This window comes from Helianthus annuus, chromosome 10 (assembly GCF_002127325.2).
Source record: "Helianthus annuus cultivar XRQ/B chromosome 10, HanXRQr2.0-SUNRISE, whole genome shotgun sequence".
Taxonomy (NCBI): domain Eukaryota; kingdom Viridiplantae; phylum Streptophyta; class Magnoliopsida; order Asterales; family Asteraceae; genus Helianthus; species Helianthus annuus.
Genome location: NC_035442.2, coordinates 151,575,982 through 151,648,070, shown reverse-complemented (window position 1 = coordinate 151,648,070; position 72,089 = coordinate 151,575,982). Strand labels below are relative to the sequence as shown.

Sequence of the window (72,089 nt, the reverse complement as noted above, 5' to 3'; positions counted from 1 at the left end):
CAAATTTCACATAATTAAGTGTACGTTTAAATCGGATTCAAAATATGAAATTATACAAAACTTGACATTCTTAGCTGGACTCCACCGTAAATTACGGTGGTCACCGTAATTTACGGTGAGAGCTGGACGTTTATGGTTCTACCGTAATTCAGTAGAGAACCACCGTAAAGGTTTACTCTCCACCGTAAATTACGGTGGTACCGTAATTTACGGTAGTCTCTGCATATCCTTCCTGTTTGCTGTTTTGACCCGTTTATACCAATTTCTGCACTTTAAGGACATCAAAGCACAGCACGGGGTATTCCTTTACAGCAATTATGATCCGTTTAGGATCCCTTACTTCAACCCACACGCTCCCATTACCGGTTTGCGTGACAAATAATATTCTTTCCATTACCCGACACACGGTTTTATGGACTACGGATGAGGTACTTCCATTACCCGGTTTGTACCCACCACTATTAGCTCATTTTGGTTTGCCATTATGAGGTCCCTCATTTCAAGCAACCAAACCATCACGACTCTCTATTGTTCATAACTAGTAAACCATTAAAATGAAAACTAAATTATCAACATTATAGTAGCGTTAACCACGTACCTTAGAGCTTTCCCTTTTGGCGAGCGTCCGCACCGGCTTGACTTCCCGACGCCTCACTTGTGTTGCCTAAAACATACAAGCCAATTATCATTAGAACCATTCGGCTCATGATTAAGCTTGTTACTTTACCAACACCATATTTGTGTCGATCAATGTCTTTTAGGCATTTTATCAAGCATCTTGTGTGCATAATTTCTTACAATTTGTAACTAAGTTTAACATTCATGATTTAGCCATGGCAAACATCAATTTAAGCAATTTCGCTAAATTTTTACATCAATAATTTCTGAATCTTGTTCATAAAGCTTGAATTACTCTAGGATCCATCAAAATCCTAATGTCTCATACTTTTCTACTAAAACCCACATATCACCTCTAATGGTGATCATGAATTTTACAAGAATTAAACCAAATTTCAACAAGAAATCTACTAGGGTTCATCCCTATACATTATTTCAATTAAAACAAACATCATGCATGCTCAAATTTGAACCTCATGATTTTATCTAAAATCTAAGGTAGAACCAAATCATGAAATTTTGCATACCTTACGATCCCTTAGTCAAGGTGATCACAATTCTATATTCAGATTTCAATTTGGACTCGATTTGAACCTTCAATTGATGGATTTTGTGAACATTAAGGTTTGAGGGGAAATCCCCTTTGTTCCTGCGTTCTGATCGATCAAACACACACTTAGGTGTGTGTTTGGTGTGTTATTTTTACTAATAATAATTTAAGTTCCAGAATTGACAATTTTGGTCCCTCAATTTTACATGGCTATAGAACAAGGGTTTTTAATTATACTTTGTCATATTATGTTAAGATTTCTACTAACTAGGTTATCTTTCCTAGTCTTTTATCTTAACTTACTACTAGTATTTAGTTTAAAATGTAACATTAATATTTTCGGGGTGTCACAATACGTATCTAAATTTATCATACACATTTAAGAATTTATCTTACACATACTAAAATTTATTCTACACATGTCAAAATTTGTCCTTCACCCTAAATTATTTTATCTTGAAAGAGTATATTTAAAAGTAAGTTACAAGTTTAATTAGTTAGCTAATTGATTACAATTAGAAATTTACATATAAGCCTTTATTAATAACATTAATTATACATATTAAATGAAGTAAAATAGAGCATTTCTATTGGTTTAAAACTTAGTTTTTTTATTCTTACAAAATTTTTCTTCTCATTTGAACCCCGCACTATATATATATATAGGGAGAAGATCATGCGAGAACCACCTCTTATTGTGAGAACCGCGAGAAACAATGTGAACACACCAAAAATGCCTAAAAATAGCTAAAAATCACACAAATTTTTTTTTTAATATTTTTTATATAAAAATCGCTACTTTTCGAAGCCAAAAAAAAAAATTTTTTTAGAAAAAAAAAATTTTTTTTAGAAAAAAAAAATTTTTTTTGGCCACTAAAAGTAGCGATTTGAGCATAAAAAATATTAAAAAAAATTTATATATATTTTTTTATTTTTTTAGATTTTTTTTAATTTTTTTTTAGGTTTTTTGGGGGTTTATTTTTTAGCATTTTAGCTTGGGGGGGGGGGGGGGTTTAGGTTTTTGGGGGGTGGGGGAGGGGGGTTTAGGTTTTTTTTTTTTTTGGGGGGGGGGTTTAGGTCTTTTTTAGGTTTTTTGGGGGTTTTAGTTTTTAGCATTTAGCTTTGGGGGGGGGGGGTTAAGTTTTTTTTTTTTTTGGGGGGGGGGGGGAGGGGGGTGGGGGGGTTTAGGTTTTTTTGGGGGGGGGGGGTGGGGGTTAGGTTTTTTTAGGTTTTTTTAGCTATTTTAGGTTGTGTTCACATTGGTTCTCAAGGTTCTCACAATAAGGGTGGTTCTCGCATGAGCCCCTCCCTATATATATATATATATATATATATATATATATATATATAGAGAGAGAGAGAGAGAGAGAGATGAAGGTTAACGTACAATACGGCTTAACGTACATCATGTACGACAGGTAATTACGCACGTTCATTTTAAAATCACGCACATTATAACTCAAAAATCCAAAATCACGCATGTTGGAACACAATAATCACGCATATTGAAAACATTAATCACGCATGTTATAGAACAAATCACGCACATTGTTGTACGTGAAGTACGTTAAGCCGTAATGTACGATATACTTTATATATATATATATATATATATATATAGGTTCCTGTAAAAAAGGAGTTTTTTGTGAGAAAGATAAGAAAGAATCTACACCATTAGATCTTTGATCTAATGGTTGAGATCGTAATGGTGAAATTGTAAACAATGTTTACTATTAAACATATTAATTTTCTAGATTAAGGGTATACAGGTAAATTTAACATTTTTAAATTAAGAAACTAACATTAATGCACATGCAACTTTCCCCCGTCTTTTTTAAACGTCAATAACTTTTTATACGTAACTTTTTTTTAAAAAAAAAAAGTTACACTATAATAACGAGCGTTTTTTTTATCTTTAATATGAGTAGCATATTGCTATACTTATATAGAGAAAAAATATGTTTCGATCAGATGTTTAGTCCATGATGTTTTGTCTATGTTCATACAGTGGTGTTTTAATTGTATTGTGATTCAAAGTGTGGTGTTTTAAACACATACTGGAATGCAGGTGTAAAACACTATACGATGAACATGCGAAGAACATCTACTGGAATGTAGGTTTTAAAACACCATGGTTTTTTAACATATGGAATCTAGAACATCTAATAGCATGTAGATGCAAAACACCATGCATGCGGGTTTAAAACACCATGTATAATAACCATACTATGAACATTATACTAAGAACACATTCTTGAAATGAAGGTAGTGTCTTTAATAGTGTTATATACTTATTGAATGGTTTTATATACTTATTGAATGGTGTTATATAATTATTGAATGGTGTTATATATGTGCTGAATGATGATTTTGCAGTGTTATTCGTAGTGTTTTATAGAGATCTTTAAAATTGTGTTATATACTTGTTGAATGGTGTTATATACTTATTGAATTATGTTATATAATTATTGAATGATGTTATATACGTGCTGAATGGTGGTTGCAGTGTTATTCGTAGAGTTTTTATAAAGATCTTTTAAAAAAATCATGTTCCTATAAATAAGGTGGCGGTTATGAGAGGTTTTGAATTAATTGAATCAATAATAATATTATTTGTTTACTCTTTTGAATTAATTTAGATTGAGAACACATGTCATCTCCATAATATTTCTCACACTTCTCACACTTTTTAACATTTTTTACAATAACCTTACCCTATATATATATATATATATATATATATATATATATATGTGTGTGTGTGTGTATGTGTGTGTGTGTATAGTGCAAGGATCAAATACAAATTGATTTTAACATACTAAACGTAAGAAGTAAAGAAAATTATTTTTTATTTTTTTTCTATCTACTCAAGCATGTATTTTAGTTGAAAAAAATGTATAGTTACTCTAGTAGAGTAATTATAATCTATTATAATTATTCTAGTAGAGTAACTATAATTTTTTTATTTTAATCTAAGTTTTAAGACTAAAATACATGTTTAACTGTTTTTTCCTCCACCTCTCAAGTTATAATGCATTTATAGAATAACCTCACCATATAGTACACTTGTGTTTCCATCTGTTGGTGATAATATAAAGAAACAATTACCTTTCGTTTTCTCTTCTCAATATATTTTTTGAACTACAAAGTTTTAAACTAATTTGTTTTCAATCTGCGCTCGAACTCTTAGGGGCTGTTTGGCTAAGCTTATTTTAGTGACTTATTTACTTATTTATTTTTTGAAAAGTTAAAAGGTGTTTGGGTTAGCTTATTATGTAAGAGGAATAAGTAAATAAGTCATTCCAATAAGCTTAGCCAAACAGCCCCTTAACCTCAAAGGGTAAACTCCAATTACTTTGCCATTTTGACCCACTCCACCCTTTAAACTATGGGGTATGGGACGGAGGTTGGGGCGTGGGTTGGGTACAAACGCCCAAGTCACCACCTCGGGTGGGCTTGGGTTTCGGTGTGGCTCCTTAGGCGGGGGTTTCAGCCCGGGCTACCCACATGACATGACGGAACCTCATTGACCAAGAGCACTAGCCCTATAAAATTGACTTTTTTTCTACGCCACCCCAGCCACATCCCACCATACTCCTTTGAAATTGGCTTTTGGTCTTGGGTGCCCCATACTCCACGTGTCGCACCATGCCCCAACCCATGCCCCACCATACCCCACGGTCTAAAATAAATCAACTTTAAGTTTTAACTAGTTTTTCATATCGCGCGTTGCGGCGAAACCAAGCAAATGATAATGTAAAACAAACGTGATTTGAAAATAAAATTTGTTGTTTAGAAAGTCAAACCATTAGAACAATTTAGTTTATCATCGTAACGTTTTATGATACCAAATAAATACTTTATTTTGAGTATAACCTCGTTTTAACAAAACTTATAACGGAATGTTAGTGAAAGAAATCAAACACAACTACATACTTAAGTATTTAGAATAAAGTTATAAACGTAACTTACTAAAAAAAATATCAAATTAATCGATAAATTAATATCTGTTAAGAAAAGAAAAAAATAATTATTAAAAAAAGTAAAAGAAATAGATGTTAAAAAAAGAAAAATATGTTATTAAAAGTAAATATAATAATAAACTATTATAATATATTAAATAATAAAATAATAAAAAACTATATATTATTATAAAAATAAAGTTACTATTTATCGTCTCTCGAAATCAATATAAATATAAATATAAATATAAATATAAATATAAATATAAATATAAATATAAATATATGGGGAAGGTTCAAATGAAAACCACTAGTTAACGCGAAAACTCGAAAACTAATTAAAAAAAGCCAAAAAAACATGCAAAAAAATTTTTTTTTTAAAAATTTTTTTTTTCAATCAAATTTTCGCAGGTTTTTTTATTAAAAAAAAAAATTTCAAAAAAAAAAAAAAAAAAAAAAATTTTTTTGTGTAGTGCACATGTGTAATACTGCACATGTGTCTGTGTACTACACATGTGTATTATTACACATGTGCACTACACAAATTTTTTTTTTTTTTTTTTTTTTTGAAAAAAAGTTTTTTTTTATATATAAAAACTAGCGATTTTTATTAAAAAAATTGAAAAAAAAAAAAAAAATTTTTTTTTGTGTGTTTTTTAGGCTTTTTTTAGTTAGTTTTCGAGTTTTCGCGTTAAAAGTGGTTTTCATTTGAACCATCCCCTATAAATATATATATATATATATATATATAATAATAATAATAATAATATTTTTTACACTCAATGAAATATGGAAAGAAACGCACTGGGAATTTTGGAAACTGTGACGATAAGTTTAGGGCATGTTCATGGTAGGTGCAACAATAAATCGGAATTAAACTATCACCCAGTTCTTCACACTGTCTGGTCGGTCAATTTCCAGGCAGATAAGAAAGATGATATTAAGGGACAAAACAGAATTATATAACTAGGATAATTAGTACTCCTAAGTGCTGCCTAACATAATTAGTAATGAAGTAATTAATAAAGTTAATGAGTTGTACGTTAATAAGCTACATATAAAAAGTTAGCATAGTGCCATAGTGACTATATTAAACTTATAAATAAAAACATATTTATGAAAATAGATAAGTTTAAAGTAAATTTTTTTACAATGAAATTATAAAAACAACAATATATCGATATTATCAAACTATTGAAACGAAATTTAAGTTGTATAATTTAAAGAAATTCGACTATACAATTTTTTTAATAAAAAGAGAATTGCATACAAAAAAATGTATCTACTGAAAAAATCGTTTAACCTAATCAAGGCTGAAGAAGTTAGATATCGAGAGATTATGTAGAATGTTTTTATTGATATGGACTCCAAATGTGCAAAATACATAAAATTCTACAATGTTATATAATTAAAAAAAAAAAACTATATACATACTACTACTTTTGCACACAATTCATAATTAATTTCGTTTTTGTAATTATTTTTGACAAGTAAATGTATTTTGAACAAGTATAAATAATAATACATAAAATATATGCTAGTTAATAGACGTTTTATGTATAATAAGAAAGTATGATATTTTTTTATTCTATAATCCTAAGTATTTACATATAATTTCATGTTTAGCCAAATGACCATTGTTTTTAAAACAAGAACAGACCGGTTCAACAAAAAAATAGATTGTCTCTCTACCACCCTACAACAAACCAACCAGATTTTCAAACCAAACCACACAGGAACAGGATCATAGTCACCTAGCTAAATCATACTTAAGCAAATTGGCCCGATTTAGCAAAACCGTGTTCAAACGGAATCAGTTCGAGTTCACTTGGACAGGGTTGGAGAAGGAACTACGTGTTTATAGCTTATAGATGAATTCCAAGTGACAATAAAGTTCATTTTATATACGGGGCCACGGGGGTGCCTTTAGGTTTTGGTATAAATTGTAATTCAAAGAAAAAAAAAAAAGCTAGAAAGGAATACCCACGGGTTACGATCTAAGACTTTCTAGAGGAAATGGTCAAAGGAACAAGTACCAACTGATCTAAATATATTTTTGAATCACAAAAAGTATTGTATCTTATATTAAAACTAAAAGATAAAACTCAACTACACTCAACTTTGATGTCTTGATGCTTTGCCCAAGAAAATGCTTTTTTTTTTTTTTTTTTTTTTTTTTTTTTTTTTTTTTTTAACTTTGAACACGAGTCATATTCTGTAAAACAAAAGAAAAGCTTAGGAAGCTCGTGGATACCATAAAACAAATTCATAACAAATATACCATTAGAAAAGAAGATTATTTCTTACACTTCTTACACTAAAATATGTATTTTGACTTGGGAAGAATCCTATATCTATAGCCAATAAAGAATTACATAACTAATGAATTAGGATTAAATATAAAGGATCCTAATTGTAAGAAGGGTATAAAGGCTTCTAAAAAAACCTACTACACAAAAAAAAAAAAAAAAAAAAAAAAATTAAACATCCACCACCACCCAAAAACCTAAACCCCATAACTAATATGAACTTTAGTAGACGAAAGTGTATACTGAAAATTAATATAAGTTTTAACAAATTATAGTTTTGGATATCTACTCTGGAACATGTTCTAAAGGTGTCTTAACAGAACATCTAATCAACTTATGACTATATTAAAAGATTTACAATTATAACATTTTAACTCCCTCAACTATAATTTTTTTTTAGTTTATAATAATTATTGACGTCAATTACTGAATGAAGTAGGAGGGTTAAATAGCCATAAAATCCAAAACGGGTAGCAATTGAAAAGCACGCTTTAGACACCTCAAAAAGGTTGATTCACCCTTGTTTTCTTGAAATGAAAGTCAAGGATTTCGTAGAGTTACAAACCCATAACATTTAGAGCTGTCCTAAGGACACCCAATAGTTACAACCTTGAGATCCGACTTTGCCTAGTCATATCATGTTGCATTCGTTCATAAGGAAAGTAATTTGAGGGTGCTACAATGAGTTGCTAATCGACAATGTTTTGTTATGGATCCTTGTCATGTTAAATTTGAAGAACATTGTAATTTTTGCTTCAAACTAATGTTGCCACTTGCCGGTCTGGACCCTTCACCGTTGTGAGCTACTACCGTTATATTATATTATATTATATTATACTATACTATACTATACTATACTATACTATACTATACTATACTATACTATACTATACTATACTATACTATACTATACTATACTATACTATACTATACTATACTATACTATACTATACTATACTATACTATACTATACTATACTATACTATACTATACTATACTATACTATACTATACTATACTATACTATACTATACTATACTATACTATACTATACTATACTATACTATACTATACTATACTATACTATACTATACTATACTATACTATACTATACTATACTATACTATACTATACTATACTATACTATACTATACTATACTATACTATACTATACTATACTATACTATACTATACTATACTATACTATACTATACTATACTATACTATACTATACTATACTATACTATACTATACTATACTATACTATACTATACTATACTATACTATACTATACTATACTATACTATACTATACTATACTACTATACTATATTATACTATAACTACTATACTATACTAATTACTATACTATACATACTATTTACTATATATACTATACTAACTATATATACTATACTAAACTAACTTCTTACTTACTAAATACTTACTACTATAATATACTTACTAACATACTAATTAAATATTCTTATATATAAATTATTCTATACATACTATACTATACTTATTCTATTATACTAACTAAACTATACTATACTATACATACTAACTTAAACTTACTATATTCTATACTATACTAATATACTATACTTACTAATATACTATTATCTATATATAACTATACTTACTTTATACTATACTATATTATATTATAGGTGGAGTTTCTCTACAAAGTGTGTTTTTCTACAAAGTATAGAAGTGTTTGGGCCATTGGATGAGTGGTTTTAATGATTGAGATTAGATGAGTGACATTTTTGGTAATAATGAATTTTATTTCAATGATTGATTAATTGATTGAGGCGCATTTTGGTAATTGGGCATGTTTTAAAAAAAGAAACGACCATTCATGTCACTTCATTTTTTCTTGTAGAACTCTCTCCACATTCTCTCTCATCATTTTAAACAAAATCTCGTAAAAATCATGGATCGGAGTTGAAATATTAAAATTTGATTGCATTTAAAATATGAAATTACTAAATTGGAGTTTAATTTGTTTTTATCTAGGGACGAGAATCGGAGTTCAATTTTTTTTATCAAGTATTGTGTTTTATATTAGTGATAGAACACATTGCGAAGAAACTGCGAAAAAAATCTAATAGGACCAGAAACTGATAAAACACACTGTGAAGAAACATGTGAAGAAAAACACACTGCGACGAATTTGTGAAGAAAAACACATTGATAAAACACATTGTGAAGCAAAACACACTGTGAAGAAACAGTCAAATAAAAACATACTGATAAAACACATTGTGAAGAAACCAATAACCTGTAAAACACAACGTCAATAAATACAAAAATGTGTCCTTCATGAAACATAAACTGCTATAACACATAATGAGTAAACCTATAACTGGTAAAACACAACGTCAAGAAATTGTTCAAGAACGATAAACTTGTGTGTTACGTGTGAAGAAACCATAAAACAAATAAAACACAATGTCAAGAATACATGCACAAAAAAAAAAAAACCAACTTAATTAAATACTGGCATGTTGAACAACTAAATCAGGATGCATTTACCATGATCACAATCAATCACTGCATTAGACATCAACATTTTTTATCCGCAATATGCACAAGAAAAAATCATCTGAAGGATAAGAGAATGATGCACGTTTGATTTTGCGTAACTGATACAATTCCATAAATAAGATATAGGTTTTCCTTAAAAGTCTCATTTTGTTGTTTTAGATTTATCTTTTTTCAAAAATAACTTATTTAGTGAATTACCATTGTACCCTTTTATTAAAATTCTCTAGATGACACATGTCATAACCATATCACTTCCTACACTTTCTAGAAAAAATTAACTTTGTAACCAACTTTCACCCTTATATTATATATATATATATATATATATATATATATATATATTGTTGACGAAAGAGTATGAATACTGACTTTATTTTTATAATAATATATAGTTTTTTTTAATTTTTTTATTTAATATTATGTATATATTATTTTTATAGTAATATATAGTTTTTTATTATTTTTATATGATTTAGTACTATATTTACTTTTAATAACATATATTTAATTTTTTCTCTCTTTTTTAATCCATATATTTCTTTTACCATTTTTTTAATAATTCTTTTTTTTTTATTTTTTAGAACATATATTAATTTATCAGTTAATTTAATACTTTTTTAATAATTTATGTTTATAACTTTTTTTCTAAAAACTTAAGTACGTAGTTGTCCTTAATTTTTTCACTCGACATTCCGTTATAAGTTTTGTTAAAAACGAAGTTGTACAACAAATAAAGTATTTATTTGGTATCATAAAACGGTACCATGATAAACTAAACCGTTCTAATGGTTTGGCTTTCTAAACAACATGCTTTATTTTCAAATCACATTTGTTTTATATTATCGTTTGTTAGGTTTCGTTGCAACGCGTGATGTAAAAAAAACAACTATATATTATGCAGCATTAGTTTTTTTTTCTTTTTAATTTTTACAACATAATATTAGTCATCACAAAAATGGATGTATTGAAAGAGGGTTTATGAACCTATTCCATGCATTTTATACTATATTATAATATAATTATAATTATAATAAGTGAGATAAAGACATTTTAATATACTAAAAAAAGTTTAAAAAAAAATTCTAGTTTAATATGTAAGATACAATCCTAAAATTAGAATAACCTAGTCTTTCAGATACTAATTACACTTCAATCTCTTCATATTAATTACACTTAAATTCTCTTATCTTTAACCAAATTATGAATAATTAATTAGTAATTACACTTTATCTCTCTTATAAAAAAAACCATCTCATGTTTTTTAAATGACCATACTTTTATGGATGTTAATATTTTTTTTAGTTACACTATAAAAATGAGCATTTTATTTTCTTTAATTTGAGTATATATTGCTATAATTGTTTTTAATTAAAAAATGATATATTACGTGATTAACAATGTTCAGGGGGTGAGCAATAATCGTTAATCAAAACCGAACCAAAAACAGAAGAAACCGGACCGAAATCAACAAAAAAAACTGAATAAATTGAAAACGATTAACCGAAAATCGAATTAATAAAAAACCAGCTATCGTTTTTTGTGGAGTTAATTACAAAGTTAGTCCCTGTGGTTTGCACAAAGTAACATACTTAGGTACTAATAGTTTAAAATCACATTTTAGGGTATTAACTTTTCATTTTATAACGTTTGGAGGTATTAACGTTATTTGTAGGTTTAAAATCACATTCTATTAGTACCTAAGTATGTTATTTTGTGCAAACCACATGGACTAACTATGTTAATACCCAAGAAGTTAATACCTCCAAACGTTACAAAATGAAAAGTTAGTACCCTAGAAGGTGATTTTAAACTATTAGTACCTAAGTATGTTATTTTGTGCAAACCACAGGGACTAACTATGTAATTAACTCTTTTTTGTGTATCCTGGTTTAACAAAAATTAATTGAATCGAACCGAAGAATTCATATTTCTATATATTTCTAGCTTTATACCTTTAGTTCATGCAATTTTTATTTTATACATCCATTTCATATATTTATATTTCCACTTCATTTATATATACATTCATTTCATGTATTTATAACTCAATTTCATGTATTATACCTCAATTTCATTTATTTTAAATAAAAGTTTTAGCCCATGTTTGGTTTTAGCTATTAACAAAACTTAAACGAACAGAATAAAAAACCGTCAATAAAACAAAATAAACCAAACTGATTAACTGAAAATAGATTGGTTATTAAAATCGACTAATCGATTACTTCGGTTTCGATTTTGGTTTCTCAATCGAACCATACACGTTCTTGCAGTGTCTGTGTTTCCCGCCGCATTGCGCAAACATCTTCTACTAAAACTACATGCAAAAAAGGTTATGGCGTTTCAAATGGAATAATGATGCTCCTAATTGGTTGTTCTAATTGAAAAGTTGGTTTTTAACAACTGATGTGTCAATGACATTTACTTGCATTCACAAATTATTATATATATACAATTTAAGTAGATCTTAGGAACAGTGTATATATTGGACAGTAAAAGAATGTTAATTACGGTTCTGCCGTTACTTTGAATATTAGGAGTAAGAGGGCCGGCCACAAATCCTTACGGTGGATTCACGGCGGTGCACCAGCGGCGGTTCTATTTCCATGGTCCAGATGGTGTACGGGGTCGACCGGTGGCGGAAACTGGAACTAGGGTTCCGGGCGGTTACCATATGCCAGCAACGGTCGTGTTATGACCAACAGCCCTGTTTCGATGAGTTTCCTTCTCTCTCCTTGTGTTGAGGGTTTAAGCCGGCGATGACGGCGGGGCCGAGCCGTGTTTTCTTGGCGACCGTGATGACGACGTGTGCGTCTGAGCATTATGGTTTGTGGATAAGATGAGGCCATCTCAGAGGAGATGGTTTTTAGGGGTGGTATCATTCCTCTGATTGAATCGAAGCATCATTTTCACTTTACAAGTCAAAATCCTTCTTTGTGGCCGATGATGTACCTCAGATTTCAATAACCCCTGTGTTCCATCTGTAAAGCTGCTCCGTTAGTTCGATATCAATTTTGTTGAGTGCTTCATTTGGGGTTATAACACATTTGCGAATCGGGTTGTTACTATTAAAAGTCTATTAGACCTCAATTTTGATACTCATGAAAATCTTATATTAGTTTACTGGAAGTTTTGAACCACAACAATTTGCAATATTTATAATATTTGATAATCCTCGATCAGATTTCATGTCAATGGAAAGATTGTTGTTAAATCCATATAGCATTAGCAAGAAATTGTGACCTATATATAATATATGGGAATCTTCTGTGAGTACCCTAAAAGTCTTTCTTGAAGAAACTGTGTTTATTTTGACTTATGGACTTGCAGTGTTTTCTATGCATTTTTGTTGCAATTTTTATTATATTCTGTTAAATTTGGTGTGCATAACTATGGATGTATTGCATTTTTTTGTTAATCCAGTTACAACTTTGATGATGAACTTTGATTTGTCCAGTGGATATGAACAACGTTTGAGAAAATTCTTCTATTCCTACATTCTCACTAAATCGGTTTAACCCACTACTTTTCCGGAAGTCATATATGGGTTTGTCGAGATTTCTCCTCTCTCTTTGCTGAGGGTTTTAGTTGGTGGTGATGGAGGGATGCTACTTGGCCTGCCAACTTCTTTTGCAGCTATGGCTCACTCTACTTGACCAACTCGATTATACAATTCATGTCGGTATAAGTTGGAGTAGTCTTTGCTTTATGTCGGGTCGCTGTATAAGTTCACGTATGTCTTTGCCTGTGTTTTATGTCATGTGGCGGTATAAACTCGTGTTTTTTCTTTAAGATTTGTACTGGTTTTGATCGTCATTTGCTTACTACTTAGTAAGGTTATACCACACGCAACGCGGGGCTTAAATACTAGTTAATTACTAAACCATATATTATTACAACGTTTTACCGTCATGAATGCAACAACATATACAAAGCTCGATGGAGACAAAATATATCAAAATATGCATTACCAAGTTTTTTTAATTAATCAAAAGCAACTAACTGGTGAACACATTTTGGCTCCGATAATCTCACTAAATATAGTGTATGTGTGTTTTTAACTCAACATTTAAACTCTATTTTTAGGAGTTTTGGTGGAGAAGATGATGCACCGATATTCTTTGTTTGGTTATTTAAGAGAGCCTGAGACGTGGTTATCAAGTCAATTCGTTTTCTATATCGTATAGAAAACGAGACATATAAACCTGGCTGTCTGATGGAGACTTCATGGTTACAAGTTTGTAGTTGGGAGGTGGAACAACCTTCATTAATGTGAATTATCTCGTCCACTAATGTCACACCCCCAAAAATCCACACGAGGAGTACCACCGCTTGGGAGCGTGACTGACCAGGATCAAGCCACCAATCATATTGAACATAGTATATAATAATCGAAGTAGTTTGTAAAAGCCCAATTCAATACAATTGAAGTTCAAACCAAACATAATTTAAGTAGCGGAAGCATAATATGGAAACCCAATGTATGTAATAAGTTCAAGTGTTATAAAGTTTAACATAACATCCACGATCCATGCTCCATAACGACCTGCTCCTCCCTGTGCAAGCTCCATATGTACCTAAGGTCCTGCAAGGCATGTAGCAGAGAGTCAACAACTAGTTGAGCGAGTTCACAGTTTATAGTTCAGTAATTGTAATAGTATAGTAAGCCTTGTGTTCGTTCATTAAGTCATGTATCGTATTAGTTCGTATCGCAGCCCTCTAGGCATGTATGCGAAGATTAGGGAAAGTTTCCAAGTATTCTAGACTAGGTATATTTGTATCGCGGCCACGCGGCACATGTGCGAAGTTTAGTGAATAGTTCGCAGCCTTCCTAGGCATGTGTGCGAAGATTAGTCATAATATCGCGGCTAACCCCGGCGTGTGTGCGAAGATCAGTTCTATAAGTATCACTAGTCTAGTCGTATCTTATCAATAACCCATCCTCACCCGAGGACCATATAACTAAGTTCCATAAGCTAGGTAAGTACAAGTAAATAATCCAAACCCATTCCCACCCTGGGAACCCCATGCCTTGGCTGTGTGAACTCACCTTGGTTTGCTCGGTATGCTATGTTATGTGTTCACCAGTAATCAGTCAAGTCCTATTGTATGCACGTGTAATAAATCAGTTCCTGTTCGTAATGATACGTAGGTAATCTATGTCACAAAGCATTTGACAGTTAACATCATGCATCACATAAACAGCTAATCACATTCATGCAGCTTAAGCTTTACATTCAAGGCTTTTCTCAGTTTGTTTTAACTCAGTTACTCATCAACAGTCTTAGTAAGTTTAACCGTGTTACAACGTTACTCAAAATTTCAGAACTAGCATGCCTAGGAGGGTTAACACACGTAATAGGGTTATCACATCAACAAAGCACATCAAAGAAAGTCGGACAAGATCATCTCAAAGGTCGAACTATAAAGAGTAATAAAAGTCGGACCTAACACTAATACAAGTGAAAGTCGGACATGTGGTAAGCATAAAGAACTCGGACATCATGCATATGTTAATAAAGTCGGACCCTATCCCTTATATCATTCAAAAACTCGGACCCCCTAGGCATTACATAAAACTCGGACCAAGGTAACACCCCCCCCCCCAAAACTCGGACAGGGGGTGTCCCTTCACAAAGTCGGACAAGAGGAAAGGGCACAAAACTCGGACATCACATGGGGTGTCAAAACTCGGACCACATCCCTCTTTCAAAGGTCGGACCCCCCTTTAAATCACATAAAAGTCGGACTAGTGTTCCTAGGCTCAAAGTTCGAACCAAGTCCATCCACCAAAAGTCGGACATGTGAACAATGACTTAAAACTCGGACATTGGTTCATAATAAAATTCGGACCCTTGTCTAGTGAACAAAAGTCGGACAAGTGCACAATGTACAAACTCGGATTCAAGGCATGATTCACACAAAACTCTGACTAACATAACTCATTAGATATTCAATTCCATTGTAACGATTGTAACAGTTACGTTTTTGGTTTTCACACAATCAGGAAACCCTAACTCATACAGTGCGTAGTAGAAATCAAATCAACAATTAACATTTTCATCATATCTGACATATCTTGACAACAAGCAAACAATTACACAACTAATCATCATCATATCACAATAATCAGCATCAATCAAAAACACAGAACCATCATATGAAGAACTAGGGTTTACAAGAATTACAAGAATCAAGAATTGATAACAATCAAATAATCAATAAACAATTACCTTGGATTGTTTCTAGATAAAGAGAGGAAATCAAGAGTGATGAAGATCTTGTGCCAATGATGATGGTGATGATTGCCAGAGATAATCAGAGAATATGCAAATACGTGTTTTGGTTTGTGTGTGGTGATTAGTGAATGATTAGGGTTAAGAATCATTAGGATTTCACTAATTACTCTATACATCCCCAAGTATTATCTTTTACATAATTACACCATCTCAAAATAATTCACAGTTTCACCACTAAGTTCATACATTTGACAAATCTTTCATAAGTAACACATAACCATACTCAAATACAATATACTTAACTGAATCAAAACGTATACAATTACAAAGTAAACCAATTGTGCAAATAAACACTAAACAAGCAGTGAACGTGCAATAACTGCGAAAGTAGAATCTTGGAAACTCGAGTTGTCACATTATCCCCAACTTGAAAGAAATTTTGTCCCGAAATTTAGCATGCGGTTGCTGAGGAAGCTAGGTAGGTTGTATCGTTTACTGATTTTTCCTGGGGTGTCACATCATCCCCCCGTTGATTTAGAATTTCGTCCCGAAATTCAGTAGTAGTAGCTTCAGCCTCAGTAGTGGTTGCACAGTTTTCGAATAACTGGGGATACTTGAGTTCCATTTGATCTTCTCGTTCCCAGGTATACTCCTGGCCATGACGGGAGTTCCAACGAACTCGAACAAGAGGTATTCTAGTGTTCTTGAGGACCTTAACATCCCGGTCCGTGATTTCAACTGGTTCCTCGACGAACTGCAACCGCTCGTCGATAGTGAGTTCCTTAAAAGGAACTATGAGGGTCTCATCTGACAGGCACTTCTTCAGATTCGACACGTGGAATACGTTGTGAACTGCACCGAGTTCAGCTGGTAGGTTTAGTTTGTAGGCTACCTTGCCTATTCTTTCAGTGATTTCGAACGGTCCAACGTACCGTGGATTTAGTTTACCCCGTTTACCAAAACGAACCACACCCTTCCAGGGTGAGACTTTGAGTAGCACTCGATCCCCAACTTGGAACTCGAGTGGTTTTCTGCGTTTATCAGTGTAGCTTTTCTGGCGATCACGAGCTACCGCCATGCGTTGTCGTATCTGTGCAATTCGTTCAGTAGCATCAACTACCATTTCTGGACCTGTAATCTGACTATCCCCCACCTCTGCCCAACAGAGAGGTGACCGGCATTTACGTCCGTACAATGCCTCGAATGGAGCGGCTTGTATGCTGGTGTGGTAACTGTTATTATATGAAAATTCCACCAACGGGAGATGCTTTTCCCATCTGTTGCCGAAATCAATAACACATGCCCGGAGCATGTCTTCTAAGGTTTGAATCGTGCGCTCAGACTGCCCATCCGTCTGAGGGTGATAAGCTGTGCTCATGTCTAATCGAGAGCCAAAAGCTTTGTGCATTGCTTGCCATAGTTCTGAAGTGAATCGTGCATCCCGATCTGAAGTAATTGAGGTTGGTACCCCGTGCCTCGAAACAACTTCTTTCAAGTAAATGTCTGCTAAAGTAGAGAACTTATCCGTTTCTTTGATAGCCAAGAAATGAGCAGACTTTGTGAGTCGATCTACGATCACCCAGATAGTATCATTCCCACGCTGGGATCTAGGCAGGCCAGTAACAAAATCCATGGAAATTTCTTCCCATTTCCACTGCGGTATCTTTGGTTGCTGAAGTAGGCCTGAGGGTTTCTGGTGCTCTGTCTTGACTCTCGCACAAGTCAAACACTTGCCGACGTAAGTTGCTATGTGGGCCTTCATGCTAGGCCACCAATATGTAGTTCTAAGGTCGTGGTACATTTTATCCGAACCTGGATGTACCGAGTAGCGAGACTTATGAGCTTCATCCATCACAAGTTCTCGTAAACCGCCATATAGTGGGACCCAAGTACGTCCTGTTACATAGTAGGCACCGTCTTCCTTCTGTTCTAATCGTTGCCTTGATCCGCGTAAGGCTTCAGCCTTGACGTTTTCTGGTTTCAATGCTTCCACCTGAGCATCTCGTATCTGAGCAGGAAGACTAGACTGAATAGTAAGCTGTAGGGCTCGCACGCGTCTAGGTAAAGTATCTTTTCGACTGAGGGCATCAGCCACAACATTGGCTTTGCCTAGATGGTACTTGATGGCGCATTCATAATCATTCAAAAGTTCGACCCATCTTCGTTGACGCATGTTCAAATCCTTTTGCTTAAGGATATGCTCGAGACTCCTGTGATCGGTGTAAATAGTGCACTTGGTACCGTACAGGTAGTGTCGCCATATCTTAAGCGCGAAAACAACAGCTCCCAGCTCTAGATCGTGCGTCGTGTAGTTTCGTTCATGAACTTTGAGTTGCCGCGAAGCGTAGGCAATGACTTTATCCCGTTGCATCAATACGCAACCAAGCCCATGTATCGATGCGTCACAATAAACCACAAAATCATCCGTGTGTAACACCCCGAAAACGGGTTTGGTAATCAAACCTCGTTAATAGTAAAAACGGGTAAAATACCGTTAGTGGTAAAATTAATCCGTTGAATATTATGACTTAAATAAAAAAAATGTGTAATATTTATTAAAAGGATGGGAAATAGGGTTAAACTAACAAAACCTTATGTTAAACAAAAGTGAGGTGCTATTATTGTCAAAAACTAAACTTAAATTACAAGTTTAGTAAAAACAAAAGCCAAACACCCCAAAACTACTCCCTGGTCGACCAGAGAAGAACCCAGGGGCGACACCCACCTTCCAAACCCTAGATTTCACCTAAAGCTCACAAATTGGAGCCCTTAATCTGCTCTAAATCAAGTCTCAAACACAGATTAGTGATCACCTCGTTGCGGGGATCAAAAGGTATGTAAAATTTTGGTATTTTGATTCATGTTCAGTTTTAGGTTAATTGAGAAAATCAAAAATTGAGCATGCATGATTGTTGTATTGGTGAAATTTGAAGCAAACTGATGTTTAGAGACAAACCCTAGACGCAAACTTTTAGAATTGTGCCACAAACTAGTGATTAGCCAATTACCCAAGTATGAGCCAAGTGGGTTTTGCATATTATGATGAACACTTGAATTAGAGTGTTAAATTGATGAATATTTGATGTTATGGTACTAGTACTAGGTGTAATTCATGAACACTAGACTTGGAGGGTTGATTTTGATGTAAATCTTGGTGAAAATAACTAGTTATGAACTAGTTAGTAAATATGTAAAACTATGCACTTTAGGTGTTTGATAAAATGCCAAGGAGAAAGCCAAATGTTGAAATTTAGAACGAAACGCTTATTTGAATAAGTATGGCTAGTTAAATGAAATACAAAACAAGAAGAGTTCTAATAATCATGTTGATTTAGACATAATGTTGTAAACCATGTGATTGAAAGTAGTTAACCTTGATAAACTAAGTTAACCAATCATGAAGTCGAATAATAGCTTCGACATAGGAAATTAAGTGAGGTGGAATAGTCGTGATTTTTAAATGACTAACTTAACCGCCTTGTAAATGATGACAATAGTTTGACGCTTGACAAGCTAGGTGGGAGCTTGTGGATGAAGCGGGTCAAACGGATCAAGAACGGAAGGAAAAGCATGGCATGGATGCGAGGTAAGTAAAGCTTACACCCATTTGTAGTAAACGTATGTATTTTATAGATGATAAATGTGACAACCGTTTACATTCGAAATTGAAGTTCCAACACTAAGCGATATGAGTCGGAACGAATAAAAATGATCAAAACCATGGTTAATGGTAAAATGGACAAAAGGGTAATTTAGTCGTGAATCGACTAAGAAATTATAAGATTTCCTTAAGGTTACCTTATAGCGAAACTAGTAAAAAAAAAGGGGGTAAATTAGTCACATGTTGACTATATGTAAGTTGGGATTAAAAGTATAATCGTGGTGTAAGCCATAACGAGTTAAATACGTAAGAAGAATGATCTTGTGGTTAAAACTTGAAATGGGTCGGATGTGTGAATGGGATATTAAAAGCCACGTTTTGACATAAGTATAAATGTTTGATCATAAATACCAAATGGGTCAAATGGTGGTGATGACACCATTTGACAATATCGACTAATGTTTGGTTGTTAAGTCAAATGTTCACAGGAGTGAACGGGAAGTGGATTTTGCGTCGCTATAAAGTAGCGGCTAATAAAAGAAAGGTACAAAACGGGTCTATATGTTGACTCGAGCCAGGTACGCATTAATTAGATTATAGTTAAACGTGCGATTTTGGTCAAAATATGGTTAGAACTCGTTGGTAGTCGTCAAAAAGGAAGGAATTCCGTAGACGAGCCAAATGGGTCGAATAATCAAGTAAGGCATGGTTATTGTTTCGGATTATGATGGTTTGATGGTTGATTTTGAATATTTTATAACATATTAGAAACACGAGGTTTTAATGAATTAGTATCATAGAAAAACTGAAAACCGAGAGTCGGGTCTTGGAGTAATGATCAAACAAAACAAAACCTGACATTCCAGGTACTACCGTAAATTACGGTAGAACCGTAATTTACGGTGGTTGTGATATGGTTTACGGAGCAGATCTTCTGGTTTACGATGACCAGACATTTCCAGGTCTCACCGTAAATTATGGTGATACCGTAATTTACGGTGGACTCAGAATCACTTTTATATTTTTTTGTTATTTCTAAGGTGGCATTAAGCCTTGGGATTATATTATTATATAACAACGTCAAAACTAATGATTTCAACGGTTTTGATCATAGGTGAATGCCAAGAGTGCCCGGACGAAGATCAAGCTCGATGGGGAACCGAACACAATAAAATCTAACACTCGGGATTAAAGCTTCCGCACGGCGTTACGTCATATCTTTTAAACGACGAACTTATTTATATTACGTTGAAAGCTTTTAAGTTGTAAAAGTTTTTAGATTACTCGCATTTTCTAAGAATACTTAATCGTAACTTCATGTTTGTTTTCGTTAATTATACGAAAACCTTTCAAATTATAACATGGGTGTTACACCGTGCCCTCTGGCAATGAAAGTATGGGTGCGCTGCATAGTCTATCCTTTAAGTACTGAAAAACAGTTTCCTGTGTATTACCCCAACGGTAGGTAACACCTTTCTGTGTCAGCATTGTAAGCGGCTGTGCGATCTTTGAAAAGTCTTTAATGAATCGTCTCTAGTACCCTGCCAAACCCAAGAATTGGCGTATTTCCGTTGGTGTACGCGGTGCAGGCCAGTTCCTGATCGAATCTACCTTGGATGGATCGACATGAATCCCATCCTTGTTCACCACATGGCCTAAGAAGTGGACTTCACGAAGCCAGAAGTCGCATTTTGAAAACTTGGCGTACAGTTGTTCTTTTCGAAGAAGTTCCAAGATAAGACGTAAGTGCTGTTCGTGTTCCTCCTGACTCTTGGAGTAAATAAGGATGTCGTCGATAAAGACAATTACAAACTTGTCTAGATAGGGTTTGCACACCCTGTTCATAAGATCCATGAAAACTGCAGGCGCGTTCGTTAGCCCGAATGGCATGACTAGAAACTCGTAATGGCCGTAGCGAGTTCTAAATGCTGTCTTAGAGACGTCCTCATCCCGGACTCTCAACTGATGGTAACCGGACCTAAGATCGATCTTGGGGTAGTAGCTCGACCCTTTCAATTGGTCGAATAAGTCGTCGATGCAAGGAAGAGGATAACGGTTCTTCACTGTGACCTTGTTCAGTTCGCGGTAGTCTTTGCACATTCTGAAAGTGCCATCCTTCTTTTTCACGAATAATACTGGAGCTCCCCAAGGCGAAGAGCTTGGACGAATAAAGCCCTTATCCAAGAGCTCTTGTAATTGCTTTGATAGTTCTTCTAGTTCAGTTGGAGCCAAACGATACAGTGCGCGAGCTATAGGTGCTGCTCCTGGAGCTAGCTCGACTTGAAACTCGACCTGGCGATGAGGCGGTAGACCAGGTAAATCTTCAGGGAACACTTGAGGAAATTCGCGTACCACAGGAATATCCTCTATTCTTTTCTCTTTCGTCGATGCATCCGTAACTAGTGCCAAAATGGCAGTGTGACCCTTTCGCAAACATTTCTGTGCCTTCAAGAAAGAGATGATGCCAACCACAGCACCACTCTTGTCGCCCTGAACTTCGAGAGGTTCTTGACCAGAACGGGGAATACGAATAATCTTCTCCTTACATAGGATCTCTGCTTGCTGCTTGGATAACCAATCCATGCCAACGACAATGTCAAAACTACCCAGAACTATTGGAAGGAGGTCGATGGAGAAAGCTTGACCAGCGAGGATAAGATTACAACCCTGAACTATATGTGTGGCCTCTAGACTTTTACCATTAGCTAATTCTATGACATGTTTGGTGTTTAGGGGAGTTGGTGCACGTTTTAACATTTGGCTAACTTTCAAAGACACATAACTTGTATCCGCACCCGAATCAAACAAAACAGTAACGTAAATGTCGTCGAGAAGAAACTTACCCATGATCACGTTAGGATCGTTCCTTGCGTCACCTCGACCCAGCACAAAAGCACGACCCCTAGCTTCATTGTCGTTATTGTTCCCACCGTTGTTGTTACCATTGCCTTGGTTGTTGTTGTTGTTGTTGAGATTCTGGTTCTGGTTTAACTGGGGGCAATCACGCTTGAAATGACCTTCAGCCCCACACTGGAAACATCCCCGGTTTCCTCGCTGTTGCTGCTGCTGCGGGTTTTGTGGAGCTGGTGGTGGGAGTTGCTGATTCTGATTTGCAGGTCGCGAACTCCTGCAGTCTTTAGCTTCATGCCCTAACTTGAGACATCTCTGACAACGTTCCTTGCGACACCGTCCACTGTGGTGTCTGTTGCACCTATTACATAGTGGGTGAATTCCCCGATATCCACCCTGCCCCTGACTGCCTGATGATTGCTGACCCAGATTCTGGTAGTCATTTGTCTTACGCCGCTGTGCTTGAAACTGAACAGAAACTGATCCCCTGCTGGAATCCCCATCCCATTTTCTCTTGTTGTCACTGGGAGTAGCAAGTGTAGTAGAAGTAGTAACGGTAGCAGTAGCGCTGATACGTTTAGGCAGCCTGTTCTGTTCCACTGCCTGATCCGTGAGGCGATGAGCGAGGCGTTGAATAGCCTGGATGTTGTCAAGATTAGCCGATGTCACATGGCTCTGGATTTCTGGCGCTAACCCCTTGAGATACAACTCAATGCGCTTGATTGGAGGGTCCACCATAGTTGGACACAGCACGGCCAGCTCGTTTGATCTTTTAGTATAAGCTTCAATTTCTGACCCAGTCATTTTCAGATGGTAAAACTCATCTTCCAACTTGTGAATGTCTTCCCGTGTGCAGAATTCCCTTTTGATCAGTTCCTTGAAATCATTCCAAGGGGTGGCGTTAGCAGCTGCCAACCCTAGGATCTGTACTTGCGCGTTCCACCAAGTTAACGCGATTCCTTCCAAAGTACCAGTGGCGTACTTGACCCTGCGAGCCTCAGGGCATTCACACATTTCAAATACTGACTCTAGCTTCTCAAACCAATGGAGGAGTCCCACTGCCCCCTCGGTGCCACTGAATGTGCTTGGACGACAGTCCATGAAGTTCTTGAACGTGCAGACAGGTTGTGGAGCGTTTTGACCTATTGTGCATAGAATAGGACAATATTAAGTACAAAGGTTGTTTTAGGAATGTTGGATTCAAAGATCCTAGTGTGTATCCCATACGCATGGTATACTACCTGCTTGTGCAGCTGCAAGTGCCGCAGCTACTTGTTCAGCAATGAGAGCCGTCAACTGGGCTTGAGTCATGTTCACACGTCTAGACATGATCTTCATAGTAAAAGTAGAATAAGTGAGAATGGTTCGCGAGTAGTGCGATGACAGAAGAGTGTAAGCACATAGGTGTTCTCATGTAATAACGAATAGTAAGCAATGTAATCTAAGCATACCACGAGCAAAGTTCTATGTAATTCTAGCATGTAGGCAATAAACATAAACCTTATTACCTAGGATATTGAGTCTTGCACGTGGAGCGAGGCGTCGTTGTGGATCGTTGAGAGCACTGTTCTGGTTATAGTCTGGTTTTAATAAAAACGTTTTCCCCATATTAAAACCAAGTTCTCTATAACCAATGGCTCTGATACCAATCTGTCACACCCCCAAAATCCACACGCGGAGTACCACCGCTTGGAGGCGTGACATGACCAGGATCAAGCCACCAATCATATTGGACATAGTATATAATAATCGAAGTAGTTTGTAAAAGCCCAATTCAATATAATTGTTGTTCGAACCAAACATAGCTTAAGTAGCGGAAGCACAATATGGAAACCCAATGTATGTAATAAGTTCAAGTGTTATAAAGTTTAACATAACATCCACGATCCATGCTCCACAACGACCTGCTCCTCCCTGTGCAAGCTCCATATGTACCTAAGGTCCTGCAAGGCATGCAGCAGAGAGTCAACAACTAGTTGAGCGAGTTCACAGTTTATAGTTCAGTAATTGTAATAGTATAGTAAGCCTTGTATTCGTTCATTAAGTCATGTATCGTATTAGTTCGTATCGCAGCCCTCTAGGCATGTATGCGAAGATTAGGGAAAGTTTCCAAGTATTCTAGACTAGGTATATTTGTATCGCGGCCACCCGGCACATGTGCGAAGTTTAGTGAATAGTTTGCAGCCTTCCTAGGCATGTGTGCGAAGATTAGTCATAATATCGCGGCCAACCCCGACGTGTGTGCGAAGATCAGTTCTATAAGTATCACTAGTCTAGTCGTATCTTATCAATAACCCATCCTCACCCGAGGACCATATAACTAAGTTCCATAAGCTAGGTAAGTACAAGTAAATAATCCAAACCTATTCCCACCCTGGGAACCCCATGCCTTGGCTGTGTGAACTCACCTTGGTTTGCTCGGTATGCTATGTTATGTGTTCACAAGTAATCAGTCAAGTCCTATTGTATGCACGTGTAATAAATCAGTTCCTGTTCGTAATGATACGCAGGTAATCTATGTCACAAAGCGTTTGACAGTTAACATCATGCATCACATAAACAGCTAATCACATTCATGCAGCTTAAGCTTTACATTCAAGGCTTTTCTCAGTTTGTTTTAACTCAGTTACTCATCAACAGTCTTAGTAAGTTTAACCGTGTTACAACGTTACTCAGAATTTCAGAACTAGCATGCCTAGGAGGGTTAACACCCGTAACAGGGTTATCACATCAACAAAGCACATCAAAGAAAGTCGGACAAGATCATCTCAAAGGTCGAACTATAACTATGAGTAATAAAAGTCGGACCTAACACTAATACAAGTGAAAGTCGGACATGTGGTAAGCATAAAGAACTCGGACATCATGCATATGTTAATAAAGTCGGACCCTATCCCTTATATCATTCAAAAACTCGGACCCCCTAGGCATTACATAAAACTCGGACCAAGGTAACACCCCCCCCCCCAAACTCGGACAGGGGGTGTCCCTTCACAAAGTCGGACAAGAGGAAAGGGCACAAAACTCGGACATCACATGGGGTGTCAAAACTCGGACCACATCCCTCTTTCAAAGGTCGGACCCCCCTTTAAATCACATAAAAGTCGGACTAGTGTTCCTAGGCTCAAAGTTCAGACCAAGTCCATCCACCAAAAGTCGGACATGTGAACAATGACTTAAAACTCGGACATTGGTTCATAATAAAATTCGGACCCTTGTCTAGTGAACAAAAGTCGGACAAGTGCACAATGTACAAACTCGGATTCAAGGCATGATTCACACAAAACTCTGACAAACATAACTCATTAGATATTCAATTCCATTGTAACGATTGTAACAGTTACGTTTTTGGTTTTCACACAATCAGGAAACCCTAACTCATACAGTGCGTAGCAGAAATCAAATCAACAATTAACATTTTCATCATATCAGACATATCTTGACAACAAGCAAACAATTACACAACTAATCATCATCATATCACAATAATCAGCATCAATCAAAAACACAGAACCATCATATGAAGAACTAGGGTTTACAAGAATTACAAGAATCAAGAATTGATAACAATCAAATAATCAATAAACAATTACCTTGGATTGTTTCTAGATAAAGAGAGGAAATCAAGAGTGATGAAGATCTTGTGCCAATGATGATGGTGATGATTGCCAGAGATAATCAGAGAATATGCAAATACGTGTTTTGGTTTGTGTGTGGTGATTAGTGAATGATTAGGGTTAAGAATCATTAGGATTTCACTAATTACTCTATACATCCCCAAGTATTATCTTTTACATATTTACACCATCTCAAAATAATTCACAGTTTCACCACTAAGTTCATACATTTGACAAATCTTTCATAAGTAACACATAACCATACTCAAATACAATATACTTAACTGAATCAAAAGGTATACAATTACAAATAAAACCAATTGTGCAAATAAACACTAAACAAGCAGTGAACGTGCAATAACTGCGAAAGTAGAATCTTGGAAACTCGAGTTGTCACATTATCCCCAACTTGAAAGAAATTTCGTCCCGAAATTTAGCATGCGGTTACTGAGGAAGCTAGGTATGTTGTATCGTTTACTGGTTTTTCCTGGGGTGTCACAACTAATATGAGTTAGAGTAAACTGCCGAGGTGTTTCTTGTGGTTGTCCCAAATTTCACCTTTAGTCCATACTTTTATAAAATATTAAAATTATATGTGTGTTCGATCGCTAGTTACTCGGATGACTCAATGACTGAATAGTCGTTAGTTTTTCACTTCATTTGGTATTTGGTGTGAAATGACTAAGAGGGTGTTTGAGATTACGTTTTGAAGAGATTATTTGATTATTGCGTTTGTAAAACATAAATAATCTAAAAAAGTGTTTGGATGAAAAAGTGATTATCTGCCTCCAAAACGCAGTTTTGGAGAAGCATGTACCTACATGCTTTTTCAAAACGCAGTTTTGAAAACGCAAAATCTATTTTGAAAACGCATAATCTATTTTGAAAACGCAACACCAAACACCCCCTAATTACCATTACTATTAAGAAAGTAATTCAAACATTTAAAATTACTCGTTTAAGAATTCACGTGGACCCCGTCTTTTTTAACTAATAGAAAAACTATTAAGTGTACCGTACATCATCACCACTATTCTCGTTTAATCTCCCTCTTGTCGGAAAGACGAGCCCCCCCACCACCGTCGAGCTTCATCTTCGTCGAAGAAGATAAAACCCATCCCAATCCCAACTTCTTCGCTTACGAGAGCTTAACATGCGTCCAATATGTTAGTATTTCAGGCCACCATCTGGATCTGAACAGAGGTTGTCTTCGTCGACGAAATTGTAAGCCAACGAAAAACAAAGGTTGTTTTCGGTCTGGTGAAGATCTAACAAAGGAAAAATGATATGGTATGGTTGTTCATCGTATGCATTTTCCATCAGCTGAAATGTAACGCTCCGCTTTTCGTACTTTCCATATTTAGAAAGTTGTATTCACATTTCTATTTTTAGCAACTTAAAATCGTGTTTCGTTCCAATCGGGTAATCACCTTGATTGTAATGGAAAATCTCATTTATACCAATCATGTTTGATTCATACTTATGTTACATGCAACCCAAGGCTTATTATACATTCGAGTCAGCAATCATACACACACGATACATAACGCATGCTTACATACACTTCTTGTACTTGAAAACCTTCAAAATATAAACTTTTAGCACAAAATAGCATCAATATACAAGTTCAGGGGCCAAAGTGACAAAAATCAAACTCCGGCTGATATATCAACACGTCGCGTCTCGCGGACTCTTAAGCCTTGCACGCCGCGCGACGCGATGACCCTTAATCTGCAGAATGTTGTTTCTTGAATCCGGGTTGGTCACCTTTCTCACCTCTTTTCTTCCCCAATCACCTTCAAACCTCATTAAAACTCAAACCCTACTAAACTACCATATAACCAAGCTTTCTATACCTTCATTTCACTTTCCACACTCTAAATTCACATAAAACACTCTCAAACTACTTGAAAAATAAGCTTTAGGGCAGATTCTTGCAAGTTCAAAAATGAGCTTCAAACTCACTTTCTTTATTTTCTTCATGAATTCTTGCTTCAAACTCGTTTGGAACACCTCTAGGAGTGTTTCCACAAGTTTAGTCGTAAACTAAGGTGGAATATCACAATTTTGAGGTCCAAACTTTCTGTTTTGGTTTAACTTTTACAAACTTTCCATGAAGTTGTTATTTATGTGGTAATCTTGAACCTACCTTGCTTCTAACCAAAACTATGATTGTGGGGCTTGAGTGTGGTAGATTCCCATAAGTTTAGAGGTCCGCACACCTCCTAGACTTTCTGTTTTAACAAGTTCCAAGCAACCTACAAGTGTTGAGACCATCCAAGCTCACCATCTTCAATGTGGTGAGACTTGTGTTTTGGCAATGTGTGAACCATGGAAGCCTTGGCTTTCCAACTATGTTCCACTACTTCACTTGCTTGATTTGTTAGTTAATCTTCCATCCAAGTTACCAAGTAAACTTACTAGTAACAAACTGACCAAACTATACCAAGTCTCCAAACATTTGCCATGATTGGAATGCGCTAGTCTAGTTTGAGTACATTTGGTTACTTGGTGAACTATATATGTACTTTATATCAATTCCATTCATGACCAACCGAAAGCATCAACTAAGTTGATAATTTTATGCTTTGGTGAATCATATAATGAGGTTTAATGGATGAAAATTGCTTGACATACTTGTTGATATATATACTACGCCCCGCTTGCGGTATGCACATATAATGTGTATATGTGTGGACCATCGGGGGGCAAAAGTGAAATTGCATGAATTTTAACGTTATTTTACTAACTTCGTGAAAATAACGTTAAAAGCTAAGGACGCTTAATTTTGCATCATGTGGTGGTGTTGATAGCTGAGAGACTAAAGGGTACATTCACTAGTCGGTCTTTGTCCCGAGTGCTGAGTGTTATGTGCCTTATGTCCGAGGCTTGATGCAAAACTACTATCAAGCCGAGGGTCTCACTGAAAGCAGCCTCTCTATTCCTACAGGGTAGAGGTAAGGTTGTCTACATCTTACCCTTCTCAGACCCTACCTTTGCTTTGCTATTGGTGGGATTAACTGAGTATGATGATGATGATGATATATACTATAACACTAATAACCGAACCCAAAACACTAACCAATTCATGGATTGTTGCTAAGAGCTACGGTTATGATATCTTAGACTGAAACATTTCATATTTGGACTTCCAATAGGCAAACTTGTGCCTATGAAGAACATGAATATGGTGTAAATTTAGGTGTTTGTCAAGACAACTTTTTGTGTATTTGCATACTAAACTAAGCATCCGCATACTCATTCTTAATTCAAAATTCATCGAACTCATACGCCTCGTTTATCCTTGTAGGATAACTAGGCGGTTCTCAACACCTTCAACTCATCAACTCACTTTCGTGGAATTTCTATGCAAACTGTGAGTATACTTGCCCCTTTTTACGCTTTAATCACTTTTGAGGTGTAACATGTATAACCTATCAAAAATTTACAATACACACAATCAAACATATTTAATCACTCAATCCAACAAACATGTTATTTGTTATGCTTAGGTTATTCATGCTAGACACTCATACATGCAAACTATAGACACTCATACATGCAAACTATTTATCATTAACTTAGCTAGCCCACCTTAACAATTATAGCGCTATAGGAGTAGTACACCGCCCGTTTGGGGTATTGTTAAGTTATTCAATCTTTACGGTCTCGCTCACTTCGGTAGCGAGGGATGCGCAATATACTGTCTCATTCACTTCGATGATGAGGGATGCACATTATTCAGTGAACACAAGGGTTTTACCTATAGTTATGCATGCTAGCATCAACTTAGTATACAAAATGCCATGTTGGATTTGAGACAATCTTTTATACGTATGCTATGTAGTCAAACTTGTATACTCACCAACTTTGTGTTGTATTTATTTTAATACATGTTGTAGGAAACGTATGTTGATGCTTGAAGAAATCTATGTAGGATGGATTTAGAAATGCATTTGAATTCTTTATTTCAATTCCAATGTTGTATTTGTGTAAGTTGAATTTGTTGTATTTTTTTTCCACTTCAAGACAATGTAATCCTTTTAGTATGTAATGAAACTTGGTTTATTTAAATATTGTCATATTAGCACGTTATGAAGTCTCGAGCAATCTTGTTTTTGTCTCACTCTGATATTTCCGCCATCAGTTGGGCTGTGACATGAAATTCGTACCATTGAATGTCTCGATCTGCAACTTCTCGTCTTCTAGCATCTCAAATGACTTAAACAAACAACAGAATCAAGAAAGTGAATAAACACGACCATGGCTCGAGCATGAACTTAATGGTTGTTCTAATGAACATTGTTAATCAACCGACCTGTTTTCACGGTCGTTTTTCACAAACTGACGGTTCTCGAGACATGCCGGTTAAAGTAGTCTCTGACACAAACTGTAAAACCAAAGAACTAGACAACGACTGAACTGTGGGCAGCTAATATGATCCTGGAAACCTAATCTCGATCGCATGCTCTAATCTCAGTGATATCTAACAAAAAAAGAGGGTGGCGGGAAACTACCGACTGGTCTCTAAATCGATGAGGAGGTTGACTCTCCAAACGATCGAATGGCTGGGCTAATTTGCTCAAGACTACCAATAACCAGGGCCGGCCCAAGCCCAAGTATTTTGAGGCTTGGGCCTTGGGCCACCAAATCTAAAGGGCCACCATGTTTAAAGAAATTAACTCTTACTTCTTCCGATTGTGAAACCATGTGTGAAATAAAACCAATCTCTCGAACTTTACTGAAATTCAAAAAACACTTAAAAATTTTCGAACCTTTCAGAAGTTATAAAACTATCAGTTGAAACCATAATTGAACAACAACTATCGTAATCAAATAGTAATAACAAGTAGGGGTGAGCAGAAAACCGAAATAACCGAATCGTAACCGAAATAACCGACAAAACCGAAACGAAACAAAAACCGACGGTTCGGTTTTCAGATTTTTAATAACCAAAAATTTCGATTCGGTTTTTGAATAACCATTTTCAATAAATGAAAAAAACCGAACCGAACCGATAAGTTACAATCCATATATTTTTAAGTTTAAGTTTAAGTTGTTTAAATGTTTAACCCAATGCTAGTAGAAATTATTAATTTTATTCTTGAATGTTAAGTGTTTATAATAAAAACATTACATGTTTATTTATAATTGAAGTGATCTATTTATTACCTACAAGAAATAACAAAATTTTGTATAAAAATTAAATGATCTTCAAATTATTATAAAAGAAAATGTCTTAATAGAAACTTTAGAGAAACATAAAAATAGATTAGAAGGTTAGGTTTATGTAAAAAATATTAGTTAAAGAAGTTAACTATAATAACTTAAATGTAAACATATAATAAAGATTCTTATATTTTAAATTATACTTTATATTTTTTTTGAATCTTACGTAATTTTGTTCCAAAAACCGAAATAACCGAAAAACCGAAATGACATAAAAACCGAAAAAACCGAAACCGAACGGTTTTAAAAAGCCAAAAACCGACATTTAAGTTTTGATTTTACCAAAAAACGAACCGAACCGAACCGAACCGAACCGTGCACATCCCTAAGAACAAGGCTTAGCTCTTATACCAGTTATTAGGATCAGGTTGTAAACACATACACAAATAAATTGCATAAATCAATGTAAAGAACATGAGGATTTACGTTGTTCAGTCTAAACTGACCTACGTCACGGGTGGTAACTAGATTATTGATTATTTGAGGTGATAATCATATTAAAAGTACATCAAATACATTTATAGAGACTTATTAGGGTTTGAAAACTTGATCCCTAAGTTAGACCCATGCAGGTCTTATTCAAATAGAGCTAGGGTCAGCTGGCAAAGCCCGTGCATATCTTTCAATCTTGATTAAAGGCAGGCCATAAGGCCTTCGAAACCCAACAGATTCATCTCTTAAAACGTGTTAAAAGATCGTTTATTATTTCACAGTATATTATTTTAGCGTACGTTTTCATCATGTATTTAGTTTAATTATATGTAATATATGCTGTCTAGTATATTAACGCTGATAGAAGATCGATGAAACTAGATACGCTCAACAGCGGTACCAATAGAGTCAAGTGACAATATAGCTTTTTTTTATATAGCATATACACAACGCAAACTCGACTAGCCCCGTAGATTTTTTACCGTAATCCTTTAAAAGACTTGCATTAAATGTTAATAAATCATATATTGTCTCCCTGGTTTATACATGTAATATCGTGTTTTCTAGAATCTTAGGTCGCTGGTTTAAACCTCCTATGTGACAACTTTTTATTAACCTTTTTAGTTATTTAATCATTTAACATTGTTGGTTCGTTTAATTTAGTCTCATCCTTGATCTGCTTACCATATCTTCAGCACATACACTCCAAATCAGTCACCTCAAAAAAATATTTTTCCAAGCTCTTCAAAGATGTTCTTCAGCTCCAACACTACATAGAAGTTCGGGGCAAGCTTTCAGATCGTTTAAACTTGATTCTTGATTGAAAATGAATGTTAATTGACTGAAATTAGTTGTCAAAACTTTGATGATCTTAGTTGTTTTTCATTGAAACTATAGCAATAAAACCACATAAATAGAATTAATAATTAATGAACACAAAACAAATAATTATGGGTTTGTAAATAAAATTTATATTATATATTTTGAGATGATTAATCGTAGGGACTTTGGGTTATCTCCGGATATACATTACATTTTATTTCAACTTTTTAAGCAATCAAGTCATTGCATGTGGTATCAAGTGGTATATGCATACCAAAGAAAATAAAGCTTAAAAAGTTAGATTTTTAACCAATTAAATTTAAAATTTGTAACCACCAACTAGTATGTAACGTGACAACTTGGCAAAGCCTAGTGGTACTAAAACATTTACTCTATATATACCATGCTATGAACCACATTATCATGCACACCACCTCAACACCATGTCTTCTCTCACAACATCACCAGCCACAGCCACCGGAACCACCACCAAAACCTACTCTTCTTCCTTTACCACCACCTCCCCCACCGTCTCTTCTTGGCCACTATTCTCAAAAACCTCCAAAAAATGTGCCATTCAGTCATTAAAACACAAAGTCTCATGCAATGCCGGTTCTTCTGAAAACCTACTAAACAACCTCGATCGTCGGAATGTTCTTCTCGGTCTAGGTGGTCTTGCTGGAGCGGTGAACCTTACATCGGTTCCCTCAGTTGGGGCGGCGCCTCTAGCCGCCCCTGATATATCGAAATGTGGGACGAACCCGCTTTCAGGGTTTAAGCCCGGGGAGAACACTCCTACAGGCGGAGATTGTTGTCCCCCGAACTCTACTCTGATTAAGGACTTTGAGTTTCCCACTAACCAGGCGTTTAAGGTCAGACCGGCGGCTCATTTGCTTAGTGCTAAGTACATTGCTAAGTTTAATGAAGCGATCAAACGTATGAAAGCATTGCCTGAGGATGATCCTCGGAACTTTTTGCAACAAGCTCATATTCATTGTGCTTATTGTAATGGTGCGTATACTCAGTCGTCCAGCGGCTTTCCGGATATCGAAATCCAGATTCATAACTCATGGCTGTTCTTCCCGTTCCATCGATGGTACGTACTATTAAACGAGTTTATTATCTATTAAATAGTTAGTTATTGTTCTATTTTTGTTGAATTAGGATAGGTATTTTTTAAATTAATATTTTGTTGCACATAAATACTAGCTAAATTTACATTTGTAAAGATTTAAACTACTACTTTTGTTAAGCACAAACACCACATATTAAGATAGGTATGTTTCATTATTATAAAATTAAGATATCAAACACCCACAGTCACTTTGAATATTATTGGATAAATATTAATGTTTTATTATTATAATGAAGAGATCTAGTTTTAGTTATTTAGTAAAGAGATCTTTTTTAGTTATTCACCGCACTATAAAATAACATTCTTCATTCATCAATATTGTTTGGATCTGATTTTCAGGTACCTTTATTGTTTTTTAATGAATCTTTACTCACTTCTAATTTACATCAAATCAATCCTAAACTACTTCTTACTTGGGATTTTCAGGTACCTTTACTTCTACGAAAGAATCTTGGGCAGTTTGATCGACGATCCCACATTCGCTCTACCATTCTGGAACTGGGACACTCCTGCCGGGATGACGATTCCGAAATACTTCAACGATCCGAAATCCGCACTCTTCGACACCAAACGAAACCAAGCACACTTAAAAGGCGTAGTCGACTTGGGCTACAACGGCAAAGACACCGACGCCACCGACATCGAAAAAGTGAAAAACAATCTCGCAATCATGTACCGCCAAATGGTCACAAACGCCACCGACCCAACCGCATTCTTCGGCGGCGAGTACCGGGCTGGAAAAGAACCTATTTCGGGAGGCGGGTCGGTTGAGCAAAGCCCTCACACCCCGGTTCACAGATGGGTCGGTGACCCGAGAGAACCAAACGGTGAAAACCTCGGAAACTTCTATTCCGCAGGTCGTGACACACTCTTTTATTGTCACCATTCCAACGTTGACCGAATGTGGTCGTTGTGGAAAATGTTGGGAGGCAAACATAAAGACATAACCGACACTGATTGGTTGAACACATCATTTGTGTTCTATGATGAAAACAAGAATCTTGTTCGGGTCTATGTTAAAGATTGTTTGTTAACCAACCAACTGGGGTATGATTACCAAAGAGTTGACGTACCATGGCTCAAAAGCAAGCCGGTCCCACGTGCACCAAGATCCGGAGTCGCTAAAAAACTCATTGGAAAGGTTAAAAAGTCAGACGACGTCGTTTTCCCGGTCAAACTTGACAAAACCGTGAAGGTTTTGGTCCCGCGAGCTAAGAAGTCGCGAAGCAAGAAGGAGAAGGAGGAGAAGGAGGAGATATTGATCATTCAGGGGATAACTTACGACAGTGAAAAGTATGTGAAGTTTGATGTGTATGTGAACGACGAGGATGACGATGATGACGCTGCTCCGGATCAGACTGAGTTTGCGGGAAGTTTTGCGCAGTTGCCGCATAAACATAAGGGGAAAACTTCGAGTAAGACCAACTTCCGGGCTGGACTTACGGAGCTGCTAGAGGAGCTTGAGGCTGATGATGATGAGAACGTTTTGGTCACGGTGGTTCCGAGATCCGGGTCTGAGGATATCACGATTGATGCGATCAAGATTATCTATGCTTAAGTTGAGGATTTGACGACGTTGCAGGGGTTCAATAATTATGTTAGGTTAGTTTGAGCCTTGATTAGTGATCAGGGTTTGTGTGTTTGGGTTAAAGTCCGAGGTTGTGTTATGCATGTCTCGGATCCTAAATAAATGTCTGTTTGATCAGTTGTGGTTAACTGGTTATGTATGTTGATGAGGATACGTCCCCTGGCCGGACCGAATCATCGCCATAAGCAAGAACCGAACCGCGACACGGACAAAACCGGACCTCGCATCATAAGACAGGACGAACGCTATAACGGTCCGGTGTAACCACCTGGGTCCCACTCCCATAACTGCCATGATAGCGACTGGTCCGACCCTAACTAACTCGCCACGTCAGCACACCCAAAAGCTATAAATACCCCGCCAAGGTCTCCAGCAATGGGTAATCGCTACTCTCTCTCTTCCTGACTTATTTCCTCCTCACAGATACTTATTCTCACGCCCGAGCTTGGTCACAGAGAGGCCCCCCTCCCTGTGACGAGGCTAACGGCGTTCTTGTCTCTTGTGATCTTGCAGGTCTCTTGTTGGATCATCTGAAGTTCTACTCTGGCCAGTCCGTATCAACTGGTTTCTGAGTCTTCAGTGGCGCCATCCCCTCGAATTCACATAATTCATTTCGTTGTTCTCATTTTTTCGAAGTAATGGCAGAATTACCAACAGTAGTCTCCACCAGTCCTTTCCCATCTTACAATGATATATGGGAAGGAAATGCTAATTCCACAATCGCCTCAGCGGCTCCGACAGGCTCCACATCGGCTTCTACAGCTGCAACTGTTGTGGGTGGAAGTTCTGTCACCACACTGTCCGTCACCGCTCCAGTCGTCACGCCACTACCGAGTTTCGACAACGCTTTCCTCTTAAGGAACGCTGATCTGTTGCGACAGTTACAGCAGCAACAGCAAAGAGATGAGATGCTGCAAAGTCTCCGAACAAACTTGTTTACCAGTGCTTACTCAGGGGGAAACCCTGTCTCCATCGGTCCTTTTGCTTCTGGATCTCTGGTAAGTTCTATGATCTCTACTTCTGTACCACATGTTACACAATTCTCATCCGTAACAAGTGCTCCGATGAATAACGGTCTAAACGACCTGTTTCTCCAGGGATCTCTGGGATTAAACCCCCAAGACCAAGAGCTGCTCATGCCATATCATCCCACGTCTATGACGTCGCAGTCGAAGTTCACGCTTCGGATTGTCAATGCTCCACTCCCACGTTAAAATTTTACGACGGTACGTCCGACCCGGACGACCACATGTTCGCATTTGCCGGAGCAGCTAAGGTCGAGCAATGGCCAATGCCGGCTTGGTGTCTTATGTTCGCTCAAACTCTCACCGGATCGGCTAGAGTTTGGTTCGATGGGTTGCCAGAGGGGTCGATCGATCACTTCGAGGACTTCCGACGTATATTCTTGCAAAACTTTTGTCAGCAGCGTCGCTGCAAAAAAGATATTACTGAGGTACACCACATCAAGCGCCGCGACGGAGAGTCCGTAGAAGATTTCATAGACCGTTTCAACCGAGAAAGTATGCAGATAAGTGGAGCAGTAGACCAGCTCCGAGTATCGGGTTTCTGTCATGGTGTACGGAACAATCAATTGGTGGAAAAACTTCACGAAGATCTCCCAAAGACCATGGAGACGCTCATGGAACGGGCTCGAGCTTTTGTTCGGGGGAAGAGTGCTTGCGGCCAACCGAACGAAGCAACTGCCAGGAGCTCCAAAGCCCGAACCACGTCATGGAGACGGAACGCGTCGCCACCAAAAGATAGGAGCAGTAATTGGAACAGAAACCGTGGTCCGTATCAAAAATCTGATCGAAGCAGTTTCCGAACAGGAAACGTGCGATTCAACAGTTTCTCTGAATTATCAAAATCACCGAGCGAAATTCTCAGCACGGAAAACACTCGATTTCCCACGCCATCAAAGCAACGGCCTACCTCAGATAAGCACTCCAAGAAATATTGTGAATACCACCGCGACAAAGGCCATACAACCGATGAATGTTGGGCTTTAAAGCAAGAAATCGAAAAGGCCGTCCGATCCGGTAAACTCTCACATCTTGTAAAGGAAGTAAAAGATGGAAAGAAGCCAGCAACAGTGGTTGACAATCCGAACACCGAACCAGGAATCAATATGATCCGGTCAGTAGAACCGAGAGGAGTTAAACGATCGAACCAACATATGGCAGCATGGATGCGTCAGCCGATGTATTTTCCTCCGGTCGATCCCGAAGATGCTCGGGACGGACCGATCACAATTTCAGCTGTTGTCGCCGGGCACATGGTCCGACGTATTTACGTAGATGGGGGAAGCGCCTTCGAGATCATGTATATCCAGTGTTTCCAACAGCTGAATCCCCAAACAAAAAGGAAGCTGATTGAAGTATCCACCCCATTGATAAGCTTTTCAGGAGAAGTAGTCCGTCCGATAGGACAGATTACTCTTCCAACCACATTCAAAGAAGGTAGCAAAAGTCGGACGGTGCCACTAACTTTCCTTGTTGTTCGAACTCATTCTTCTCACAACATAATACTTGGGCGCCCCGGATTGCGAGCTCTAGGAGCAATCAGTTCGACAATACACGGAGCTATTAAGTTCCCTACCGAAGCCGGAGTTGCAACCATCTGTTCAGAGTCGAACTCATTGGTCGCCGAAGTAAGACATACAGCCGAATCGAGCTCTAAGAAGTCTGAAGTACCTACGGAGCTATGGGCAATCAACCCAGACTTCCCCGAACAACAAGTGGCTATCGGGGCACAGCTCCCAAAACGAACAAAGAAACTTTTATGGGAATTGCTAAGCAACTCGATAGATGTCTTTGCGTGGCAGCATTCTGATATGCAAGGAGTCCCCAGATCGATGGCACAACATCACCTGAATGTAAAAGATTCAGTCAAGCCAATAGCACAAAGAAAGAGACACATGGCACCGGATCGAGCAAAAGCCATAGCAAAAGATGTTAAAAGTCTCCTAGACGCGGGAATCATTCGGGAGGTTCGGTATCAAACATGGGTATCAAACCCCGTGATGGTACGGAAAAAAGATAACTCATGGAGAATGTGCATCGACTTTACCGATCTAAACAATGCGTGCCCGAAAGATTGTTTCCCTCTCCCAGAGATCGATGAGAAGATTGACTCCGTTGCAACATTCAGGCTAAAATGTTTCCTGGACGCTTACAAAGGCTATCACCAAATACAAATGGCGGTCGAAGATGAGGATAAGACGGCCTTCGTCACCAATGAAGGGGTGTTTTGTTTCAAAAAGATGCCGTTCGGCTTGAAAAACGCCGGTGCTACGTACCAGCGCCTGATGAACAAAGCTTTTAAGGACCAGATCGAACGAAACGTAGAGGTGTACGTCGATGACATCGTGATAAAAAGCCATGATGAGGCCGCCATGCTGAAAGATATACTCGAAACATTTACTCGGCTCCGAAGCATTAACATGAAGTTGAATCCGAAAAAATGTACATTCGGGGTGGAAGAAGGCAAGTTCCTCGGGGTCATGGTTGGGTCAAAAGGCTTACGAGCCAACCCCGACAAAATTGACGCCGTTCTTACAATGAAGCCCCCGACATCAATTAAAGAAATTCAGTCCTTAAACGGACGATTAGCTGCTCTCCATCGCTTTTTATCAAAAGCTGCAGACCGATCGCTCCCATTCATGGACGTTCTCAGAAAAAGCTTTAGATCGGAGTTTAAATGGACGGGAGAGGCCGCGCGAGCTTTTGAAGAACTTAAAGAATGTCTGGGCACCTTGCCAACCCTCACCGTACCAGAAGAAGACGAAGTATTAACGGTGTATTTAGCTGCATCATTCGGAGCCATCAGCGCGGTATTAGTTGCCCACCGAACGGGAAAACAAATCCCCATTTACTATGTAAGCCGAACGTTGAAGGATTACGAAACAAGATACTCAAACTTGGAAAAGTTAGCCTTGGCCTTAGTCCATGCTTCAAGAAGGCTTCGTCGATATTTTCAGGCCCATCCAATCGAGGTACGAACGGACCAAAGAATCCAACACGTTCTCAGACGACCCGAGGTCTCAGGCCGAATGGCGAAGTGGGCAATTGAGTTGGGCGCATTCAACATTACCTTCCGAACAAAAGGTCCGTTAAAAGGACAGGTAATAGCGGATTTTTTGGTCGAAATACCGGAAGAAAAAGAAACTGAGGAGGCAGGTAAAGCTCCGGAGAAGCCATGGTCTTTATATACCGATGGTGCCTCTAGTGCCGAAGGGTCAGGAGCGGGCCTAATTCTCACCGATCCAGACGGAACGGATGTAACGTATGCGCTCCGACTAGAATTCAAAAGTTCCAACAACGAGGCTGAGTATGAAGCCCTCCTGGCTGGCCTACGCCTAGCACAAAAAGTCGGAGCCAAGAATGTTGTGGCCCATGTAGACTCGCTGCTCGTAGCAAATCAGGTAAATGGAGAATACGAGGCGAGGGAACCAAACATGATCGAATATCTTGAGCAAGTAAGGCAAGTAATGGCTTTGTTCGAAGCATGTAGGGTCGAACACATCCCCCGAAGCAAAAACAAAAAAGCGGATGCATTAAGCAAATTGGCATCAGTGTCATTCAGCCACTTGGCCAAAGAAGTAAGAGTGGAAGTTTTAGCTACACCGTCAATCGCAGCTCCGCAAGTAATGCAAGTTGAAGTTCCATCACAAACATGGATGACGCCGATAATTAATTATTTGGTGCATGATGTTCTGCCAACTGACAAAGCGGAAGCAAGAAAGGTCCAGATCAACTCCCTCCAGTATCAGATACAGGAAGGAGGCTTATACCGAAAGACCTTTCTCGGACCATTGCTAAAGTGTCTGGATCCGGAGCAAGCTAGTTACATCATACGGGAAATACACTATGGCATCTGCGGTATCCATGCCGGGCCCAAAATGATCGTAACAAAGGTAAAAAACGCAGGGTATTACTGGCCCGGAATGCACGAAAGCGCCGTGAAAGAGCTCCAGCAATGTGACGAATGTCAAAGGCACGCACCTATCAGTCTCCGAGCTAAAAATGAAATGATTCCAGTAACCGCCGCTTGGCCCTTTCAAAAATGGGGCGTCGATATAGTCGGACCTTTCCCGAGATCGAGCGGAAGCGCACAATACCTGTTGGTTGCAGTGGATTATTTTACTAAGTGGGTAGAAGCTCGTCCATTCACAACCATCTCCGGCTATAACGTGACACGATTTTTCTGGGAGCAAATAGTATGCCGATTCGGCCTGCCGCTCTACATCATAAGCGACAATGCAAAACAATTCGCGGAAAATCCCTTCAAACGGTGGTGTGAAAGTTTAAAAATCAACCAAGTTTTCTCCTCGGTTGCTCACCCCCAGGGCAACGGGCAGGTGGAGCAGATTAATCGTCGCATCGTTGATGGCATAAAAAGAAGGTTAGGGCAGGAAGGAAAAGGCTGGGCGGATGAATTACCAAACGTCTTGTGGGCGCACCGAACATTGCACAAAACCAGCAACGGTGAAACACCGTTCAGCCTGACCTACGGAACTGAAGCAGTGATTCCGGCCGAGATTGGACTCCCAAATCAAAGGCACAAGAATTGGGAAGAAAACGAACGCGAACTCCGGTCCAACCTCGACCTACTGGAAGAGCGCCGAAACATAGCCGCGATCAAAGAGGCTCGGTACAAAGAAAAAATCGAGAAGTATTACAATGCACGGGCTAAAATCTATAAGTTTAAAGTCGGAGACTACGTGCTCCGAAACAACGACGCAAGTCGCGTCGAAGCCCCCGGCAAACTTACCCCAAAATGGGAGGGGCCATACCGAGTCAAGGAAGCCAGTGAGAAGGGCTCGTATGTGCTAGAAAAGCTTGACGGAACCCCAGTGCCTCGAACATGGAATGGGGTACACTTAAAAAAGTGCTTCATGTAAGCAACCAGCTACGGCCGAGGAAGATCGCTAATTTACATTTTAGTATTTCCAGATTTCAATATGTAAATCGGGAGGGTATACCCCGATAATTTGTTACTTCCTTTGTAATCGGGATGTTTTTTCCCCGAGTTAATCAATAAAGCGATCTATATCTTTATAAACATAAAGGTAGCATACGTACAAGTTCGAACAAAAATTCTAAACGTGCACGAACGGGCCACGACCCATGCCTCGCGCTGATCGAGAAGGCTTAAATAGTTAAAAAGAAAATTGAAATCTATTGAGCAGGTGAAGCACTTCATCTGGTGCGATCACCAAGATTAAAAGTATAAGGCAAAGGTTTGGACGCAAACCGATGCTAAGTAACTGAGTTAAAAATAAACGACTTAACACAAAAGATAGTCATACGTCTTTGTGGAGCAATTTAAAACCTACTTCGAACAAAGCATACTGATAGAACAAACTGTACGGTTACAAAGATAGAGCATTTAAACATGAGCTATATTATCATCATCTCCAACAATGGGAAGTTTACTTCTTTGTTGAATAACCGATAGGGGCTCGTCTAATAAGTCAGCCACCTTGTCGAGCACGGAGATATTAAGCTCATCAAAAGCTTTCACCGCAGCGTCTAGGGCACTTTGAGCTCCAGCATCATAACCTGGAACCTCTTCCGCAGAGCCAACTAGATTCTGTGCGGCCTTAAAACCCTGTTTTATCCCCTCATTCGCCCCAACTGCATTAACGCTGTTGACAAGATCAGAAACCACCTTCTCCAATTCGGGGCTCTGATGCACCAGCTTAACAACCCATGCGACCCCATCTGTCAAAAACCATTGCTTGGTAAGTTTCAGCTCCGACAGTTCCGCGTATGCTTCGATCATATCACGCTCGCACCGGATCAACATTCCTCTAGCTTCATCAATTGTTGTCTTGTGCGATTCGATCTCCCTGTCGCGAGCTCTCTCAATTTCGCCTTTAGCTGCAAAGGAACGACGTTCAAAAGGATCAACAATGACAATATAAGAAGAAGAAGAAAGAAGCAAAGATCATGAACATACCATCAGATAAACGGTGGTAGTCAGCCAGAAGTTGGTCATGAGACGCCTGCATTTCTTTAAGCTCGGCTGCATGCTTCATCTCTACACCGGTTAACTTTTTCTCTAAATCAGCAACTTTCGACTTAAAAATCTCCAAATCCTGAAGAGCTTTGTCTCGAGCCTCGTAAGCGGCCGCAGCCGACGCTTGGGATGATTTGTTAACTTCCTTGGCCTCTAAATTTTGCTCTTTCAAACGATCAACCTGAGCTCGAAGAGAATTCAATTCCTGTTTCGTTTTCGAACGGATGTTATCTTCTTTTTCCAAGTTAGCAACCTCACGTCGAAGCTTGTTGCAATTTGACTCCGATTCAATCCAACGTTTATACGTTTCCACCACCAATGAGTTAGATTGTGCCTGATTCACCATAAGGGCGTTTCCAAGTTCCGGACCACTCATCTTTCGATAATGAGAATGTTCCGCTGGAGTCCCAAAATGGAACAGTGCCATCTTCGCCGACAAAGCGTCCACTATCCGATCCTTGTTCGTCAACGACCACTCCGGGATGTACTTCTCCAATGCCCTAGCCGAATCCATATCCTCAATGCCGCCCGAACCTAACTCCCGTGATAAGAAAACAGCTTCAGTGTTAAACCATAAAGGGGACGAAGAGGCACTGTCCCCACCATCAACAGGTTTGGGACTCGGCCTTGACACGTTAGAGGCAACCCCCGTGGTAAACTTACCCGAAGGAGATGGTTCGATTCTTTTAGGATCGGAGGTACGAACATCAGTAACAACTTTAATGCCTCCTCCTCCAAAGGACAATGGACTAGACGGAATGTTTTGCGGATGGTCCCTGGGGGTACGACCCTCATGAAGATGAGCATCCAAATTTTCTAACACACCCCCAGCGGCAGAAAACCCAGTAACTTGGTCATCATCATCATCCAGAGTAATAGTTTTAAGATCTAACTTCGTTTTCTTCTGTTTAAGCTTCGGACCAGATTTAGACGAAGCCCTCTTCCTTTTTAAAGTAATATGAGGCTCCCCACCTTCATTCGCATCCTCTTCATCACCATCGTCGCCCTCCTCCAAGTTTTCGGCACGATCTCCTTCGTCTCCCACCGATAAATGAATTCCTTCATCCTCAATTATAAACTTAGAACCCGATCCTTTTGACCCGATCGAAGCACCCCCTTTTCCTTTACCCTCACCGCTGCCAGTTGCCGTCACAATCTGAGCCGCAGTAACATTCCCTATTTGCGCCGAAGGGTTCGGACCCGCACTCCCTTGGACGTTTAAACCTCCTCGATCGTCCAGAGCTTCCGGTTCCCGAATCTGATAAAGATTATCGTTCACCACGGTTAGATACGGAGGATCGCTCTTCGGTGTCCTCGTAGCGCGAAGCTCAAGCTCTTTGGAGTCAAAGGACTTCAACCTTAACGCCTCTCTCAAACCCATAACTGCAAAAAAGATAAACAAGCAGCATCCAAAGTTCGGTACGGTGTATATATATAAAAAAAAAAAAAAGAAAAAAAATTTTGAGAGACGCGGCAAGTGCCACGACCAAAAAGTAAGAAGCATGACTAACCCTCTCCGTCCCACCTAAGGGTAGGATACCACGCCAGCTCGGACCAAATCGTGCTGATCCGTCCCATAACAAGAATGTGTTCCGGATAACTTTGAATGCGACCTGCTTCCTTAATCAAGGCTGCATATAAGGTCCTGTTAAAATCGAAGTCCTTAGGGAGAGAAGACGGGAGTTTCATCTTCTTAGTCCTCCAAACCATGAACTCCGGAACGCATCGGTCATCAACATAGAAGAATCGTTCTTTCCAGTCCTTTATACTAGTAGTAATCCATGTATAGCAGCAGGAGTCCTTATCTCTGACCTCAAAGGTATACCAGTTATCGGACCGATTCAACTTGTAAAAAGCCCGGAACACATCCAAGTCCGGTTCGGACCCTAAGCCACGACAAGACAGCTCAAAATGACACACCTTGGCAAGGCCAAAAGGGTTCATCTGAGTAATATGCACCTCGTGAAACGTGAGAACCCCGACCAAGAACTTCGTCAGAGGGAGGCGGTAGTTACAATAATCAAACAAGCGCGTGTACACCCCAATCTTCCCCGGAGGAAACGGAAAAATAGGGTTATCCTTTTTAGGGAGGACAGGGTGCAGAGATGCAGGGATTGCATACCTTTCTATATACCAATCTAAACCATTTTTAGTTAAAGTATTAAAACAACCGGACAAGTTGTTTTTCGACGCCATAGTAGGAAGAAGCTAACCTGTATTTGTAGACCGCCCGCTCTCGGAGAAGAAAAGGTAAAGAAGATGAGGAAGATAAAGAGTAAAAAGGAGAAGGAAGTAAAAAGGTAAAAAATAGATTATTCTGCCCCCTTTATATAGGGATAAAGAAACCGACTTCGAACCACCAATCAGGCGGCGACACGTCATGATGGATGACACCCATCAGCCATCACATCAGGCGGGAAAAGTAAAAACGACCGTCGGTTACCCAACTATGGTCACCGCCTTGAAATTCAAAATTCAAAAACAAAAAAGAAAAAAAAAGCGACAAAACCGGAGACGTTTTAACCGCCAAGATAACACTGTTATAGTTCGAAGCTGTTATCTAAGACACACCACGAACTAGGGGGACTTGATGAGGATACGTCCCCTGGCCGGACCGAATCATCGCCATAAGCAAGAACCGAACCGCGACACGGACAAAACCGGACCTCGCATCATAAGACAGGACGAACGCTATAACGGTCCGGTGTAACCACCTGGGTCCCACTCCCATAACTGCCATGATAGCGACTGGTCCGACCCTAACTAACTCGCCACGTCAGCACACCCAAAAGCTATAAATACCCCGCCAAGGTCTCCAGCAATGGGTAATCGCTACTCTCTCTCTTCCTGACTTATTTCCTCCTCACAGATACTTATTCTCACGCCCGAGCTTGGTCACAGAGAGGCCCCCCTCCCTGTGACGAGGCTAACGGCGTTCTTGTCTCTTGTGATCTTGCAGGTCTCTTGTTGGATCATCTGAAGTTCTACTCTGGCCAGTCCGTATCAACTGGTTTCTGAGTCTTCATATGTAATATGGGGTTTTCAGTTTATGCCCCAAGTAATAGTAGTTATGATTTAAATAATTTCTTTTATCCCTATCTTGGTGTGTTTTTCTTTCATAGAAATTTACTTGGATTGGCATGTAGAATGTTTTAAGAGTTAACAACCGTCTTTTTCAAAGAAAGGAAGGTATTACATACTTCCTAAGATAAAGAACAAAACAATCTAACTTAATTAATGACATGAAAGAATGACATGGCCGACACAGAATTAATATGATTAAATTCTGTGTAAACGGGTTCTCGAGTCACAGCCGGGTTAATCTTATATGCACATGTGACATGTTTAACTATACGGCCACTTAAATTGACTGGGTATGTCATTTAAAATTTCAAAAATAAAAAAGAATAATTACCATTACGTTGTATATATAGCTCATAAATGCAGTTTTAAGACAAAATATTAAATACAAATAATTTTAACGTATAAAATGTACGAACTAAAAGGTTTTGCTGAAAAAACGCGTTGGTATTTTTGTAATTATTTACTCGTAGAGTAATTATCAAAATTACTTTACAAATGATCTTGCACAGTAATTTTGATCTTCTAAAGTTATTTTGTAAAATGTTCTTATAGAGTAATTTTGATCTTGTAGCGTAATTATCAAAATTACTCTACAAGTGTATCAAAATTACTCTTCAAGTTTATCAAACAACATGCAATTACAAGATCAAAATTACCATATAAGATCATTTGTAGAGTAATTATGATACTTTACAAAATTACTCTACAGAATCAAAATTACCGTACAAGAACATTTTACAAAACTATTCCACAATTACCCTACAAGATCATTTGTAGAGTAATTTTGATAATTACTGTATGAGTAAATAATTACAAAAATATCAACGCGTTTTTTTAGTTTTTTCATATCTTTCGTACGTTTTGTACAATAAGATACTTTGTACGTAAACTATACTCTTAAGATATAAACATGTAAGAAACTAAAATAAAATAATTTTTCTAGTTGAACATGTTATGTTTTTTCAACTCTTTAAAATGTGTGTTGTGTTTGGTTTTATGTACTTATACGGATTTTGAGTTCGTTTTGTGTTTGATTTTAACCCGTCAATATGAGAATACGACTCATTTAACACCCGGACAAAACATTACATTGCACCCAATGTGCAGCACATCTGGCCTGGGTTCTAAATTCTAATACATTTAGTCGTGTGTGTGAACATACGAGAACACGTAATAAATCTAATGCCCTATTTATTGTAATTACAAAATGGTAAATTTAGTATTAGTATATATAACAACTAGGGTATTGTCTTAAAAACAGTGCATTGTTGCTAACCTGTGCTTCAAGTATTTTTTTAAGCTGCTAAACACACATCATTTATTTAATGATTGAAAAAGAATTGGATCATTTGCAACCTTTCATCATTTTTTAAATTCATATTTTAACATTTTAAGGTATCTTTTATTTAATTTTCGTGACATATGTCTTTTACTCTTTTTAATTTTAGTTAACTTGACTTTTTTTAATAGTTTGCATTTATTAACTTTATTTAAAGTGAACACACGACTCGACTAAGTAATTTTTTTTAGCTAGACATTTTGGTATATACGTGTATTCAAAATAGAATATTTTTTGGTATCGTAAGTTATACGAGTGTCGTTACCATGACGAACCGAACAAGTTCTAACAGAGCAATTAACATCAATACTGGTATTGGTATGACTGGAGTCGGTATGGATATCCATTAGAGATTATGTTTTTCAATCGATATAAAACATGTGTCAATATTCTTTGGACATAGCAAGATTTAATTTTTTAGGTTTTCTGTTTCGACTGCTATAACGAATGTCGATACCGTAAAAGACTAGACCGAATCGATACCGTTCAAATTCCCGTCACGTAGCGACGGGGTATCCCGCTAGTTATATACACTAGGTTTTTTTTCCGTCGCGCGTTGCGGCGAAACAGAGCAAATGATAATGTAAAATAATCGTTATTTGAAAATGTAGATGTTGTTTAGAAATTCAAACCATTATAATCGGTTTAGTTTATCATCATATCATTTTACGATACCAAATAAATACTTTTATTTTTAAATATAATAAAACTTATACTAATCGAGGGTAAAAATTAAGTACAACTACGTACTTAATTTTGAAAAAAAAAATTAATGAACATAAGTTATTAAAGAAATATCAAATTAATTGATAAAGTAAAGATGATTTAAAAAATGAAAAAATAATTAACAAAAACAAAAATAAATGATAAAGGAAATATGACTTTAGAAACGGAAAAAAAGAAAATACTTTAAAAGCTAAAAGTAAATAGGAAAAAATAAAAATATGTTAAAATTTAAAAGTAAATATTAAAAATAATATATTGATATAATAAAATATTAATAAGGCTATATATTATTTTAAATTTAAAATTACTATTCATGGCATTTAAAAGCTAAAAGTATATAGGAAAAATGAAAATATATTAAAATTTAAAAGAAAATATTAAGAATAATATATTGATATAATAAAATATTAATAAAACTGTATATTATTTTAAATTTAAAATTACTATCTATGGTTTTTCGAAAACTATATATATAAAATAAAATTGCACATTCTATTTGAAAATTTCCTTTTATTTCATATTTGCACAAATTTGCTTTATTTCTAAAAAATGATGATCACAGACGGATATAGTTCTTCTTTATAATAGCAACTCCTTGATTTTATAATATATATATAACAATTTAATATAACAATTTTCTTTTCTAATAAAATTAGAGATGAGTAAACTGCCATTTTGGTCCCTGTGGTTTGGTCACTTTTACCACTTTAGTCCAAAACTCAAACTTTTTGCATCTGGGTCCCTGTGGTTTCAATTTTATTGCCATTTTGGTCCAAAAATGAAATCGGATCATATTTTTCTTATAAAATCCTACAATTTTGTCCTTTTCCTCAGAGGTAAACCAGGTCATATTTGTCTTATAAAATATGGTATTTATTTATAAAAGAGAAATGATCATTTTGCCCCTGCGGAAAATGACAAAATAGCAGGATTTTATAAGGCAAATATGACCTGATTTCATTTTTGGACCAAAATGGCAATAAAACTAAAACCATAGGGACCCAGATGCAAAAAGTTTGAGTTTTGGATTAAAGTGGCAAAAGTGACCAAACCACAGGGACCAAAATGGCAGTTTACTCATTAGAGAATGTAAGTTACATTTTATCGAACATTTTGTAATAAAAAAAAGCAAAACGCGCGGAGAGGAATATAAGTTACACGTTTTTCATTATCAAATCATGGTCATTGATTTACATTTGTTTATTGATAATTAAGGGCTAGAATTAGTTCACTAGTGTTCACAATTAAGGGGTTGTTCACAAATGAACCTAACCCTTATATAGGGTGGGAGATGGTTACGAAGTTCATTTTTCCTACAAAGTGTAAAAATTCATAAAACACACTCAAAACCCATAAATAACAAAGTGAAGATTACTAAAATGTCATATTTGTGGGTTTTATGTTGTGTTTTGGACGATAAGGCTTTGATTATCGAATGACTAACGTTTGTGTGCTTTATGTTGATTATCATGTTGTGTTTTATATTCATAGTTCTACGATGGTGTGTTTGAAGTTTTTATGGACTGTTGGGGTTTGGAGATTGTATTTTAGTGATCTTCACTCTGTTATTTGTCGGTTTTGAGTGTGCGTTATGGCTGAATTTGTGATGTTTTATGACTTTGTACACTTTGTATGAAAAATGGACTTTGTATACGATTTGGTTGTAGATGTGGTTGGGAAAATAATAGAAGGTAAACGCGATCGATGTTCTTTTGAACTTTCTCTTCAGGATAAGACGTAAGTTATTATTTATGTAAGAAAATACTATTATTAAAAAAACTTTAACCCAAAATCGTTATATAAAGTGGTCACACAATACAAATGTTTTTGTCCGCCTTGAAGCCTTCCGATGTTATACGTACCAGAGATATTTAAATTATGGATCGTTATTAAAGTTTGTGTTTATGTTAGAAACTTTTGTTGCTGTTATATGTTTAGTTGTGGAATACTAAAGTCTATGTTGGTGTTTTGTGTTTTCATTTTTGTTTCCCTCATATTGAAGTAATGTGCTAATTGCCTTTTTGTTTCCTTCCTATTGTAGAAGTATACTTTACTTTGTCTAATCTTATATTATGTTGTTACAAGTATGTTATATCACTTGATTTACATGTAATGGTTACAACTATTTTCCACCAAACTATAATCTTGTTGGATTGGACAACTAAATAATCATTATTTGTGTTAAACAAAGGTATAACAATGGCTGACCTTCCTGTTGATAAATTGTGTTTGAGTTATTAACGAGGGTCACAGAGAAGGATGTAGGTCGTTCTAAGAGTGTTTGTAAAGAATGGTATGCGTTACTGTCAAAACAAGATTTCGTAAGGGTACATTGTTCTCGCTCATTAATTTCATCTAACCAGAGAGTTCTCTTAATTGAAGACCTAGCATGCTCTGTTCATCCTATCATCTTTCAATCCAATGATTACGGGCCAAACTCCATAGTTACATTTCCATTCGATCACCAAAATAATGATGTCTCGATACTTTCACATTTGACTGGATTGCTGTGTATTTGCTTGAATCATACATACGAGTTGCTTCTTTGAAATCCAACAATTACTGCTTTCAAGCGTTTGTCAACACCTGATTCTCATGGATTCTATATAAATAATCTTGATCTCGTTGGTTTGTACGTTGACGCTGACGATGATTACAAGGTCTTGCATATAAAGCGTAGGTGTGGTGTACTCGGTGTCTATGTTTATTCTAAGGAAGTAGACGCTTGGAGAAATATTCCTTTCATAACAAGACAAGAGTACCTAAGCCCCCATTTCGAATGGTCAGCTGGCACATTTTGTGGTGGTACTCTATATTTCACTGTTTGCGAATGTTGTCTTGGAGGTAAAAATGTGGTGATTTGTTTTGATGTTAACTCGGAGCAGTTCAAGGAGATAGGCTTTCCATCCGTTCCTTATACAGGAGTGGCTCAAGGAGTTTTAGTGAATGTAAAAAATGAGCTTCACATGTTTTCTAGCACTGGCATGTTTGAGATGACAATTGACCTATGGATGCTACAAGGGGATTACTGGATTAAGGTCTTATCATGTCCTCCGATCCCCCCAATATCATTGTCATTGTGGTGCGACATAACACATTACGTGACAAATGGTAATTGGTTTGTGATGACTAAATTAGGGAAGTTGTTTACAATTGAGATGGACATGAAGCCCTTCGAATGTTTTTATCCCGTTACTTGGTTCCGTGGTTTTAAGGGTGCGATGTTTTTGGAGACTGTTGTTCCACCAACTATTTAGTTTGGCTTTCACGTAATGTTATCAATATGTATTTCAATGTTTTAAGGATTTGTGTTTTTTTTTCTCTAAGTCACAATATTTGGTTTAAGTCATGTATTTCAATGTTATCATTACTGCTTTCAAGCGTTATCATTCGGTTTTTTTTCTCTAAGTCATGTATTTCAATGTTGTAATGATTTTAGAATTTCATCATCTATGATAACTCTCTTGTATTTAATTTGCAAGGTATTTGTCACTTTATCAATTTACAATGACTAATGGACAACCAAACCATGGTAATCATGCTTCCAGCTCGAGTGCATCTACTATAGCTGAAAAACGAAAAAGAGTATAACAAAAGATACTAGGCTGCACACAAAGAAAATAAAAAAGTATCGAAACTTGGGAGTGATGATGTCTCCCAGAGTCCTTCATCAATATCTTTAATGAGCAATAGATCAACAGAAAGGACACCGTTAAGAAGTTTACAAACTAATATTACTCAATTTATCCAAATGACAAATGAGAACGTATCAAGTATTTCTACTTTGAAACGTAAGGAGTACAATGGAATACATATTTCAAATGGTAGTCAAGTTAACCAAACCCCAACAGATGATCCTACGCCGACAAGCACATTCCCCTCCGTAATTGTCGTGGTCAGGCATAGAACATCACAAGGTTTCTATTTATTTAAAAATGATTTCTTTATCGAACTTGACATCTTTTACAACCTTCATTACTTAATACAACAGTTTTTTAGGTATTCGAATTCAACCGCGTACACTATTACCCCAATCTGGTGAAGTAATTGATCATCCTTCCTTCCAAGATGAGAGCGTAGAAGATGATCCATATAATTTTGTTTACGATGGTGTACCTGGAGAGCATCGTGTTTTAAAAGAACGGGGTACATGTCCTGATTGTAGAGCAAAATGATTTCAATTTGAATTTGATACCTTTTGTTGTATGAGTGGGAAAATTATGTTAGCAAACTCAGAAATTCCAGAGGAATTGTACCGACTTTTCACGTCTTAAGATGAAATTGGAAATATGTTTAGGCAAAACATTCGTGCTTATAACACCAATTTTTCTTTTGCGTCAATGGGTGTGACGTTGGATGATACATTGAACAACATGAGAGATGATGTATATACTTTTCATTCACATAAAGGAATATATCACAAAATCGACCAATTAGTTCCGAGGGATGGAACCCCTGGGTACTTGCAGTTGTATTTTTATGATCCTGATACTGAGTTAGATTATAGACTCCAATGGCCAAATCTTGATCGACGTATTACTCAGATTTTGACACGTGTTCTTTCTACAAACCCATATGTCGATACATTTCGAAGACTTGCGGAACTAGGACCTCTGGACAACTAACACATTGTTGCTTTGTTAAAGAGAATGGTACTAGTTTTATACCTAAAAAGGCCATAAAAACTACAACAGCTATCAAACAACTTGAAGAATCACCTATAGAAAGAAAAGAGATGGAGTGGAGAACTTTTACTAATGGTGTAGATTGTGGAGTCTTTACAATGGAAACATATGGAAACATATAAGGGCAAAACACCGTGGATATCTGGGTTTATGAAAGAATATGAGGTAAACAATAGACAAAATTCACAACTCCATCTCCTAAGACACAGATATCTTAGTAAGATTATTCTATCCGAGTACAATCTGGAGCGTCAAAGAATAATTAAAGAGACAAATGCATTCGATAAAAGGCCAGACAAAGACACATTTATGAAAGATTTGGATAAAAAAATCCCAGATAGGTTGAATGAATACTTTTGAAGGCCAGTATAAACTTGTCTATGTTTGATGTTGGATTATTGTACGTATTACATTACTTTTTTATTTTGAAATCGCATGTTTGAAGTATTAGAAACATGACATGGGAAAATATATAATATGAGAAATATGGGAAACATAACATGCAAAATTAATTTCTAAACTATAACATAATATGCGAAATAGGGGAAAGATACAGAGATACAAATATACACATCATTTTATTAGATGTTTAATAAATCAACAAAGTCATTTGAAAGATGAAAGAAACTTCATTTTCATGTCCCTCGAGCATCTTAAAATAGTTATTGCATCCGCCAGCTCTTTCAACTGCTTCTCATCCCTCTCACCCAGATCAACCATTTACATCACAGCGATTTCCCTAAGACTACTCACTTGCATCTGAGAAAGCAAGTTCACGATTTCTTGTCTTCTCTTCATGTTTTCTGTTACACGAGAAATATTAGTTTCCAACATCTCTTGACATGAGCGATCCTCTTGAATTTGTTCCTGAATCCTTTTTGTCAAAGCCTGTTTGATACTTGAATCCGAACACTAGGAAGAAGAGGATGTTGGGAAGTCTGCCATTTTTTAGAAGATAAGAAATAAGTGTTTGAGATTGGGATATAAAGAGAAAACTCTATATGAAAACAAAAAACACTGTGAACTAAATTATTGAACTGAATTATTGATGTAAAGCCCTTTCATCTACACATGTAAAGCTACATGTGATTTATGTAACTTCAGTATGTTTTATATATATTGAAAACTACATGCGACTTATGGTACATTCTATGCGAAACCAGAATGTTGGAACTTTTATCACGTACGAGCTATTAAACTCAAAACATGTGAAATTAACATTTTGATTCCATGTTTTATACATGCGATTTGTGATGTAATAAAATGCGAAACCAGCATGTTATGCCTTTTAACACATGCGATTTGTTAGACTCATCACATTTTGATTCCATGTTTAATACATGCGATTTATGATGTAATAACATGCGAAACCAGCATGTTATGCCTTTCAACACATGCGATTTGTTAGACTCATCACATGCGAAGTTAAACATTTTGATTCAATATTAGTTACCCTCTAATAACATTAAAAACCTTCAAATCAATTACTATCAAACACCAAATCATTAAACCGAGTATAGAAAATAAGAACATTTAAACATCTGAATTACGAACTTACTATTGGAACACTCAATTACAACATTTGCATTTGTAGAATTAGGGTTCCTAACTTCCTCAACCGTAACTCTCTGCTCACCACCCAATTGAACATGCTCAATGACGAATTCAGCATCTTCGAAATCGAGATCTGTGTTTCGTCCGGTGCTGGATCCATTGAAAACAACAATCGATCAAACCCTAATATCGAACTGATACGATTCATAATTACAGAGATAGTTGTATACGAACTCGTGATCTACTTGTTGAAGGAATTGTCTAATTTGCCCTGTGCTGATTGAATGGATTGTCTAATATACCCTTGTGTAGGAAAAATGAATCAGGGACACGTGTAGGGCTATTATCGTCGCGTATATAATGTATGATTAGGGGATTTGTATTCTACACTTCCTCTCTATATACATGTGTGTGTGTGCGCGCACACATCAGTGTGTGTGAATAAATTAATTTGATTGTCCATTTATGCATATAAATATATATGTGCAGGTAATATAAGATATACACATGTATCACTAAAAGATGCAAAATTAAACCATATATTAATTACCAACAAATTAGTTTGATAGTTTTCGTGTTATACGTATGTGAGGTTCATTGGGAAACACTAAAAAAGTGGGGAACCGGGGAACACTCTTAGAAATTTAACTTAACATGTTAAAAATTATTATTTTTAAATCTTTTTTGGCGCTTCTCCTTATATATACTTGTAGAAGCATTTTTAATAAAAAATCAAAAACTAAAAATATTAAAAAAAACAATTAAAAAAAGGCTAAAAATTTTTTTTTAGAAATTTTTTTTTTATTCGACTAGTTTATCCTCCTTTTTATAAAGAAAAGCGGTGAAAATTTTTTTAAAAAAATTGCTTTTTAACATGTTAAGTTAATTCTATAAGATATATACTGTTTTTTAAACACTTTTTTTTTTATATTTTCAGTTTTTGGTTTTTTTTATTAAAAATGTTTCTACCTGTATTTATAAGAAAAAGCGCTGAAAAAAATTTAGAAAGAAATATTTTTTTACATGTTAAGTATAATTTTTAAGAGTGTTCCCGTTTCCCACTTTTTTAGTGTTCCCCAATAAACCCTCCCCTACGTATGTATATATACGGAACCAAAGTTTTAAAAATATAAAGAAAGTGATTAGAAAAATGAAATGGTTTAGACTTTTTCTTTCTTGTTCTCGCACTAACTAAGATTTCTTTTATTTCACATAAATATAATTATTCTTCTCCTCTCCATCAAAGGAACCACTTGGCTGAGTGTTTGGGAACAGGCGTGGTATGGAAAACATCATTGTAATGATCAGATATGAAAAGAAGCTGTATTACGTTCATTTGTGACAAAAAGAGGTGATTTATCATATCGCATCCAGTTAGTCACATGTTTTTTTTCTAAACAGCAAACTCACTTTATATATATGGCGGACATAAGGCTTACCGGGGGGCAACCTCCGCTACGGTTTGGCGCGGAAAAATTTGGAAAAACTAGTGTACATTTTGGAAAAAATTGACGTTTTTTCGATTTCGTTACGGCTTATTTATAAAACGTTACGGCTTAATTTCATTTCTAGATCCGCCATATATATATATATATATATATATATATATATATATATATATATATATATATATATATATATATATATATATATATATATATATATATATATATATATATATATAAAGAGCCAGTAAGAGGCTGAGAACAACAAAAAGGAAAGCGAAAGAAAAACAAAGACAAACCACAAAACAGATTACAGCATATCGGAAACATCAAACATCCTCCAATTGTCCCAACTTGGCTGTTTAAGCATGGTACGATTGTTTATCCACAAAAAAGCATCTTCTTTAATCTGCTCCACAGTTTTGCGAACTGGAATGAAGTGAGCATCAAAGACCATCTCATTTCTCGCTTTCCATATCCTCCAAACGGTCGCCAACGCAACGTGTAAACCACCCGTTTCCACTTTGAACCCCTCGGCCGATTCTGAATGAAACCGAACAGATCTTTTATATTGGAAATCTCAACCGGGAAACTAATACGCATCCATATCAACACGTTCCACCATATGCTACGGGACTAAATACAACTAAAAAAGATATGGTCCAGGTCCTCCGCACCCATTCTGCATCGGGGACACGAGCTGTCCGGGAGAGGGACACCCCTACGAATCAATCCAACTTTTGAAGCAATCTTTCCGATTAACGCTCTCCAAAGAAGATAATTAACTTTCGGGGGAACCCAACTATTCCATCCAAAGACGAAATAATTGTTTGCGGAGTCCTCATTTGCCAAATCCATATCCATCCGAACCTGCTTTATAGAAAAAAACCCCATTTCGATCCGTCCTCCATTTCCACACGTCACCGTTAGCAACTAGGTTATCTTTTAATTTAACCCCAATTTTCTCCAAAGCTGAGTCGACCGAGCCAATGTCTTTCCAGATACCCGGAATAGATTATTTCACCAGTGTTATGGGTAAAATTCTGAGCTCCTCATATCGTGGGAAATATCTTGAGTTATATCTTGATTGAACGATATCTGCTTATATCCGGGATGCTCATTCAGGATATCTATAATATCCTGAATGGTATCCTCAGGATTACTAACGGGTTGTGTGCAGGAGTACGCGTGCAGGTGCCCAACGTTCACAAAGAATAAGAAATTTGAATGGGGTGAGAAGCATGAAGCAGCCCTTCGGGATATGAAGCATTATCTTTCAACCGCACCTCTATTGATGAAGGCTGAGGATGGTGAACCATTATCCCTATATCTTGCAGTATCAGGGAATGCAGTAAGTGCAGTTCTCGTAAAGGATCACGAAGGTCAGCAGTATCCTGTTTATTATGTTAGCAAAAGTTTATTAAATGCTGAAGCTAGATATTCTCACATAGAAAAGTTAATATTGGCTCTAGTTATGGCATCAACAAAGCTTAGACATTACTTTGAGACACATAGGATTCATGTTAAAACTAATTATCCTGTTAAAAATGTGCTTAGGAAACCAGAGATGTCCGGTAGGATGGCTAAGTGGTCGGTAAAGTTGAGTGCTTATGACTTAGTATATGAACCTAGAAATGCCATAAAGTCCCAGGCCTTAGCTGACTTTGTGGCTGATTTCAGTAGTGATATTCAGGATGAGGTAGACCTAGAAGTCCAGCAGTTAGGAGAATCCTCAGGATCCTGGACATTATATACTGATGGTGCGTCTAATGTAAGAGGAGTAGGTTTGGGTATACTACTAAAATCGCCATAGGGGGACATCGTACCCCAGGCTATTAGGTGTGAATTCCCTGCTACCAATAACGAAGCAGAATATGAGGCTTTGATTGCAGGATTAGAATTGGCTAAGAAAATGAGTATTAAGAATTTACAAGTATATGTTGATTCCTTGTTAATTACTAATCATTTTAACGGATCCTATGTAGTCAAGGGTGAAAAGTTAATCGAATACCTTGGTATTCTTAAAAAATTAGCAGGATATTTCGATGTTTTTACACTTGAACAGGTACCAAGGGAGGATAATGCTGAGGCAGACGCCTTGGCAAACCTGGGATCATCAATCAGGATACTAGATGGGACCCAAATACCAATATTACATATCTTGTATCCTGCAACGAATCCTCAGGATAAAGAAGTAGCAGGTATTCAGGATCCTGGAGTGGAGTATCCTGAAAAGAATCCTACATCCTGGATGACTCCAATCATGAGATATCTCAAAGAAGGACATATTCCCGAAGATGAAAATACTAAGGCATTTAGGATGAAGGTATCACGATTCACTATTATAAATAATGTTTTGTACAAGAAATCTCTTGCAGGACCGTATTTGAGCTGCTTGGAGGATCCTGAAGCCAAAGAAGTACTTCAGGATATACATGAAGGGGATTGTGGCAACCATACTGAGGGCAGGTCATTGTTCTCCAAAGTATTAAGGACAGGATATTATTGGCTAACGATGAGGAAAGATGCTGCAGAATATGCTCGAAGATGTGATGCAAGTCAAAGGCATAGTAACATACTACATCAACCAGCTGAACCACTATATCCTATAGCATCCCCTTGGCCGTTCATGAAATAGGGGATGGATATAGTAGGAAAGTTACCGAAAGCTCCGGGAGGAAAAGTCTTTATGCTAGCAATGACGGATTATTTCTCTAAGTGGGTTGAAGCTGAAGCATTTGTCCAAGTTAGAGACCAAGAAGTAGTATCCTTCATAAAGAGGAATATCCTGACCAGGTTTAGGGTACCAGCTGAAATCATCTGTGATAATGGGTCCCAGTTTATAAGCAAGAGGACCACTGACTTTTGCAAGAGTTGGGGGATCAAAATGATAACATCTACCCCAGTACATCCTCAAGCGAATGGACAAGCAGAATCCTCAAACAAGATAATCGTCAACAACTTGAAGAAAAGATTAGGGGCCAAGAAAGGAAGATGGGCAGAAGAATTATCCTTTGTTTTGTGGGCTGATAGAACGACGGTAAAGAATGCCACAGGCCAGACCCCATTTTCCTTGGTGTTTAGAGCAGAAGCAATGATTCCAACGGAAATGACGATACCTACTGCAAGATCTATCCTACGGGATCCTGAACGGAATCCTGAGGATTTATGTCAAGATTTGGATACTATAGATGAAAAAAGGGATGCAGCAAGGTTAAGGATGGCAACATATCAACAAAGAATATCCAGGGCATATAACAAGAATATAAGGACTAGAAGATTTCGAGTTGGTGATTGGGTGTTAAGAAAGGCTTTTCAGAATACTACTAATCCTGCCGATGGCAAGCTAGCTCCAAAATGGGAAGGACCATACGAGGTTGAATCAGAAGCAGGGAAAGGAGCATATAGACTCAAGGATATGGAAGGGGATATGCTACCAAGATCCTGGAATGCAATACACTTAAAGCTCTATTTCAAGTAAGAGTAGAATTTAATTTCTATCCTAATGGTATGTACTCTATCTCTTTTAAATATATTTATGTATTATCTTGAACCCAATACTGACTTAAGCATCGGAGGGGTGTTAGCCAGGCTAACACCCACCTTAGTTTGTAGTTGTTTTGCAGCATATGCTCCAGGATATAGCTCCAGGATTTGCACTCGGGACGAATCGGAAGACTAGAGGATTGGCCCCCTCTCTCACGTTTAAGGGATCTCGATCCTTTCAAAGGTTTAAAGGTATTCACCTTTCTTTCGAATTGGGTTTAAACACCTCGCCTGGAGCGCAAGTTATCTAGGTATAGTTCAAGGTAGCGGGACCAGTTCATGTAAAAGTGGCTGACAATTTCCTTACTGTTGGCTATATCCTGGATCCTGAAGGTATATGAGGATTGATCACCCTCTCTCACGAAAGGGTATTTTCATACCCTCTAAGGTTTAAAGGTTTTCACCTTTCTAAGACTTGGAGTTTATACACTCTCGCCTGTAGCGCACGAAACTCAGGGTTTATCCCCAGAATATTAAGGGTTTACCCCAATATGTTGAGGATTCATTTCAGGATAACAAGGTTTTTGCCTCGAGGTGTTTGGAATTTGTTCAAGCCAGACCATGAATACTTTTGCATTTTTGTGTCATACACAGGGGACATTATACTATTCAAAGGTTGGATCCAAGTTTATAAGTGTGAACTGGGGACATTCCTATGGTGAAAAATTGGAATTGATTCTTTGGGAATCTTTGGTATGATCTTTCCTTTTCTCAGAAGATTTAAATTTCCTAAGTTATATTATGATATCCTGATCAGGATATCTCTTAAGATACTTGTCAGGATATTCTTAGATGATGTTCCTATAATATTTCCAAGAATTCCCAAACAAAACAATTTTCATAAATAAAATTCATGTAATGAAAGGAGTAAAGCCAAAAAAGGGTTATATTATTAACATAGCAAAAGATTATGCTTTTGGCTTCGTCTCAAACCGAGACCCATCCACCAAAAGCATGATTAGTTTTTCAACATATTTACTTAACAAATGAAGGCTTCGTCTTGAAACTCAGGATCCCTCCACCTTTGGTCATCATATTGTCTAAGTGCAGGAAAGTAAATTGTTTTAAAGACAAGAAAAGTAAATTGTTCAAGGGACCACAACCATCAAATCTAAAAAAGTGGGCTCCGGCCTAAGCATCAATATCCATCATCGCCCACTCAGATGCACAACGGCATCCTCTCCAACCTTCTCCGGCTTATCAGCACCAGCATCCTGCCCAGCATCCTCACCAGCATCCACTCCAGCATCCTTCTTGTCTCCAGCCTGATCCACCACCTCTGCTGACTTGGAGGACTCACCGGCTTCTGCGGGGAGTGGCACAGCTTTTCCTCCAAGCTCCTTCAGTTTGGCCACCCAAGAGTCCACCGGCCAAGCTGGGCACACGAGGCCTGTCTCCTTGGCCTCGTAGGCCATCTTGATGCGAGCTTGTAGAAAGGAGACGATGGCGGAGGCCTTGATCCCTTCCCGGAAAGAAACCATGGCCTGCTCGTGATCCATTTCTACGGTGGCGATTTTGAGCTCAGCCTCTTGGGTGACCTTCATCATCAAGCTCTCGTAATGCCGAGACTTTGCTTCAGCGATGGCACCTTGGTCAGCAACTGTGCTTTCGAGCTGTTTGATCCTGGCTTCGTGGAGTGCAACAGTACCGCATGCATCGTTGTACAGGTGCAGCAGATGCTGAAGGCCCTACACATCAAATTCAGGTATGGGTCAGAATATATTAATCAGGATATCCTATGAGGATATATATGCAGGATATGTAGCAGGATATTACCTTGTTGAGGAAGGATGTCATGGGCTCTAAGGAGTCGGAATAGCTGAGTTCATCATAGGAGAACCCCTCAGAGCCTGGGGCACTGATTTCAGAGCCCTTCCTCTTTTTTGCTGTGGAAGCACGGGTCCTTGGGTTAGCCTTGGGGGCCGGCAGTGGCTTGGAGCTGGTAGCAGCAGGTGTCTCTTTCTTGACCATGACAGGAGTAGGATAACTGTCAAGCTCGTCAAGGTCAAGGAGGATCAGAACTTTGCTGGAGTCTGCACACAGGGAGTAAAAATTCTTTCCTAAATATTTCAAATAAAAGCATGTATACAAGATACAAAACAGGATCATCCTAAAGCCCTAAATCCTACCCTTTCTCAACCACTGCACTGGATATTCCGTTCCACCAGGGATTGAGTCTCTTTTTACAAAGAAGAACTTGGACTTCCATTCCTCCTCATTCCTGGTGGCACGAAGTACCAGTGGGTCGCCGGAGGTAGAATAGAACAAAAAACGGCAAGAACCATGGCATCTAAGCCGATATGCTAAGGGGAGGTCATGAATGGAAAGGTCAGGAATATGGTTGTTCTTGATTTGATCAAGAACAAGCAGGACTCGCCATAGCATTGGCATTGTTTGATTGAAACAGATTTTTGTGGTATTGAAGAACTCGGTGATAAAGTCGGGAAATGGAAATTGTAACCCTAAGGTGAAAGGAAAAGCATTGAAGCATATCCATTCGTCGGAGACCATATCTGATCGGATTTCCCGATCAAATGGCCGGAACACCGTCCCTTTCGGGAAGATGCCGGAGGTTTTTAGGGCTGACAGATGTGCGCTGTCGAAGGTGCATATTTCCTTCTCCGGATCTTGGAGAATATTTTGGTGAATGAACGAAGGAGCGGAGTCACCGGAGCTTGATCTTGTCTGTCTCGCCATATCTTCGCCGGAATAGTGTAGAGGAAAGAAATAAGAAGAGAGAGAGAAGAGTTTTACCTTTTTTCTTCTTGATAAAGATTAAATGGGGTAAACATGAGAATATATAGGGGAGTAATGAGTAGAAATAGGCTGCACGGTTACAAGCGGTCACATCAGGTCCTATCTCTTAATTACCTCGGTTATCGTGAAAAATGTAACCGTTAGGACTCAGGATCCTTAACGGCAACATTTTTTGGGACAATTGTTATGGGTAAAATTCTGAGCTCCTCATATCCTGGGAAATATCTTGAGTTATATCTTGATTGAACGATATCTGCTTATATCCGGGATGCTCATTCAGGATATCTATAATATCCTGAATGGTATCCTCAGGATTACTAACGGGTTGTGTGCAGGAGTACGCGTGCAGGTGCCCAACGTTCACAAAGATCCTTTCTCCAGGAGACTCGGTCCAAGTCGTTCAAGTGAAGACGTTGAAGCCGCATTACTCGGTCTACAACGTTAACAATGGAATATTCGGAAGCATCCCATATTTGTAGGAATTTCAGTTTGTATTTGGTTACTATAAATAGGTGGGTATACTGGATCGAATAGGACATCACAGCTGCACTCATTACACTTACACACTTCTTCTCTCGCAACTTGCACTCTCACACAAATCATTGTAACACTTAGCGATCTGGTCAATATCCTGCACAGTATCATGAAGTTTGAAGTAATAAGAAGAACTAGGCAGCTGTGATTGTCAGCTCCCGAGGTTTTATGCCGGCGATCTAGATTGATCAAGGGCTTTCCTCGTACATCTTGTGTCAACCCCTTTACTTTTTGCTCATTGTTTGATCATAGATACAGCTCAATATCCTGAGCCGTATCCTGAACACTGTTTTTCCAAACAACATAATCAGCATATTTTCAACACACTTTTCAGCACACTACCTCACTTAACTAATTTGATCACTTAATTGCTTTGGTAATTTTTGACCAAAACAATATGGCGCGCACCGTGGGGCAAGTGGTGCTATCTTTACTAAAAATCTTTGTGAAATCATTAATCGGTTTTCTGTTTTCAAAACTTTTTGCCACATTATCTGCAATGGCCTCAAGATCAAGCATGAGCTCTTCTACTGTGTCTGCTATAACTTCTGCTACTACTGGTCCGGTGCTTCCACCACCTCCTCCAAGGATGCAATCTGTTTTGGTCAAAAATCACACAAGGATAATGTAACCAAACTTTATGTAAACGGGGTATGATGCTTGGTTAATTATGAAAATAAAGGATCACTTCTGTGATAAAAGATGCAAAGACACAATGATTTATACGAGGAAAAAGCCCTTGATCAATGAATGATCTCCGGCATAAAAAACCTCGGGTGATGGCAACTACCGATCACCAACTTCCATATAACAAGAATATGATTACAACTTCGGATAGTAATGAGCTGAGTACAAGGATCACTGAGTGTCTAAGTGTTTGAGAGTTGTGTCGTATGTCGTGTGTGTTCTTCCGAATGAGGAAGATGGGTATTTATACATGTGTGGGTGACTTATTTTAGGTAAAATGACTAAATATCAGCTCATTACCCCTTTAGAAATAAAGACAATCTAGCCTAAATTGCTGCCCATAAATCAAGCCTAGTTTCCATATCCTGTGCAACGTCTTTCTTCGATTAAGCTCTTGCCATATTTGTGAAGACGCGTTCCTGGATCATGATGTCTAGAGCATATCCTGCTAGATGTTCCTGCAAAACAATATTGTATTGAGTGGAAGTAGCCGTTAGTATGAGGATCACCATAATGTCCCATGATCCTGATCCTGAAGTTCTGCTGAGGATCACTGTCTGCCAAAGAAAGAAGGATCACTGGTTAGGATCATGCGTAAGGATCACCTACAGTAAAATCCGGCCCTAACAATTGCCCCCAAAATATAAGGAGTTAATTGTAAATAAACGAGTTATATTTTGTTTCGATCTTATCTCTAACGGGCGACTCCAAGAAACTAGCCGTTATGTTCGGACTAGCCGTTGTGCTCATTACGTCAGAGATGTGACAATCCTGCAGATCATGATTATAAATAGGAGATAGGGTGAGGATCAGTTTGTATTTAAATTCAAGATACTTCTCTTTATATTCTGCACTCGAAGATTGATCAGGTATTCTACTCTTCTCTTTCTTCTTCTCTCTATTTTTCTTTGCTCTGTTTTCTGCTTCTACCCTGTTTCTGTTCCAAACATGCTGCTTCGGAATTCTCCGCACAAGGATTCCAAGAAGGATAGTCCCTTAAAAAGCCAGGGGATTATTAAGGATTCTCCTACGGAGAGGTGCTGCTTTACTGATGCCCACATAGACAAAATTCGTCATTGCTTTCCGACGAATGTTGTTTTCAAGTCCTTTGATCCTAGTGCTTTGAGCGACTCTGTTTCGAATACCTGGGTGGCTTTTCCTGCTACTCCCTTCGCCATAGGGTATTCATATCCTTTTCCATCCTTCACCCAATCCTTCTTTTCTCTAACCGGCATCTCTTACATCCAAGCTATGCCGATGATCTGGAGGGTTCTGTATACCTTCGAGAGGATCATTGAGCAGGAAGGAATTGACCTGGGGATGACGGAGCTAGCTGAGCTCTATGATCTTACTACGTTTGGATCACATCGGTATCTGCTGAAACGGAAAGCTGGGGAGGATCACCCTATCTTCAAAGTTACCAAGAATGATACAAACTGGAAACGTCGGTTTTTCTTTGTTAAGAGGGATTCCATCCCGGATGGGAAGGATCTGCCCAAGGAATGGGCCACTCATGGTAGGGTAGAGGATCCTCGAAGGATCACTATCAGTCCTGTCTCATATGATGAGGATCACTAATGCCTTTTTTCCTTTGTCTTTTATGCAGCTATTTCCGTTGCTCACCTAAAATTGACCCCTGCTGCAAGAGAAAGAGTGTTAGCTTTTAAAAAGCTTGATCCCGAAGTTAGAAGCTTCCAAATCATTATCCAAGATTCTCAAGAGATATCCTCTGCATCTGCCACAATGTCAAGTAAGTATCCTCATAAAAAGTAAGTTTTATGTAAAAGTATTTAATTTAATAAGGGAACTTATCTTGTTTTTGAATTGTGTAGGTGCTGGAAAATCTGCCAGGTCTGTTAAATCTGCCTCCATATTTGGGATAAGTGATCTTGCCAATGTCACATCTTCAAAGAAGAAGAAGGCTCCTGCTGCTAGTCCTTCAGCATCAGCTCCCAAAGCATCTATCCGGGGCAAGGGAAAAAAGAGGAAAACCTCTGAAGATCTCCAAGGATTTCCCCTCCTCCGTCAGCAATTCCTCGACTACGTGAATGAGGTAAGGATCACTGCCCCTGTTGGTTATCCGTTTCACATATCCTGTTTGTGTATTCTGCTTTTCTTGAGGATCATTTGATCCTATGCTTATCTTTTTCTTCTCCTGTTGCAGAAACTTGCCGAGATTGAGACCTATCTTGGCCATGTTGAGGACCAAGAGAGCCAGATTGCTGACCTTCAACAAATGGGCGTGCTTAAGGATCTCAAGATAGGAGATCTTGAGAAGGAACTCCGGGTCATGAAGGCTGAGGCTGCTCAGAGGTTGATTGATATGGATAACGAGAAGCAGGAGATCACCCAAGATGCTAAGGTCTCCGCGGCAATTGCTATGTATAAGATACAACTTCAGATGGCCGAGGAGGCTCAGGATCCTACCTTTGACAAAAGCTCATGGGATGTTGAAGGTTGGAAGGCAAGGCTGGCAGACCTGGAGGACGAGGATGAGGCTGAGGAGATCCCCATGCTGGAAGGTGGTGATGCTGAGAAGGATCAAGGTGGAGATGCTGGTGGTGATGAAGCAGCGAAGGTGTAGGCTGCATGATTGGGCGATGATGGATATTTCGAGACTAGGCCGGAGCCCAATTTTTTAGGATTGGTAGTGTTTTTTTGTGGTTGTTGATGTTTGAAACAATTATGGTCTGTAATCTCTGAACAATAGTTTCTTAGGGTTAAGGATCCTGGATCCTTTGAACAATAGGTAGGATTACAAAAGGTGGAGGGATCCTCTGTTTGGGGGATGAAGCCTTTGTGATCCTGCCGCCTTTATTTCCTGCAAAATGCTAAGACCGCATAGACAATGGACACCCTTTGCCAACCCATGTGGACGGGCCACGTTTTGCTGGTAGAAATGTGGGTTGGCAATTTTGACAACTTTTTGAAAGGGTTAATGATCCTTTTGTTTAATAATATAACTTAACTTTCTCTGGCTTATCTTGTGTTGTTATCCTTCAATAATCCTCTTATTTCTCAATTGCTATATTTATTAAAATAACAAGAGTTGACAAAGTGTTTAATAAACTTAGGATATGATCCTGGATCAAATATCCTTATATTGAAAATTCTCATAGGTTCGGTTGTCAAAGTATAAGGGTTGGTTAGGATAAAGAGTATAATCAAAAATAGTCAAGGATCATACCTGAGGATCCACGTTAGGATCCTAACCTTCAATCAAGACAATCATAGATAAGACTTTGATAGTTAATAAGGATTAAGGACCCTTATATGTTTAGACTTCCAAAACCTGAAAAGTGAGATATAACTTGGGACTAAGCCAATGTAAAAGATAAATTAGTAACTGGGGACATGCCCAAAGTATGACTGAGAATGATCCCAGAGGATCACTGGGGACAAGCCCATAGGATAACTGGGGACAAGCCCAAAGGATAACTGGGGACAAGCCCAAAGGATCGTATGTAAACTGGAGTATGGCCCTTTCTGGCAACTATCCAAACTTAGTGACATGAAAATGTCAAAACCTTAGCTAACGTGAAAACGTTAGAAACCTTAGGAACGGATGTATGGTGCGTCCACCATTATACGTAGGATCCTAAATATAGCCAGTACGATGAGGTTGTCAGCCCCGAAAGTGGGTACTGGTCCCAAAGACGTGAACTATACCAGGATCATCGTGCGCTGCTGGCGGAAACTGGGGATAATCCCAAGGATAACTGGGGTTGTACCCAAGGATCTGTGGTGCTTTTGGAGATCTTTGACGATTTGCTGAAGATACCTGAACTATCATAACTCAAATGGTTTGTGAGTAGAGGATGAAGGATACATGATCCTTATCCTTAGGCAAAAAGTAAGAAAATGCAATAGTTTTAGGATAAGCATATTACCAGAGTAAGGATCACTGATATCTCCGGGATCCTTCAAGGATACTTCAATGTAAGGATCATATGCATGAAGGATCATGTTCACATGAAATATTTCTTTAAGTGAACAGCATTCCAGGCTCTTGGTAACAAGTTTCCTTCCATGGTTAGCAACCTATATGCCCCCTTTCCTGCTTCAGCTTCGATCAAGTAGGGACCTTCCCATTTTGGTGCTAGCTTCCCGTCAGCAGGATTGATAGTATTTTGAAATGCTTTTCTCAACACCATATCTCCAACTTGGAACTTCCTTATCCTGACATTCTTGTTGTAGGCACCAGCCATCCTTTGTTGGTAGCTTGCCATCCTTACCCTAGCTAGATCCCTGTTTTCCTCAATAGTATCCAAATCCTGAGCTAGGATTGTAGCATTTTCTTCAGGATCACGAGCACTTGTTCTAGCAGTTGGGATCACCATCTCTGTTGGGATCACTGCTTCTGCCCCAAATACTAAAGAGAAGGGTGTTTGACCGGTGGCATTCTTGGGAGTTGTCCTATCAGCCCATAGGACATAAGGTAACTCTTCTGCCCATTTCCCTTTCTTGGATCCTAGCTTCTTCTTCAGATTGTTGATGATGATCTTGTTGGATGATTCTGCTTGACCATTGGCTTGTGGGTGAACTGGTGTTGATGTGATCATCTTGATTCCCCAACTGTCACAAAAGTTAGTGGTTCTGCTTCCAATGAATTGGGAGCCATTATCACATACAATTTCAGAGGGAATGCCAAATCTAGTTATAATGTTTCTTTTAATGAAGGGTATGACTTCCTTTTCTCTGACTTGAGCGAAGGCTTCAGCTTCTATCCACTTGGAAAAATAGTCAGTCATGGCAAGCATAAATACTTTTCCACCAGGTGCTTTAGGGAGCTTGCCAACTATATCCATTCCCCATCTCATGAATGGCCAAGAGGATGGTATGGGGTGTAGTAATTCAGCTGGTTGGTGAAGGATATTGCTATGTCTTTGGCAAGGATCACATTTCTTAGCATACTCTATAGCATCCCTTTTCATGGTTGGCCAGTAGTATCCTGTTCTAAGGATCCTTGAGAATAATGCCCTGCCCCCAGTGTGGTTTCCACAATCTCCTTCGTGGAAGTCTCTCAACACTTCTTCAATTTCAGGATCTTCAATACATCTTAAATATGGTCCTGCAAGGGATCGTTTATATAGCACATTATTTAAGATTGCAAATTGAGATACCTTAATCCTGAAAGCTCTAGGATTTTCTCCCGTTGGAATCTCCCCATGTTGCAAGTATCTCATGATTGGTGAGATCCATGATCCTGAATAAGATTGGGCTTCTTCACTAGGGATCATTGCAGTATCCTCTTCTATTTCCATGGCCACCTGATTTTTAATAGCAGGAGCCAGGATATGGATGATAGGGATACTTATATCTTCTGGAATCTTCAAGGATGATCCTAGGTTGGCCAATGCATCAGCTTCCGTGTTATCCTCCCTTGGTACCTGTGTTAAGCTAAAAGAAACAAAAGAGAGTGCCAATTCTTTGACTATCTCTAAATATTTTGTTAGTTTTTCACCTTTAACAGCATAGGATCCGTTAAAGTGATTAGTGATCAATAATGAATCTACATATACTTTGAGATACTTTACCCCCGTATCCTTAGCAATTTGTAAGCCCGCAATTAAGGCTTCATACTCAGCCTCATTGTTAGTTGCTTGGAACTCACAGGCTATGGAGTGGGGTATTATGTCCCCCTGTGGCGATTTTAGTAGGATCCCTAGCCCTGTGCCTTTGATATTTGAGGATCCGTCAGTGTGTAGTATCCAAGGATCCTTGGTCTCATCCAACTGCTGAACCTCCAATTCTGCTTCTTTTTGTAGATCACTACTGAAATCAGCCACAAAGTCAGCTAGTGCCTGAGATTTAATAGCTGTTCTTGGTTCGTATCTTATATCATGGGCACTAAGCTTTACTGCCCACTTAGCCATTCTCCCTGACATATCTGGTTTCCTGAGGACATTCTTAATTGGAAAATTAGTTTTAACAATAATAGTATGGGTTTCAAAATAATGTCTTAGCTTAGTGGATGCCATGATTAATGCAAGGATAAGTTTTTCGAGGTGTGAGTACCTGGATTCGGCATCAAGTAAACTTTTACTTACATAGTAGATAGGATATTGTGTACCTTCATGATCCTTGACAAGGACTGCACTTACAGCGGTTGAGGATACCGCCAGGTACAAGGATAACACATCTCCTTTTTCCGGTTTTGCTAGTGCTGGTGCTGAGGACATATATTCTTTGAGGGCTTGTAGAGCGTTCTCATGTTTCTCAGTCCATTCAAACTTCTTATTCTTCCTTAGGATATCGTAGAATTCTTTACATTTTTCTGAGGATTTCGATATGAACCTGTTCAAAGCTGCTATCCTGCCTGTCAGTCTTTGGACATCCTTGGCATTGGCAGGAGATTTGATATTTATTAATGCTTTGATTTGTTCCGGGCTTGCTTCAATGCCCCTCTGGGTTACCATGTATCCTAAGAACTTTCCTGCCTTAACACCAAAATGGCATTTTGAAGGATTAAGTTTCATGTTGTAACTATCAAGGATATCGAATGCTTCTTCCAAGTCCCTTAGGTGATCCTCAGCTTTTTTCGACTTGACCACCATATCATCTATGTACACCTCCATAGTTTTTCCAATTTGATCTTTGAACATCATATTTACCAGCCTTTGATATGTTGCACCTGCATTTCTTAGTCCAAAAGGCATGGCAATATAACAATATAAACCGGTTGGGGTCATAAAGGCTGTATCCTCTTGGTCAGATGGTTCCATCTGGATTTGTTGGAATCCAGATGATGCATCCATAAAAGTTAACAGTTCATGCCCCGCTGTTGCATCCACCATAGAGTCAATGTGGGGTAATGGGAAAGGATCCTTGGGACATGCCTTATTCAAATCAGTGAAATCGACACATACCCTCCACTTTCCGTTTTTCTTTTGGACAACAACCACATTGGCTAACCATTTTGGATACTTTACCTCTCTGATCATACCTGCTCGAAGTAGTCTCTCTACTTCTTCTTGGATAATGGCATTCCTTTCTGGTGCAAACTTCCTCCTTTTTTGATGGATTGGCTTGATAGACCTGTCAATGCCAAGTTTGTGAGTAATAATATCCTTAGATATACCTGTCATATCTTCATGTTTCCAAGCAAAGGTAGATTTTCTTCTCTTGAGGAAGGATATCATGTCTTCTTTCATCTCGCCAAGGATCCCTGATCCGATATAGATTTTTGATTCAGGATCACTAGGATCCAAGAGGATTTCATCTACATCTTGTTCCCTTGCCTCCAAGACATTCCTTGGAGGATACTGTAATTGCTATTGCTCCCTTGGCTTCGAAGTTGGCTTCATAGATGAGGTATAACAATCCTTAGCCTCCTGCTGGTCACTATCGATCTTGATTATTCCCCATGGGCTAGGGAGCTTCACACATTGATGGTAGGTAGATGGGACTGCTTTCATATCATGTATCCAAGGCCTGCCAAGGATAACGTTGCAACAAGATAAACAGTCAATAACACAAAATTTCTGATAATTATGTAATCCTTCCACGTAGATTGGGAGTTTGATGTCCCCCAGAGTTTTCTTTGTTTCCCCACTGAATCCTACAAGCACGGAGGATCTTGGTGTGATGTCTGATTCTGGGATTCCCATCTTCTTCAAGACATCAAGCTGGATAATGTTCACTGAGCTCCCTCCGTCAATAAGGATCCTGCGGACAAAATGGTTAGAGATAAAGAGAGTGATAACTAAACTATCATGGTGAGGATCCTGAATGTTAATGCGATCGTCCTCATCAAATGTTATCATCTTCCCTTCTGAGACACTTGAGGTTCTAATAGGCCTTTCTCCATTATCCATTTTTGATTCTTTTGCATGTCTTTTGGCCGCTGAAAAGGATGTACCACAAATGTCTGATCCTCCGGATATAAAGTTAATCACTTGTGCGTTTGCTGGAGGTGCCGGAGCTTTTTCAGGGATCCTTTCAGGATCCTGGGTCCTTTGCTTTTTTCTCCCCAACAATTCTTTTAGATGCCCCTTGCTTAGCAGGTATCCAATTTCTTTTCTTAAGGCTATGCAATCTTCAGTTAGATGCCCGAAATCCTCATGGTATGCACACCATTTGGATTTATCCTTAGTCCCGGATGGTTTGTCATTCTTCCTGGGCCATCTAGCTTTTTCACCTAGATTCTGCATTGCAAGGATTAGTTCATGATTATCAACGGAAAAACAATATTCTGAGATTGGAGGATATTCTTCATCATCCTCTTCTTGGTCAACAGCATGCACATTCTTGTTCTCATTTCTATGGTAGGATTTGAACTTGTTGCTTTTGAAGGAGGATCCTTGCTTATCTTGTTTTGAGGATCCTACTTGTCTTTCCTGGATCCTCTTGTCGTCCTCTAACCGGATAAACCTGAGTGCTCGAGTTCTTACTTCATCTAAATTCCTGCATGGTGTCATAACAAGATCATCATAGAATAATGAATCTTTAAGCAGTCCCATTTTGAAGGCTTCAACAGCCGTAGCCATATCCAAGTTGGGAATGTCCAAGGATTCTTTACTAAATTTAGTTATATAATCCCTTAATGATTCGTTATGATTTTGAGTTATCCTGTACAGATCACTAGTTAATTTTTCAAATTTTCTACTACAAGAGAATTGGTTATTGAATAAATTAACTAAATTGGCAAATGAAGTAATAGAGTAAGGAGGAAGACTTAACAGCCACTTAAGAGCTGATCCAGTAAGAGTGGATCCAAATCCTTTACATAGGCATGCTTCCTTCAATTTTTCTGGGATAGGATTGATCTCCATCCTCTCCCTGTATTGTGCTATATGCTCCTCTGGATCCGTTGTGCCATCATACAGCTTCATGGTAGGGATATGGAACCTTTTGGGTACCTCTGCATCACAAATTGGTGGTGCAAAACGGGATACCTTGTGGCTTCCATCCGCAATCTCTGGGATAGGCTTGACTACCCCTGGAACACTTGAGATCATGTCCTTTAGTTTCTGTAATTCCCTGGCCATAGCATGATTGGTACCTGTATCCTGCATGAATCCAAGGTTAGTAGTAGGATAATTATTTAAAGTGTTACCTCCCATTGGGTTCAAGTTAGGGAATCCATATTGCTGGGATTCTGGAACAACCGAGGGACCAGTGGAAGCAATGGTCTGCATTGGAATGAAGTCCCCTTGATGGACATCTAGACTCCCTGTTTGCAAACTTTTTAGGGATCCTGGCATCTG

The 72,089-nt window shown here is 37.9% G+C and overlaps 1 protein-coding gene and 1 long non-coding RNA gene across 2 annotated transcripts; both read left to right on the top strand.

Annotated features, from left to right (window-relative positions):
• Window positions 1-19,032: 19,032 nt before the first annotated feature.
• LOC110882948 lies at window positions 19,033-21,131 on the top strand. The gene is made up of 3 exons (XR_002560306.2): window positions 19,033-19,059; window positions 19,724-20,405; window positions 20,942-21,131. It is a non-coding gene; the product is annotated as an uncharacterized LOC110882948 (long non-coding RNA).
• A 12,058-nt stretch (window positions 21,132-33,189) lies between these two features.
• On the top strand, window positions 33,190-35,628 carry LOC110886042 (polyphenol oxidase I, chloroplastic). The gene is made up of 2 exons (XM_022133802.2): window positions 33,190-33,873; window positions 34,339-35,628. Exons 1-2 carry the CDS (start codon window positions 33,221-33,223, stop codon window positions 35,468-35,470), a joined length of 1,785 nt encoding a protein of 594 aa, XP_021989494.1. The 5' UTR covers window positions 33,190-33,220; the 3' UTR covers window positions 35,471-35,628.
• The last annotated feature ends 36,461 nt before the right edge of the window (window positions 35,629-72,089 follow it).

Bases quoted from the DNA above. Each gene is read 5' to 3' on its own strand.
- LOC110886042 (XM_022133802.2), top strand. From the start codon at position 33,221: ATGTCTTCTCTCACAACATCACCAGCCACAGCCACCGGAACCACCACC. The intron at 33,874-34,338 runs GTACGTACTATT...TGGGATTTTCAG, and splicing joins TTCTTCCCGTTCCATCGATG to GTACCTTTACTTCTACGAAA.